Raw genomic sequence first — 65,276 nt, forward strand, 5'->3', positions numbered from 1 at the left:
AACAAACAAAAAATTAAATTGAAATATGTGGAATTGCAACCATGAATAGCTATCATGTGCTATTGATCACCAGAACTTTGTTAAGTGAATTTTAAAAAGCTAACTGGAATCACAAACACACTTTTTCAGTCTGAATTAGTAGTTAGGATTTATAGAACGATAATAGAGAAATCATGCTATCTTAAGCAATGTAATAACTAACTACCATGATATCAACAAACCTGAAAAGAGAAAACATGCTTAAATAAGTCAGGTTCAGAAAGAAGATAATTGAGTGAGAAAAACTCATAATAAACAAGTGCATCCAATTTTATTTTACAGAGTTAGTAGGAAGATGACATAACCTCCTGAAGTGCTACTAAAGCTTCGGCCTGCCAACGTGTGACTTCTGGAGCAAATTGGTTGCTGATCTCCCTCACCTAGAACAAATTACGGGGCTTGTTTAGTAGTCAGCATTACACAATCACGTTCTTTTTCATAATTCAAGGTTTACCTCACTTATTTTCTTCTTCTTTTTTTATTTAGATTTTTGGGAAGTACAAATAAAAAGACTAGTAGAATCCCCACCAAACCCGACACTGAAAAGTGAGAGAGGAAAGACCAAAAAAAATCATAAATCATCTCTCCAACTAATCAACACCAAGGAAAAGTCATTGAATCCCTTTAAACAAATTACAGGGCTTGTTTAGCAGTCAGCCTTACACAGTCACGTTCTTTTTCATAATTTAAGGTTTTACCTCACTTATTTTCTTCTTTTTTTTTTTAGATTTTTGGGAAGTACAAATAAAAAGACTAGAATCCCCACCAAACCCGACACTGAAAAGTGAGAGAGGAAAGACCAAAAAAAATCATAAATCATCTCTCCAACTAATCAACACCAAGGAAAAGTCATTGAATCCCTTTAAACAAATTACAGGGCTTGTTTAGCAGCCAGCATTACACAATCACGTTCTTTTTCAAAATTTAAGGTTTTACCTCACTTATTTTCTTCTTTTTTTTTTTAGATTTTTGGGAAGTACAAATAAAAAGACTAGAATCCACCCCAAACCCGACACTGAAAATTGAGAGAGGAAAGACCAAAAAATCATAAATCATCTCTCCAACTAATCAACACTAAGGAAAATTCATTGAATCCCTTCAAAGAAAAACTAAAGAAAAAGCCCATAATTTAACCCTCTTCCAAAGAGATTCTTTATCTTTAGCCACATCATCACTATGCTAATTGGTAGGTACTTACTGTTTATTTTAATCAGTGCTCCCTTGCATCTTGTCAAATATAAATATATAGTGTTTTAAGAAGAAGAAGGGAATAAGAATTTACTGGGAAATCCACGACTTATAAATAATCAGATAATCAGCAACACAGCATTAATTGCAACATATAAACACCCTATATGTTCTCAACTTGTTTCAAGGCTTGTAGTATACATATTCTGTGTGGGCATGTAAATCTTGGTGCACACCATTGGATGGAAACAACAAACTTACTGTTCTAATGAAGGGAGCAGCAGGAATTAGCAGTGTCCAAGTCTTCTGGAAATGTCGAATCTCCCGAAGAGCCACTGTTCCAGGCTTGTAACGACGCTTCTTCCTCACCTGTTCTGGTTCTTGAGATCTTGTTGCCGTCGATGCTATAAAAAACAGATTATAACAAGAAATAACAATTGTAACAGCATCAGAACCCACAACCATCATTTAAGAATTCCAAATTTAATCAAATAGAAACACATTTACTTTCTGGAGCATCTGGTTCTGATCTTCTTTCCTTTGTGCGAGCTGCCTTCTTCTATTTAATACATAATAATGTATATACAAAATTAAGACTTGTTACACTTAACAAGTTACAGTAGGAATGAAGAAGAAAAAGAAGAACAAGCCAACATGGTTAACAAATTATTTAAAAGAAAAACACTGTTAACTTTTACATTTCTGAAGACCCAAGAGAAAATGGGAATTAAATAATAATAATAAAGAACCCAGCAACTCAACTCAGGTGAACCTAATGTAAAGCTAATAAATTCTTATAATGCACTTGGATTTTACCAAGTGAGGGAGAAAGTTAGGAAGAGGAAAGAAGAAAATGTTTTCCTAAAATTCTATATATATGTATATGTATTTTAATCTTTTCTCTTTCATCATATTTTTTAAAAAGTTCTCAAATCTATAAAATTACAATAAATTGATCCCTTTCTTTTCCCAACAAAGTTTTCTATCGTTCTTTGTTTGTTCTAAACAAGAGAAAATAGAATCCCTATGAGTTTTTTTCCCTAGGAAATCCAAGTTATAACAAAGGGTATATGTATAAATTGAATTAAATTAGAATTTTCTTCACTAAGAACTATTTACAGTTCACCAAGAATGAAGAAGAAACCAATGAGGTAAACAAAAAATGTGTTAATTTCACATTTCTGAAAACCCAGTTAAAATAATTAAAAAAAATAATAATAAATCCACTCAAACTAAAGAAGAAAAAGAAGAGTATGCATTTTCCTCCTAAAGTGAAGTTAAAAACAGTAAATTACTCATAATACTTTGAAACCCAAAAAACCTAAAACCAAACCAAAAAATTCTCAAATTCTTAGAACCAGAAAAAGGTGAATGTAGAAATAGCTCGAATTTCCCGTAGTTAAAACCCTCAGTGTACATTTTCTAAGCAAACCGAACAAAATAATACTGGGAGAGAGAGAATACCGGAGTGGTTGCAGGTGAGATGGATCCTGGAAATTTTAAGAGCAAAAGAGTCAAGAACCCTCAAACATACATACATATACATAATTACATAGAGAAAGAGAGAAAGAGACCAAGAGAGGGGCGAGGGGATTTTCTGTGATTCCTAGCAGCTGGATGCTTGGTTCTCATATCTCTCTGAAAAAGCTTCGTCTCTCTACTGTAATCTGTGTTTGTGGTGGTCTGGAGTGGAGTGGAGGGAGACAGAGTCGTTTATGAGCGTTTGAAATTTTGATGTACAATCAGAGGACCCATCTGAAAACAAATAAAATAATAAAAAATGGCAACAAAAATATTTACATTGAGCCGTTGTTACCTACGGACGCTGATGTGGCAGTATTTTATTGGTCAAAATTAAATTAAACTTCTATATTAATAGGAATAGAACATGGTAGGGCTTTTCTAACATTTGATTGTGCATTTTTAGATATATGTGTTTTATTACATTATTTGTTTGGATTTTGTATTTTGTTAATATTTAATTTTTTTCTTCATCAAAATCAGGTTTAGGGTTCTATTTTAGCCATTTTACAAAATATAGGGTCCAAAAAGTAATTTATCAAAACACGGGGTCCAAACAGGTAATGAGACAAAACAACAGGATCCAAAAAAGGTATAAACCCTTTTTTGAAAACTCTAAATTTATGATATCTAAATCAAAGTTCAAACAGACAATTGTATACGTGATTAAATTTTTTTTTCACGAGTCGAAAACAGACTATTTGAACTATGATTTGGGCATGGTAAATTATTCAGAATTTTTTTAAAATTAGCGGAATGCCTGCTATAACTATAATATATACTAGGTTATAATTTTTTCAAATACCAAAAATAGAAAATAACCTTAGTATGAGCGGGGCATTTTCTAGAATTATCATATATTTTATACAACTAATTTTATTGTCTAGCCTAACACATACTTACTGTTGAAGCAACAATTTGTCTTTCTATATCTGGAGGTATAATCCAACGGTAGATATTGCTTTGTCACTATTCCGGTGATGAAGTTTGCCTTTGACTCGTCGGGGTTACCTGCAAGAAAGACACTCCGATGCTAAAGTCAGTAAAAAGTTCGATGCCTTTGTTTTTCTATGAATCTCGTATTTATAGGAAAAAATATGTAAAGTGGTTAGTTAGTTCAAGCAAAACCTGGACTAGTGGAGAAAAGATAACCGAATTTTCCTCCAAAACATGCTGATTTTAAATTTTACGTTCAGAGGTCAGAGGCGTAGACCGCCTCTGACCTGTGGCTTCTGCCTTCGAAGCTTCTGTAGATCAAAATGATCCGTTTTGAATGTTCGGTAAATGAGGAAAGGACTTTGGGCCGAATATTTTGGGTCCAACAGATGCCCCCTGGCCCAAGCTTCGAACGGACGAGGCATGCTAAACTACTCGAATCTTGGGTCGACTCTTCAATGCCAAAAATTTCACCTAAAGTTGTCATTCTCCACAGATCGAAGCGATTCGTAGGTACACAATCATTTGATCTCCTGACAAGCTACATTTAAAACTTAATGCAAACACAATTACCGAGTGAAATACTTGATTCAGAATTTTACCTCTCATTTAAATAGTTCTATCTCAAAATAATTCTCATTCAAATTTTCAAACTTTATTCTAAACCTTTCAGAAAGAAGCTCTGAGGAAAAAACCCTAAAGATACCCATTCGTTAAATCTTACAACGATCATCCCAACCTTCTCGATCATGTCTTCACGCTCATCTCCCGAACCTTTGGATCGTGAAGGATACAAGAATGCGTATGAATGCATACACAAATCCTTCGATATTCCTGACAATGTCACGGTACGGATGCTTTCGGATGTTGAACTTCGGGAATGGCGATTCAAGGATGCAGTCAAGCCCACCGAAATCGTCATGAGTCTGAGACACATCGAATGGCTCCGTTTCCCTCTTCCTGCTCTACTGGTACAAGTAATTTCGAACTCCGGAGCTCACATTTCTCAATTTCTTCCAAATGATATTCAATCCATAGTCGGTGCTCAGATGATAGGGAGTCTCAGGAATGTCGACATTCAGTCAGATGACATTTATGCATGCTCCACCAAGTCGACAAACAAAGCGATAGAGGGAAAACCTTCTATCTTTCCCCCAAAAAGGATTGGACAATTTTTACCGATTTTGACAGTTCCCATCGAAATTGGGATAAATATTTTTTTATTGTTGGAGGAGCATGGTATCCTGAATTCCTGCCTCAAGAAAATTTTCCTTTGGCCAGGGTGTTCATAAAAGGCAAGTTATATTTTTATTTTGTTCCTTATTGCTTTTAGTGTGAGTTGATCATATCTGGATGACCGCCTCTTAATCTGACTCTGCGTATTATTGTTTTACTTTCTTGTATCAGATTTTTCTTGGCCTCAGGTTAACATGAGTCCTGAACGGCAGAGCATGCTGACAGAGAAGGGGCTTCTGCACGAGTCTAAGGAGAATGCCATTAGTATCAGGGGCGTGAAGAACCCTTACTGTATGCAAATTATGACTCGGCTTTGCTTTATGGATCGAGTCGATCCTGGTGCCATGCGGGTCAGATCGCAGAAGGGTGATATGACCCTCGGCAAAATTACAGCAACATGTGCGAAGCAGCTGGGAGCTTTTTTGAAGAAGTCTCCTCCTGCTTCTTCAACTCTGTCACTGTCGAAGACCGAGTGTGAAAGAGCGTGTTCTGAGACTTACGCCGCATGTGCCAAATGCCAAGGGGTCCCAGAAAGTAAAAAGAAAGAGGGCTCTGGTCTAGCTTCTACTGCAGAATCATCCCCTGATAAGTCTGCTCTGTCACGCAGATCTTCCCGTATTCAAGGGCGATCCTCCACGCCTTCTGGTGCTCTCCAAATTCAGCCTCTTCAACAGGTGCCTTTGCCTACGGACGCCTTAGGGAAAATAAATGAGTGCGAGGAATCCTCTGGTGAAGACTCGGACGATGGGAAGTGTATTTCGTCCAAGCTTCGGATCCCAAAGGGTTCTGTCTCTGCTGCTCAGGGATCTCCCCTTGCAATCCCCAAGCTTACTCCGGGGAAGTTACCAACAAGCCAGGCTCTAACGTTGTGCAAGAAGCCTCGAGGGTCTGCCTCCGCTGGATCTTTACCTGGGGCGTCTTCTACCTCGCATGTAATTGGGCCTTCCTTGAAGGCAGGTTCAGAAGGAGCGGCTCATGCTGCAATTGTATCTCCTACACCAGCTAAATCATCAGAAGCGGCGACTGGAGATGGTGTGCAAGGTGGCCTACCAGTCGAGGCAAAGTCTCCTGGCGTCTGTATGAAGTCGTCAGAGGCGTTACCCTCTGCTTCTGCTTTGGCTGGGGGTTCTGATGCTGGTCGTAAGCATGGCTCAGAGGGGAGACGTCCTTCTTCTGCTTCTCGTAAGAACAGGCTTCTGGAGGACGCTTTCGGAGGTGGTTTTGAGTCTGTGGACACTCCTCCCCAGCCGGTTGAGTCAGGTACGATCGTCACTTCTGAGGCTCTCCCCGTACGTCAGGAATCGGGGGCTGCCGAAGTAGCGGGTGTGCATACTCTTAATGTTGCCGTATCTGCATCACCACCTGTAGCTTCTGAGTCCCATCCAGGAGAGGTTGTCATCGTATCTCTGAAGGGTACAAGTACTTTTGAGTCTCCCAGTGCTTTCCTGGAGCAGCTAATGTCTTCTGTCGTGCAGACGCCAGTGTACCTTCTAAGCGACTTGGGTGAAGATGATAGTTTACTTGTATGTCCTTCCAAGACATATTTTTCTGGAGTGGGAACAATTGCGTTGATATCTGACAGTGTTCTGGTGTCGAAGTTAGCAGAAGGAAGGAAGTCGGTTGCCCCCGTTGCTTCTGCTGCTGCATTAGCAGGGGGAGAAGCAAATGACAGAGCAGGGGTCGTGTCGGAATATGGTCCTTCTGCGTCTATGGAGGTGATGGAGGAGATGCTACGCATAAGCAGACCCCATCTTCCTATGGAAGCCGTTGGATCGTTGAGTGGGCAGGGTGACTTGCTGCAACAAGTATCGGACCACATTTGGATGGTAAGTTGGTTAAAAACTAGAACCTTGTATTATTACAGGATAGAGCGAGTATCTTGTGATATGTGCGTAATGTGATTTTTGATGAGTGTAATTGATGTGTCACAGAGTTATGTATGTGCTTCTGCTGCAAGGCAAGAGTATGCAGCGGCTGTACAGAATAGCTCTAAACTGGCGGAGCAGGCAGTGAAGTTAGAGGAGGAGCGGGTGGGGAGGATGATGGTCGAAGCGAATCGAGATGTGCTTGTGGAAGCCATCAAGAAGTTAGAAACAGAGCTAGCAGAGGCTAAAAAGAAGGTGGCCGCCACAGAGGAGAAGATAGTAGGCACTGTCGGACTCGAGGTAGAGCGAGATAAACTGAAAGCTGATCTGTTGGCAATGACCAATAAGTGGATGGAGAGAAATCAAGTCTGCGCACAGCATGAAGCCCGCATGGGGAAGCTCGACAACATGATAAACGACCTTGATGAGGATATAGTGTCGTTGCAGACAGATAAAGAGATTTTAGAGAAAGAAAAGAAAGAACTGCAACGAAAGTCAGAGGTGCTGGAGATGAGTGTAGCGGATGCCAAGAAGCAAAAGCTGGAGATGGAACTTCAGTTAGGGAAGAAGCTGAAGGAAAAAGAAGAGGCGGTCAGCGAAGCCAAGAAGCAGTTGGAGGAGATGGCTGAGGTATGTGTTATTTCTGTAGTTATTAATGTATTGGAAAGATAGTGGATCTATACGGCACGTGTGTTGATCACATAATGTCTTTACTTTTGCAGAGGGCAGAAGAGGTGGCGATCGAAGCCACGAGACAGCGCATCTGAGATCGTGAGATCACTGAACGTAAATTTGTGAGGATGGCTAAGGTAGATACTGCGAAGTACCTTGATCTGACACTACGCAATAAGAAGCAGACCCCAGAGGAGAAATGGGCGAAACTCGAGATGTATTGTAAAAGCGTCGATGTGAAAATAGGAGAGTATAATGTTGATGAGTATCTAAATGAACTCGGGGATCTGCAGATCTCTTATCCGGCGCATCATCTGGAGAAGCTGAAGTTGAGAGGTGACGCACTGGGGTCGATTTATAATGCCAACGGGGAAGCTGCAGAAGAAGGTGACGTCGTTGAGGCTTCTGAACAGAAGGCGACAGAACCCGTTCCAGTTGCAGAAGCCAGGCCAGATGGTGAAAGAGGTGCCGTAGAATGAATGACACACTATCTTTTTTGCTTAATTTTTTTTTTATGTTTTGTTTTGTATTGATTCCAGTATATGCATTCTTTGGTCTTTTTGGCCGTTAGTATGTAGACAATTGTATATGTAATAACACAAATTATCAATACAAGTTGAATTTTGTTTCATGTTGGTTATCTGGTGTGTTATTGGATGTGTTATTCTTCGTTGGGTACTTAATTGAAGGCATTACAACAGGTAAGAGTCAGATGGTTTATTCGGATCGGAAGCTTCATAGACCCTTTAGGCCATTGCGTGTGAGATACAGTAAAAAACCGTACAGATGGTGGGAGATAATGCCCAGTTAAGTGTTGTGTGAGCAATTCGCCTTAGTGTTATAGTGATTGGTTGGGGCTGACGATATCGTTGTTGTAGGTGAGCATCGTGAATGGATGAAGGTGCCCTTTTTGAGGCGAATCTTCGATAATCCATAGTAGCTTTACTCAACGTGGGCGATGGAGGAACTAATCAGAAGCGACATTCCGTACTACATATTGTGTGAACGATATGGGTTAGGCCATCCGAAGCTAGAGAGTGCGATGGCAGAGTACATGCGTCGTATTGAATGGGACTAAACATGGCCAAGAGAATATTTGTATATAGTAGATAAATCAATTATGAAACAAGAGACTAATATTGTCATTAATGTAACATAATTTATAAATAACAACTTCTGATTAATTGTCATTTTTTATTATACGTGGCCTTCTGGCTGTGTGAACTACGAATCTTTCATCATTTTTATGTATTAAAAAAGAATTGAGTAAGTATGCGTGCCCGTGCTTAACATCTTTCGAATTGGGTTATAGTGATAAGAGTTTTGTACTTTGGCGAAGCCGTCATTATTGTTAAGTGGTAAGCTTTCTTACGCTTGGAGAGTCGTGTAGATGCCTGATCGGAGCGGGTTTGGCCTTTAGGGTATATGAAAGAACATGGTTGATGCTCTACCATTTTCCAGAGGGGTTAATGTGGTTCAGGCCGGATGCAGGGAACAAAACGCAGAGTTTGGGCGTCGGGGCAGAGACAAAGAGGTTAGGGCCATGAGGCAGATGTCTTTCCAATGCACCCATATCGTGTAGTATGTGTGAAGGCTTGCTAGGGTAGTCTTGTATTTTGACAGAGGCACCCGTTGTGTAGGATATGGGTGCGACTGCGGGAAAAGTTCCTCCCAGCCTTGGATTGCCAAACCAGTTAATGTATATTGGTGACAGATCCGAAGAGTGACAGCTGATGGTTCTGCTGTGGTAGTCAGGGCAGAGTAAACTGCAGGGGGAGCTCCTCTTATTCGAGTAAGAGGGTAGGGTAAGTAGTGCACCCTGGTTGGACGACCAAATCGGCATAGTCAGGGCAGATTAGACTGCGAAATGGCTGGCCTTAGCTCCTTGTAAGCTTAGTCAAGTCAGATTAGAATGCTGCATAATATCGATTGAAATGGCAGAGGCAGCAGGATTGTGTACGCAGATTGTGTGTAGTGGCCTTGCTGCCTCGATCCATTGAGGTTCTGCCTTGTGCCATCGTGTGGGGCGAGATGCTGCATCTCACCATGCATTATTTTTCGTTTGTTGGGAAGCATATTTTTCGTTCTAGGCGTGGGGGATGTCTGTATTGAGACCAAAGGCTTATGGTGTATTGTTATGGGAAATTGATAACTACAAGCACTCAGTTAGTTACTTATTTATAGTCAGAGTGGTAGGTAGTTTTAAGTGCACGTGAATAATGTTGTTTTTAATAAGGGTAGGTGGGGATATATTTGATAGCACCTTTCGAGTGAAGTGTCAGTTGTCACATGTCTTGCATAGTGTGATGTCATAGTGAGGAATCCTTATGGAAAATAATGTCAAAAAATTGATGTCATAGTGAGGAATCCTTATGGAAAATAATGTCAAAAAATTGAATGTACAAGATAAATTTAAAATAATGTGAAAAAAAGGAAAGTTGTTGTATTACTTTTGAATTGTACAGTACAACTATTAACAATAATATTGTTTCAAAGACATTGAATTCCAAGTACGGGGTACGATCTTCCCACTACATACATTCTTAAGGGTGTAAGACCCTCTGCCTAATATTTCTATGATTTCAAAAGACCCTTCCCAATTTGGTTTTAGCTTCTTTTTGTTGCCGGTGACCTTGCGCAGAACCCAATCACCTTTTTGAAATGTGCGCGAGTGGACTCTTTGTTGTAGTAGCGTTCTGCAGCCTTTTGATAATTTTCTCGTCGTAATTGTGCTATCATACGTACTTATTCCAGAAGGTCTAGGTTGTGCATTAGTTGAATGTTGTTTGTGGTTTGATCAGAGGCAATCTCTGTTCGAAGTGTAGGTAGGCCCACTTCTGTCGGGATGATAGCTTCTGTTCCATATACCATGGCGTAGGGAGATTCATCCATAGAGGACCTTTTTGTTGTCCTATATGCCCATAACACCTTCGGTAGTTCCTCTGCCCACACTTTTTTTTTTTTATCTTCCAGGTTCTTAATGTTGGCAAAAATGACTTTATTGGAAGCTTCTGCTTGACCATTGCCTTGCGGGTAAGTGACAGAGGCAAAACTCAATTTGATCTTGTATGTGTCACATAGTTCTTGTACTTTGGCATTTTGGAACGGAGTTCCGTTATCTCCCACTGTATCCCAAATTGACAGATGATGTGCTTCCATATGAAGGTCACAGTGTCTACTTTGTTGACCGTGACGTATGCTTTTGCCACAACCCACTTAGTGAAATAATCAGTGGCTACCAAAGCATACCGTCTTCCTCCAGCAGCCTTAGGTAGTTCACCTACCACGTCCATACCCCATTTTGCGAAAGGCCAAGGTGCAATGATTGAGTGTAAAGTTTGAGCAGGCTGATGGATGGTGGGTGCAAATCGTTGGCACTTGTCACATGTTTTGGCATAGTCATGTGCTTCTGTCATCATGTACGGCCAGCAATATCTCGCTGTAAGTGCCTTGTGTGCCAGACTCCGACCCCCTGTGTGATTTCCGCATGCTCCCTCGTGTATCTTTTCTAACAGTTTTTTAGCTTCTGATGGACACAAACACCGTAGGTAGGGGCCATCGAAGGACTTGTGGTATAGTGTTCCATGGATTATGGAATAACGTTGTGCTCGAAGGCGCAGAAGCTTTGCGTCTTTTGGATGAGGGGGGAGTTCAGAGGTGGACAAGTATCGAATGATTGGGTCCATCCAGCACTCAGGTTCTGATGAGGTTGAGTAAACTTCCATAGCTTTGATTGATCGGCTTATAGATATGGAGGATTGGCGTGTACAGTCTCCTGCAGAGGCTAATTTGGCAAGGGCGTCGGCCTTCTAATTTTGCTCCCTCGATACTTGGACGAGTTCGAACTGGTGAAAATGTGATCGCAAGTCAGTTACCTTCTATAGTAGGCTAGCCAGATGGGGTGCTTTGGTATCGAAATTCCCAGCCACTTGTTTTATCATAAGCTGTGAATCTCCTATGACATTCATACGTTTAATGCCCATGTCTCGTGCTAGTTCTAAACCATAGATCAGAGCCTCATATTCTGCTTCATTATTCATCGTGGACTGTTCTAAGCGAATGGCTTCCTCGATTTTGAGGCCTGAGGGAGCCTCTAGCACGACGCCAATACCAGCTCTTTGGGAATTGGATGCCCCATCCATATGCATCGTGTTGATCCCAAAAGAGGGTGTTTTGATATTTAAACTCGCAAGTGCACGAATCGTTTCAGAATATAATGTTCATGTAAGTACGAGGTCGAACCCATGGGAGTTGACTAACATCAAAAGAAACTATTTCAAACAAAACAAGAATATTCTAACCTAGTTCCAAATATTTGATGAGATTTTGTTTTAGAATAATAAAAGACAAATAATAAAAAGATTTAAGATTAAATAGAAAAATGGTTTTCAAATGAGATATGTAAAATAAGATTATTAAGATATTAGAATCCACAAAATGCAAGTTCAATAATATTTATAAGTATATTGATTCCCAAGTTTAGATATAGTTAAAATAAATCACACTATATTTTTTTTCAAAATACATTTTCTATTCAAGCACAAGTTACTTTAAAAAATTTAGGATTTTTCTTCACTTATATAAGATATAATTTCTAAGCATTAGTTGTGTTACAACCTAATGAAACTACAAAAAATCAAAGAGATTATGTTTAGGCAAAATATGATATTTATGCTCTAAGAATTAGATGTGAACAATTTAATGAAAAACATTTAATCAAAGAATATCATATTTTTGCATAATGAAGAACTAAGTGTAATATGTTTTAACAATCAACACTAGATGAAAAATGCATATCTTTGATAGAAAAATCCATAAACAATGTTGTACAAATGGGAAATCAACATACAACAAAAAATACTATCTAGTTACATTTTGCTTCATCATCATCTTAATAATCTTTGAAAAAGATTAGAAGCTCATAACTAGATAAAAATTACAAAATAACATACTTGACATGCTCTTCAAAAGATGAAAATAGTAGAGAAAATAGTGAAAAGAAGAGAGAAAAATAGAAAGTGTAGAAGAGGTTGAAAAGATGAAGAAGAAGAGCTCCCCAAATGGTCTTACAAGACTCTATTTATAGGCAAAATATGGAGATTAAATTAATCAAATTAAAATAAATAAATTGATTAATTTAATTGTGTTGGGAAGTGGTAGGATAAATAGAGTAAGTGTAAGAGTATTGGAAAGATGAAATGTTTTGTTGGGTAAAATATTAGTGAAAAGCTAGGGTAAAAAAAATGAATTAGGAATGTTTATTTAGGTAAGAAAAATAGGAAAGAGTGAATTGATATTTGAGTGAAAAATATTGGGAATAAAAATTTGAGTTTTGGGTCTTTTTATGGCTGTGGTCTTTGGTTGGGTAAAAGATTGTGGCTGTTTTGGGCCGAATTGTTGGGCAGGAGGCCAGGCGCTTGGCTGGCTGGGGTGTATCAGGCGATTAGGCCTGGGCCCATGGGGGAAGGAAGCTGCACGGCTGGGAGATGATGTTGGCGGGCTGAAGTGGCTAGGGCAATTGGCTGCATCAGGCGGTTGGTGGAGTTTTGGAGACTGGCGTGTGGATGAATGCTTGGGCAGGACGGATGGCTGGAGGCTTCATTGATGCAGCAGGGTGCATCAGCGGTTGACAGCTGGCGGCTGGAAGCATTGGTGGAGTTGAACGTGGGCTTGGGCCATGGCTTCTTTGGTATTTCAATAATACCAATTTGTTCCCTTGTTTCCCTTGAAAATGCCACCTTTCTCTTCATTTTTCTTTCTTTTTAAGAGCATACATTCCCTACAAAATAAATATAAAATAAATCATAATACAATATTTTCAACTATAAAATAAATCAATTTAATTCTTTGAAAATATTAATTATAGCTTAATTTATATTTTACAATTAAGTTCAATAATACAACATTTTTTTACCACTAACTTAACAATAATAATTCAAATAATTAACTACAACATTTTACAACAAAATACTTATAAAAACACACAAAATTATATAAAATCATGATAGGACTACAAAATTCAAAATTATTTAAAAACTTAATAAATCAATTAAAAACTCAAGAATTAAGCAACAATTAGCACATAAAAAGTGGTAAAATAACTCTATTTTGTAGAGTTATCACATCGTCCACACCCATTCATCTTCTAATTCTAACAATTCAAGCAGGGTGTCTGGGGTGAAGGATTGAATTTCGACCAGGAAGTCAGCAAGTACTTGTCCTTTTTTTGCTTTTTGTGGCGAGAATTGTATATCATACATCCCTAGCTCAATTGCCCATTTAGATAACCTTCCAGAGAGACCGGGTTTACTCAATACTTGTTTCAGTGGATAGTTCGTATATACAATGATGGTGTGACTTTCAAAATATTGTCGTAGCTTCTTCTTTGCTGTGATGAGTGCGAGTGCCAATTTTTCCATCATACTGTACCGAGTTTCAGTGTCCAGAAGCATCTTGCTGCAATAAAACACTGGCCTCTGACGACTAGCCTCTTCCCGGAAGAGAACGGAACTCACAGCGAAGTGTGAGACAGACAGATACAAGAATAGATCTTCGTTGGCGATGGGGGAGCTCAATATAGGAGGGGAACTCAAATAAGCTTTCAATTCTTCCAATGCTCTACTTTGTTCTGCTCCCTAGGTGGTGTTGGTGGATTTCTTTATGCATTGCAAGAAGGGCTGGCAACGATCGGACATGCGCGATATGAGCCGGCTTAATGCTACAATTTTGCCCGTCAGAGCCTGTATGTCTCGGATGGTTATGGGTTCTTTGACTTCTGAGAGGGATGCAATTTGTGTTGGGTTGGCCTCGATGCCCCTCTGACTAACCACGTACCCTAAGAACTGTCCAGAGGACACCCCAAAGGCGCATTTCGAGGGGTTCAATTTCATTTTGTAATTGTCGAGAATGTCGAAGCACTCGGTCAAATCGCCTATATGTGAAGAGCTTTGTTTAGACTTGATGACCATGTCGTCAATATAGACCTCCATGTTTCTCCCAAGCAATGAGGAAAACAATTTGTGCATCAGCCTTTGGTATGTTGCGCCTGCATTCTTTAGTCCGAAGGGCATAACTTTGTAGCAATATAATCCACCTTCGGTTATGAAAGCTGTGTGAATCCGATCTTCTGATTTCATTGGGATCTGGTTGTATCCAGAGTAGGCATCGAGGAAGCTCATTCTTTCATACCCTGCCGTGGTGTCTATCATCTGATCGATTTTTGATAGAGGGTAGCTATCCTTTGGACATGCTTTATTTAGGTTGGTGTAATCTATGCATACTCTCTTTTTTCCGTTCTTCTTCGGGACCGTGACAGGGTTGGCAAACCAACTGGGATATAGGCATTGTTCGATCTTCTGACTTCTTGCGGGACAGTGTATTCGAAGGAAGGGTATCGTGGTGACTTTCGGTCCTGTCTTGGTCGCTGGAACATCGTTGGAAGCGTTCCCGTTGGTGCGAGCAGATCTTCGGAGAGACATCGTAGCAGAGTTCTAACAGTTAAAAGAAACATGTTAGAACTTTTTCCTAATAGGCTCTAAGGCAAAAACTTATTCTAAAACAAACATATCTCGGACCTATTTATTATGACTTCTTATGAAAGATTATATAGGTCTTTATTTATTATTAGAGTGGGTTTCTAAACTTAGAAAAACAAGTCATCTTTATTTTCTAAGTGTGTTTCTAATCATCCTATATGACTTAATTCTCAGGCTCGAAACTTATCTTTGTTCCAAAGTTAACCATATTGAGGGAGGGCTGGGATCAGTAAAATCGTTCCCACTACTAAGGCCCCCTAACTCTCAATAAGGAAACCAGGTTCATTGATTTGTATCCACCCTCACCGAACTTAGTCATTATTCATTTTATTTAGTATTTATTATGATTGCGAAAATAGAATCAAACTCACACATGATATTCAAATAGCATGTTTATTCATTTGGAAAACAATTTCACTTATTACAATCAGAAGTAAATAAAACAAATAAAAACTACTAATCTAAGAATCGGGATCTTCTACATCTGATCCGTCATCTAACATATCATCATCTATTGCCTCATAGTCATCATTATCATGAGCATCAAAATGCCCGCTAGGAAGGTTGGTGAGAATCCTATTCTTTTGCTCATTTGTGAACTGAAATTCAAATTTCGCGGTAAACCTAACTAAGAGGAAATAGTATCTCATGGCTAAAGGCAATTCATCCTCCTCACGCATTTCTTCCCATATTTCTTCTAAGGCTGCTATTACAGAATGAAAATCCTTAAACAACCTAATTACTAATACATATTGTTCCGTTGATCTTAACATTATTTGTTTAGCCTCTTGAAGGCCACCTATCGCTTGGTGAAACAAAAGCAACCTTCGAGTGATCCTTTCTAGGTCTCCTATGGTGTTTCTTGGCTCCCTTTTTCTTTTTAAGGCCTTAATGGCTCGGATATCTTGGTAGGTTAAGGCTCCGTTCATTCTTAACTAAAACATAAACACTAAATTTGTTAGCTATACACATAGACAAAGTAACTTGTAACTTGTAACTTAAACACTTACTTGGCGGTCAGATTCGGAGCTTTGAGCATGTGTATCGAGGAGAACTTCATGCAAAGGAACCGTTGCTCTGATACCAACTGTAACGACCCACTAATCTAGACTAATTGGACCATTATCGAAACTATACATAAAACTTACATTTTTACGAAAATACCATAATTTATTGAGTAACTTGCAAAATAAGAGTTATTTACAAATAAACAAAATGCTAAGGAGGATTATGGGATCCCATTGTCTTTAAAAACAAAAGATGATTTAAAATAAAAGACATTACATAATAATGCGGAAAATACATGTAAAACCATTAAAAACATAAGAAGTGAGACTACATCCTCGAATCGAATAACGCTCGGCCCCTTGACTCCATTCATCATCGATACACATCCTCCAAGCGTCACGAATCTTACCGCCTCTAAACTTATTTTCCTGCACATAAACAGAAAGGAGTGAGCCTAATGCCCAGCAAGGAAAACCTAACACATAGTCATATACATAATTTCATAAGAAAACATAAAGACATATCATAACACATAATTCACTTATTATAATGGCCATTATTACTTGGGGTCCCATAGACTAAACAAGCTTATGCCCATGAGATTAGTGGGGTCCTACCAGCTAAATAGGCTTATGCCCACAATCTTTTTGGGGTCTTGTTAGTCAAATAGGGCATAAGCCCAAGCCTACAACATACACATCAATAACATATTCATAACAAAACATAACACATTAATAACATAAAACATATAGATAACATAAGCACATAACATATTAATTCTAGCCTATTTTCCTTACCAAAGTTACCGAGATTATGGACTGAGTTGGGATTGTTGGAACACTCCTAAAACCATAAGAAAGAGTAAGTCTAAAGAAAGGAGATGAAATGAAAGAGATGGAAAGACTAAACCATAGAAAACATACTTACCGACTTATATGCTTAAAATCTTGGATTCCCTAACCAAAATAAGAATAAGGTTAGGGGACTGAGTAGAAGGTTTTGAGAAAGGAAATAACATAAAATACAGAAAGGAACTAGAGTTTTGGGTTTACCTCAAAGATTGCAAGATCAATCTAACATCCACCGAAATACTATAGCACTCACTTCCCAAAGTGTTTGATAAGCTTATGATGTTTAAGCTTATAGTTTTTCCCCAAACCAGGTGTTTACACTCTCACACTCACTTAACACTAGCAACTTCTGAACTTAGAGCAAATGGTGAATAATGGCTGGGTACTAGGTCCTATTTATAGAGTTTGGGAATGAAAATATCTTGATTTTACTTGAATAAAAATAATGGCTTTTTAGGTGAAAATCATTTGAATAATCGTTCAGCAGAGGCTGAAGACTCGTTCAAAAGATGCTGGACTGTTGAAGGAGTTTGAATGGCTGAAAGGAAATGAATTCAAAAACATTTGATAACATACTGGAGGAGGCGATATATCGCCCCCTATAGGCGATATATCGCCTGGACCTTTGTTCCCGAGGCGACCGTGCATCGATTCGTGTTTTCCGTATCTACGTGCTGCGACATATCGCCCCCTATAGCTGCATACGCTGAATATTTAAACACGAATTTACACATTTTTAGCTAAGTTTGAATGGATTAAACAGCCTTGACTAAGCCCTCAACGTACTCAAGGCTGCTGACTGACCCTAAAACATTCAAATTTTACCCTTATTTAATTTAATCCTCAAAAATACTTAATCCTTAATTACCATTCATAACATGTGCTTAAAATCCTATTGGTTGATGTCTAAACCTTATAATATAATAATATAATCCTTAATATCAGTCACATTAATCAAACCTTAGGTTATACTTAATATTCTTAAACTATAGGTTAAACTTAGAAAAATCTATAAGTACTACTATGAGTGTCCAAATAATTCCCGGTCTAAACCAAAAATCCATAGTAACAAAGATAACACTAAACATACTATAATACTACTAACAATTAGCTAAGTAAAGTTCTTGGACTCTACAATTCTCCCTTACTAAAAAGAATTTCGTCCTCGAAATTTTCTTACCAAATAACTCCGGATACCGGCTCTGCATGTCCTCTTCCAACTCCCACGTTGCCTCGCGTTCAGAACTATTGCTCCATAGGACTTTAACTATAGGAAAGCTCTTGGACCGCAGCTGCTTCATCCCTCTATCTAGGATGCTAATCGGTCGTTCCTCATAACTTAAGTCTTTCTGGAGCGCTATGGTATCGTACTTGAGGACGTGAGATGGGTCTGACACATATTTGCGTAGCATCGAAATGTGGAAGACGTTGTGACTATCGGCTAGTGCTGGCGGTAGGGCTAGTCTATATGCAACTGGTCCCACTTTGTCCAATATCTCAAAAGGACCTATGAATCGGGGACTGAGCTTGCCTTTCTTCCCGAACCGCTTGACACCATTCATAGGAGATATCTTCAGGAAGACTTGATCTCCAACTTGGAACTCCACATCGCGTCGCTTGGTATCCGCATAGCTCTTCTGACGGCTTTGAGCAGCAAGCATACGCTGTCTAATAAGCGTTACTGCTTCTTGAGCTTGCCTAACAGCTTCGGGCCCTAGAAGCTGCCTTTCTCCTACCTCGTCCCAGTGCAACGGTGATCGGCACCTTCTTCCATATAGAAATTCATAAGGTGCCATCTCGATCGTCGACTGGTAGCTGTTGTTGTACGAGAACTCGATCAGCGGTAAGTACTTGCTCCATGATCCTCCGAAGTCGAGTACACAAGCGCGTAGCATATCTTCTAAAATCTGAATCGTACGCTCGGATTGCCCATCTGTCTAAGGATGGAAAGCTGTACTAAGACTTAACTTAGTACCCATGGCTTGCTGTAAGCTTCTCCAAAATCTTGACGTAAACACTGATCCTCTACAAACTTTCTATAGTAACCTGCTAGTCCTAGGAAGCTTCTTACCTCCGACGCGTTCTTTGGTCTAGGCCAATCCTTCACGGCCTCTACCTTCGATGGATCCACTGCAACTCCGTCTTTTGATATGATGTGCCCGAGGAACGCCACTTGTGAGAGCCAAAACTCGCATTTCTTGAACTTCGCGTAGAGTTGGTGCTCCTTCAATCGCGTCAAAATCATCCTCAAGTGTTCCTCGTGCTCCACTTCATCCTTGGAGTAAATTAAAATGTCGTCGATGAACACAACGACGAATTTATCCAAGTAGTCTTTGAAGACCCTATTCATTAGGTCCATAAACGCGGCTGGCGCGTTAGTAAGACCAAAAGACATAACCAAGAACTCGTAATGTCCATAACGAGTCCTAAAGGCTGTCTTAGGAATATCTTCCCCCTTTACCTTGAGCTGATGATACCCGGACCGTAGATCGATCTTAGAAAATACAGTCGCGCCTCGGAGTTGATCAAACAAATCATCAATCCAAGGTAGCAGGTATTTGTTCTTAATTGTTACTTTATTCAGCTCACGGTAGTCTATGCACATGCGCATACTTCCGTCCTTCTTCTTCACGAATAGTACCGGAGCTCCCCATGGTGAATGGCTTGGCCTAATGAAACCCAAGTCTAGGAGTTCTTGTAGCTGCGTTTTTAACTCCTTGAGTTCCGTAGGTGCCATCCGGTATGGTGCCTTAGAGATAGGCTCGGTGCCCGGTACTAATTCTATTGTGAAGTCTATTTCTCTAGTTGGCGGCAATCCTGGCAAGTCATCGGGAAATACTTCTGGAAATTCTTGTATGACTCGAACATATCCAACTTTGAGTGATGTCTCCTTCTCCACATTCGTGATGTTGGCTAAGAATGCTTGGCATCCTTTCTCCATCATTCTCTGAGCTTTGAGAGATGACACTAACGGTGTGCGTAGTCCTGAAGCTTGTCCCATGAAGCACAGTTTCTGGCCGTCAGGAGTATCGAATGTCACCTTCTTGCGTCTGCAGTCGATCGTTGCGCCATGCCGTGCTAGCCAATCCATGCCTAGTATGACGTCGAAGTCTTTGATCACCAGCTCTATCAGGTCTCCTTCTAGTTCCTTGTCCTCAATCTTGATTGGTACGCCTCGTACAATTTGTGATGATAGAACTACTTTGCCCGAAGGCAACTCGGTTGCAAACCTAGTTCTAAATCTTTCACTAGGTTTGTCTAGTTTATCTATCATTCCTAACGAAATATACGAATGGGTGGCTCCCGAATCAAATAATACATGACATAATTTATTGAGGATGGAAACCTGACCTGTGACCACCTTGTTGCTAGCATCCGCCTCTCCTTGGGTTAAAGCAAAAACCCGAGCAGGAACCATCTTTTCGTCCTTCTTTCCTTCCGGCTTTTGCTGAGGACAGTCTCTTTTACGATGCCCTTCTTGACCACAGTTGAAACACTCCTTGGTGTTGGCACGGCATTCTCCGGGGTGCTTCTTCTGACATTTGGCACATGGCGGGTATTCCACGTAGCCCGACCTATTTCCCCCATTATTTGGTCGTGCCCTTTTATTGTTGTCGGCTTGCTTGTTGTCAGGATGCCTTCTCTTCTGTCCGTTACCGTTGTTGTTGGACTGATTGTTGCCGCTATTGCTAGGCTGATTGTTGTTCCGACTGGCCTGAGGTTGGCTCTGCTGTCTGGGTTCAGGCTTGCTAGCTTCTTCTTTGCTCACGTTGGCCTGCAACCTTTCTACTTCAATTGCCATCTCAAGAACGTCGGCATATGAAGTGTTTCCCGGGTTTGCTAGCTTCACCCCCATCTCAATCTTTGGTCGGAGTCCTCTCATGAATTTGTTCACCCTCAGATAATCGGTCGGAACTAACTCTGCCGCGAACTTGGCTAAGCGATCAAACTGACGAGCATATTCCGCCACTGTTAAATTCCCTTGCTTCAGATTGGTGAACTCCTCAACTCTCGTAGCAAGTACCGCTGAATTGTAATACTTCTTGTGGAAGAGCTCCACAAATCGGGTCCACGTCATGGTGGCAGCATCGTGGGATTGCTGGACCAAATCCCACCATATCCTGGCATCTTTCTTGAGTAAAGACGAGACGCAGGATATGCGGTCTGCATTATTGAGGTTCATGTGGGCTAGGATCGGCTCCACATTCCTTAGCCATTCTTCTGCTTCAAAGGGGTCCGTAGTCCCTTCGAAGTTCGGAGCGTGCTGCTTGCGGAACCTCTCGTACACTGGCTCCATGTGCTGTACAGGATATGGAGCGTAGTTCGTCATAGGCCATCCCCCATACGGACCGACTTGTTGGGGTGCTGGGGCCATTGGCTGTGGCTGCGGCTGTGGCTGTGGCGGAGGCTGAGGCTGAGATTGAGCCTGCTGGCGTTGTTGCTGCAGAAGTTCCTCGACTTGTTGTCGCAGTCTGGCAATCTCTGCAGTGTTGTCAGCTGGCTGTGCCGGCGCGTTGCGGCGAGCAGTAGCACGCACTCCCCTTCGGCGAACGGTAGGGACCGCATTGGTCGCTGGAACATCGTTGGAAGCGTTCCCATTGGTGCGAGCAGATCTTCGGAGAGACATCGTAGCAGAGTTCTAACAGTTAAAAGAAACATGTTAGAACTTTTTCCTAATAGGCTCTAAGGCAAAAACTTATTCTAAAACAAACATATCTCGGACCTATTTATTATGACTTCTTATGAAAGATTATATAGGTCTTTATTTATTATTAGAGTGGGTTTCTAAACTTAGAAAAACAAGTCATCTTTATTTTCTAAGTGTGTTTCTAATCATCCTATATGACTTAATTCTCAGGCTCGAAACTTATCTTTGTTCCAAAGTTAACCATATTGAGGGAGGGCTGGGATCAGTAAAATCGTTCCCACTACTAAGGCCCCCTAACTCTCAATAAGGAAACCAGGTTCATTGATTTGTATCCACCCTCACCGAACTTAGTCATTATTCATTTTATTTAGTATTTATTATGATTGCGAAAATAGAATCAAACTCACACATGATATTCAAATAGCATGTTTATTCATTTGGAAAACAATTTCACTTATTACAATCAGAAGTAAATAAAACAAATAAAAACTACTAATCTAAGAATCGGGATCTTCTACATCTGATCCGTCATCTAACATATCATCATCTATTGCCTCATAGTCATCATTATCATGAGCATCAAAATGCCCGCTAGGAAGGTTGGTGAGAATCCTATTCTTTTGCTCATTTGTGAACTGAAATTCAAATTTCGCGGTAAACCTAACTAAGAGGAAATAGTATCTCATGGCTAAAGGCAATTCATCCTCCTCACGCATTTCTTCCCATATTTCTTCTAAGGCTGCTATTACAGAATGAAAATCCTTAAACAACCTAATTACTAATACATATTGTTCCGTTGATCTTAACATTATTTGTTTAGCCTCTTGAAGGCCACCTATCGCTTGGTGAAACAAAAGCAACCTTCGAGTGATCCTTTCTAGGTCTCCTATGGTGTTTCTTGGCTCCCTTTTTCTTTTTAAGGCCTTAATGGCTCGGATATCTTGGTAGGTTAAGGCTCCGTTCATTCTTAACTAAAACATAAACACTAAATTTGTTAGCTATACACATAGACAAAGTAACTTGTAACTTGTAACTTAAACACTTACTTGGCGGTCAGATTCGGAGCTTTGAGCATGTGTATCGAGGAGAACTTCATGCAAAGGAACCGTTGCTCTGATACCAACTGTAACGACCCACTAATCTAGACTAATTGGACCATTATCGAAACTATACATAAAACTTACATTTTTACGAAAATACCATAATTTATTGAGTAACTTGCAAAATAAGAGTTATTTACAAATAAACAAAATGCTAAGGAGGATTATGGGATCCCATTGTCTTTAAAAACAAAAGATGATTTAAAATAAAAGACATTACATAATAATGCGGAAAATACATGTAAAACCATTAAAAACATAAGAAGTGAGACTACATCCTCGAATCGAATAACGCTCGGCCCCTTGACTCCATTCATCATCGATACACATCCTCCAAGCGTCACGAATCTTACCGCCTCTAAACTTATTTTCCTGCACATAAACAGAAAGGAGTGAGCCTAATGCCCAGCAAGGAAAACCTAACACATAGTCATATACATAATTTCATAAGAAAACATAAAGACATATCATAACACATAATTCACTTATTATAATGGCCATTATTACTTGGGGTCCCATAGACTAAACAAGCTTATGCCCATGAGATTAGTGGGGTCCTACCAGCTAAATAGGCTTATGCCCACAATCTTTTTGGGGTCTTGTTAGTCAAATAGGGCATAAGCCCAAGCCTACAACATACACATCAATAACATATTCATAACAAAACATAACACATTAATAACATAAAACATATAGATAACATAAGCACATAACATATTAATTCTAGCCTATTTTCCTTACCAAAGTTACCGAGATTATGGACTGAGTTGGGATTGTTGGAACACTCCTAAAACCATAAGAAAGAGTAAGTCTAAAGAAAGGAGATGAAATGAAAGAGATGGAAAGACTAAACCATAGAAAACATACTTACCGACTTATATGCTTAAAATCTTGGATTCCCTAACCAAAATAAGAATAAGGTTAGGGGACTGAGTAGAAGGTTTTGAGAAAGGAAATAACATAAAATACAGAAAGGAACTAGAGTTTTGGGTTTACCTCAAAGATTGCAAGATCAATCTAACATCCACCGAAATACTATAGCACTCACTTCCCAAAGTGTTTGATAAGCTTATGATGTTTAAGCTTATAGTTTTTCCCCAAACCAGGTGTTTACACTCTCACACTCACTTAACACTAGCAACTTCTGAACTTAGAGCAAATGGTGAATAATGGCTGGGTACTAGGTCCTATTTATAGAGTTTGGGAATGAAAATATCTTGATTTTACTTGAATAAAAATAATGGCTTTTTAGGTGAAAATCATTTGAATAATCGTTCAGCAGAGGCTGAAGACTCGTTCAAAAGATGCTGGACTGTTGAAGGAGTTTGAATGGCTGAAAGGAAATGAATTCAAAAACATTTGATAACATACTGGAGGAGGCGATATATCGCCCCCTATAGGCGATATATCGCCTGGACCTTTGTTCCCGAGGCGACCGTGCATCGATTCGTGTTTTCCGTATCTACGTGCTGCGACATATCGCCCCCTATAGCTGCATACGCTGAATATTTAAACACGAATTTACACATTTTTAGCTAAGTTTGAATGGATTAAACAGCCTTGACTAAGCCCTCAACGTACTCAAGGCTGCTGACTGACCCTAAAACATTCAAATTTTACCCTTATTTAATTTAATCCTCAAAAATACTTAATCCTTAATTACCATTCATAACATGTGCTTAAAATCCTATTGGTTGATGTCTAAACCTTATAATATAATAATATAATCCTTAATATCAGTCACATTAATCAAACCTTAGGTTATACTTAATATTCTTAAACTATAGGTTAAACTTAGAAAAATCTATAAGTACTACTATGAGTGTCCAAATAATTCCCGGTCTAAACCAAAAATCCATAGTAACAAAGATAACACTAAACATACTATAATACTACTAACAATTAGCTAAGTAAAGTTCTTGGACTCTACACAATGCTACCACCAATACCATCAATTATTGTTCTATAGAAAAGATGATTACCCCAAAATCAATCATAGTACTAGATATTGTAGCATTAACATACAATGTATAACAATGGACTTTTATTCTCTTATCCCTAACGAGAGAGATTGTTTATTTTGTTCATATGGAGCACTAATAATAAGATATCTACTGGATAATCTATTGCGGTTGTTTAGCTTGTTGTTGTTTTATTTTTTTCAAATCATATAGTCCAGACTACTGCTAGTAACTTTTGAAAAGTGTTTTTCTACGACTTTCTAATAGCACATCTTTAAAAAAGATGTCATCCTTCATTTGCTACCTTCTCCTTTTTTTTCCCCTGAGTTTTCGTCCATTCACTTCTTGTTGTTGACAACATGGCCAACGCTCTCACTCTTATCAAGAGAAGGCAATGCACACTTTTTTTTAGAGTAGTGACATTTCAACATTCATCACATTCCTACTTCCTTTAACATTGAAGAAAGAAGTGGTTCACTACTTTTTTTAGTTTGGGATTTTGATTTTAGTAAGAAAAAATTTTATGAAAAAAATAAAAAGGAAAAATTGAGAAAAATATTTTTCACAAAACTTTTTTTTAATAATTATTTTTTTATATATATATTTATAATTGTTGTAAATTTAAAAAATTATACTACATTTAAGTTTTTAATTTTTTTAGAAAATGAATTGTTAATTTATTGATTCAATCCAAAATTTAAAAAGCAAAATTCTTAAATTTTTTTTTAAATATTCAAGATCCAAACAAGATCTTACCTTACTAAGTATCTATAGAGAGTGTTTTGAGAGTGTTTTGTAAAAATGACCTAAATGGAAACTTTTATTAGGCAAATAGCTTTTCAAAAAAATTTATTAGCAAAATGGCTTTTTTTTTAATTAACAAAAAATCTTAATTAAAACTCATTTAATTAACATTAATGTATATTTTTTGGCTGAATCCTCCTGAACTAGATTGAAAATAAAAAATAAACCCCAGGAAAGAGAAATCCTCATGCACTCTTAACCGTGAGTGTCTGATTCTCCTTTCCTCATTTATTGTAAATGTTAGTACTTTACTTGAATCTCAATTTTTATAATTGGGTATTCATTATTTCAAGTTATATAACTATATTTAGCATAAATATACCTTTTTCTACTGAGAAAAATGAAATGCTAGTGTAAAAATAGGTCCAACTCGAGGTTGAAGACAACCTGGCAATATGCGACCCTGCGTGACACTCTCTTAGTGCAATTTTCAGCAGTGACCAAATTGTATTAAGCGACCCTGTGCGACCCATATGGGTCTCACAGGGTCTCTTAGTGCAATTTTCAGCAGTGACCAAATTGCACTAAGCGACCCTATTTGATTCATAGGGTCGCATGGGGTCTCTTAGGGTCGTTTTGTATGTTTTAAAATGAACTTGTATGGCTTTAAAGTAATTATAAGCTAATTGATATGTTATTTTTATTTTATACTTGTTAATTTAAATATTTAACTTTATGACAGATATGGATTATGCCTTTATTTGCATGGACTATAATGGTGAGTGGAATATTGTAGATAAACGCATTTGGGAATGGTTTGGTACTAGTTGCAACAAGGGATTTTTGGCTGATAGAAGCATAAAGTTTCATCAATTAGTGGATACGAAAAAATAGGTGTTGATCGAAATTTGTATGAAATTGAAATTACTCATAAGTTAGTTAGTGAAACATTTAGTAAGATGGCACCAAGTTAGGTTTGTAATGATTCTGATGTTGAGGATCTTATGATATTCTACAAAGATAAAGACGCGATTCCTCTATATGTGTGCGTGAAAAAGAATAAAGATAAAGGAAAGACAAATCTTGTCAGTGATGGTGATGATGATGAGTTTGGTTGTGATGATAGTGGTTTTGATAGAGGAAGCTTTTATGATAACTATTTTGGTTGTCATATAATTGAACAAGTTTCAAATGAAGATCTAGTGCAGAACAATGGAGACATCATTGGTTCCAATCCAACACCAAATGATATAGTACACGAGGGAGGTGACAATGTACTCGAGGAATGTGATAAATTAGTTGAAGAAAATAACAATGTAACTGAAGGAGGTCACAATGTAGTCGAGAGCGGCCAGATCATCCCTTATCAAAATTTTGATATTGGAGAATTTACCAGAGAAGAAAGTCAAGATAGTGGGAGACATGATGGATCTGATTTAAATGTGGGTCGACACTTTGCAAGTAAGGATGAATTGAGTTATTATCTTAGTGGTATTGCCATTAATGGGAGATTTGAAATGAGAACAATAAAATCAAACAAGTCATTGAAGGAAGTTCGTTGTATTAGTGAAAATTGCTTATGGCGAGTACGTGCTACAAAGATGAAAGATTCAGAATTCTTTGTCATTCGAAAATACCATGGTCTTCACACTTGCTCACTGATGAACCGAAATGCCAATCATAGACAAGCATCCAGTCGTGTTATTGGTGCTCGTGTCCAAGGACACTTCAAGAACAGTAAGGATCCACTCTACCCTAGAAGCCTCACGGGATTCATGCGCGAGGAAATGAAAGTTCAAGTCAGTTATTGGAAGGCTTGGAAAGGAAAACAATGGGCTCAAAATCTGATCAGAGGAATAGCAAAAGAAAAATTTTCCTTGCTCCTTTCATATTGTCATATTTTGAAGCAGGTAAATCCAAGCACAGTTACCCACATTGAACTTGATTCAGAAAATACGTTCAAGTACTTTTTTATGGCATTGGGAGTGGCTATAAGAGGGTTCACCTACATGAGGAAAGTAATTGGTATAGATGCGACTTGGATCAAAACTAAGCATAAGGGTGTGTTATTAGTAGAAACTACACAAGATAGTGAATATCATACTTACCCCATTGCATGGGGTTTGGTTGATAGTGAGAATAACGCTTCATGGACATGGTTCTTAGAGAAGTTGAAGGAGTTGATACCTGATAGCTCAGACTTGTGTTTTATTTCTGATAGACATCAAAGTATCGAACATGCAGTGCGTCGTGTTTATGTTATGGCTTCTCATGGGGCATGCTATTGGCACGTAAAGCAAAATATAAAACATCGTTTCAAAAGTGCTGCTTCGTCTAAATTGTACAAGAAAGTTGCAATTGCATACCTTATCGAAGAGTTTAATAAACATTTTGACCATATTCGCAAAATATATCCACGTGTTGCTAAGTATCTTGAGAATGATGTCAAGTTCAAAAAGTGGTCGAGAGCACATTTTGGTGGTAATCGGTATGAAGTTATGACCACTAACATAGTTGAGACTGTGAATAATTTGATGTGAAAGGCAAGAGAGTATCCAATTATTGCTATGATCGATTTTATCATAAGCACCATGGGACAGTGGTTCCTTTCTCGTCGTCGAGAAGCATATGCTGTGACAACTCCATTGACACCGAAGAGAGAGGAAATCTTAAGAAAAAGATGGGATAAAGTTGGTTCATTGATAACACTCCAATTAAATGAGAATGAGTACAATGTAATGTGCGGAGAATTCGATGCAAAAGTGAATTTAAGGTCAAAAAGTTGTACGTGCAAAATTTTTGATATCGAGAAGCTTCCATGTGTTCATGCCATAGCAGCAGCAGGAAAGTCCCAACCTCAAAATACTGGGGAACTTATATATTCGGTGTGTTCAAAATTCTACACTTCGGAATATTGGTTGTTAGCATATGCTGAAACGATATATCCTGTTCCTCCAAACTCACAGTGGACCAACATTCCTGAAGATGTTACTGCAACACAAGTGATAGCACCACCTGAAGACAAGACTAAAGGGCAACCAAAAATCAACCGCATACCTTCCCAAGGTGAAGTTTCTAAGAGACAATATAATTGTGGGGCATGTGGGCAATCAGGACATAATGCGTAGAAGTGTCCAAGTCGTCATGCGCCATCAGATGTTATAAGCACAACTAATATGTGATTTATTATTGTATAGTTTTGTAAACACTATGTTCATAGTTTCTTCTTTTAATTTATGTAAACTCTGTTGAGATTTATCTTTCTTTTAATCTATGTAAACTCTGTTGAAATTTATCTTTCTTTTAATCTATATAATCCAATGCGGCCCTTAGGGTCTCTTAATGCAATTTTAGGGTATCTTAGTGCAATTTTAGGGTCTCTTATAAATTATGTGTAAATTCTTCAATGCGACCCTTAGGGTCTCTTAGTGCAATTTTAGGGTCTCTTATAAATTAGGTGTAAATTCTTCAATGCGACCCTTAGGGTCTCTTAGTGCAATTTTGGAGTCTCTTATAAATTAGATGTAAATTCTTCAATGCGACCCTTAGGGTCTCTTAGTGCAATTTTAGGTATAAATCCTTCAATGCAACCCTCAGGGTCTCTTAGTGCAATTTGAGGGTCTTCTGTAAGTGATGTCTATAATCAATCAATTTTCAGCAGTGACCAAATTGCACTAAGCGACCTTGTGCGACCCATAGGGTCGCTTAGTGCAATTTTCAGCAGTGACCAAATTGCACTAAGCGACCCTGTGCGACCCATATGTGTAATGCCCCGAATTCTCCGATGTATTTAACGGCGTGAACAGTAGGCGGGGAGGGCCGTACTTGCTTAATTATGTTATTAATTGATTAAATGCATGTATATGTTGATTATATTATGATATGATGTGAAATGCATGCATATGTGTCCATATTTCTTTATACAGGGGTGTGATGGTAATAGACCCGTTGAGGGTAAATTGATTATTTGTTCGCATGTTGGTGATATAATTTGAGACCACATTATGATGTGGGTTTGTTCGAGCCATTTGGCATGAGACGATCAAGGAATGTTAATTATCGGTTTGGTCATAACGGGCTTAAGCTCGGGGCTCGGGGTGAGTCTCAGGGTGTTTTTAATGTTTAGAGTGTTACCGGGTATTAAAGGGTAACGGGATGTGAAATATTGGTGTTTGAGAATATTGAGATTAGCGGGAATTGGGAAGCGTTAATTATCATTAACGGTGTAGGTGGAAAATGTCAAAATTGCCCTTGAGTGGTTTTAGAAGCTTTATTATGCCTAGGGGTATAATGGTCTTTTGGTATATGGATATATATGATGTATGGAAGGCTGTAAAACAGAACCCAAAACAGAGTTTGCTTCATCCTTCCCGTACCTTCCCTTCTCTTCATTTTCTTTGCTTCTCCTTTGGAGATTTTGAGCTCAAGGGGTGGAATTAAGCTAGGAAATCAAGGGGCTTAAGCTATAGACTTGGTTCAGCCATTGGAGAGGGTTCAATTCCAGGTTTGAGGTGAGTTTTATCCATTGTTTTTCTGGTTTTGCCCTGTTTTAATGATAAGTTTCAGCTTGTGTTTTATGGAGGATTGTTGGAATTGATGGAGGTTTTAGGGGGTTGTCTCGGGTTATGATGAAGGAGAGTTTTGAGTGTTGTTTAGGGGTTTAAATGGGTGTTTGAGAGAGGTTTGGGTGGTGTTTAAGTTGGGTTTGAAGGGTTGGTTCTAAGTGAAATCGTAGAGGAAGAAAAACAGGGGTTTTGGCTGAACTGAGCGTTGCGCCGCGGCATGGCCAGGGTGAGCCGCGGCCCTTGGGAGCTGCTGGGTTTAGGCGCCTCTGTCTGAGGGGCGGGCTGCGGCATGGCCAAGGAGGGCCGCGGCCCTTAAGGCATTTTTGGGCAAAATGAGTTTTTAAGCATGGGGATTCAAGTCTAAGGCCTCGGGATTGAACCTACTACCCGGTTGAGTAGTGTTTGAGGTCCCGGAGGTTAGGTTTTGGTTTGGGAACCTTTTATTATTCATTTTATTGATGGAATCCCATAATTTGGTTATGACCAGGTAACCGCTAAAGGACCAAAAAGTCGATCGTTCTCAGGGTCACTCTTTTATTTGTTCTTGCTCGAACCGGAGGTAAGAAAACTGCACCCAAAGTGTGACATGCATGGATATTTGTGAGGCATGTTGATTGTATAAATATGGACATGGATTGAATACAGAATCGACAAAAGTGTTAGTATCAGCTGTGAGGCTGTGACTTATTTGTCAGGCTCGGCAGTGTTACTGGACACAGGTCAGGAAGCGCTGACTTACTTGTCAGAACGGCCTTAGCGTGAATCACGCAAGCCAATAGAGATTAGATCTAATCGACCATTAGCATTGAATGACTCAAGGAGCATTAATGCCTGACCGACCCTAAGGGTCGATGAACAAACAGAGCCTGGAGGCTAGTGGCTTACCTATCAGCCACTCTCCCGCTACAAAACAGAGCTTGAAGGCTAGTGGCTTACCCATCAGCCACTCTCCTGCTAGAAAAGAGAGCTTGGAGGCTAGTGGCTTACTTAACAGCCACTCTCCCGCTAAAATCATGTGATGTTCATTTGCTTGTTGAAAGCTTTATGTTCAGTATGATTATAATGATAATCATTTGATAATGTTATTGAAAAATGTTATGTTTTCTTGCTGGGCCTTGGCTCATGAGTGCTATGTGGTGCAGGTAAAGGGAAAGAAAAGCTCACCTAGCCTTGAGTGGAGAGCTGATGTGGTGGTGTGTACATATGCGGCCGCTTGATCGCCACGGTCATGGTGTTCTCAGAGGAACTAGGGGGTTTACCTTATTTTTGCCGCTTAGGTCGGCGGGATTGTAAATTTGAAACTGTAATGACCATTTTGTACTGAGAACCACTTGTAAATGTTTTGTTTAGCTCTGCAGAGCAGTTTGTGATAAAATCTCCATTTCCTTTTTATTGGTTTTGTACCTTAACCTGTTAATCACACTTAGAGCACGTTTTTGACCAAAGGACTCAGGCAATGAGTCAAATTTCCGGTCCACCGTTCACCGTAACTGTTCTGGGGTAGCCAGGGCGTTACAATATGGGTCTCACGGGGTCTCTTAGTGCAATTTTCAATAGTGACCAAATTGCACTAAGCGACCCTATTTGATTCATAGGGTCGCATGGTTGTCATATAATTGAACAAGTTTCAAATTATGTGTAAATTCTTCAATGCGACCCTTAAGGTCTCTTAGTACAATTTTAGGGTCTCTTAGTGCAACTTTAGGGTCTCTTATAAATTAGGTGTAAATGCTTCAATGCGACCCTTAGGGTCTCTTAGTGCAATTTTAGGGTCTCTTATAAATTAGGTGTAAATGCTTCAATGCGACCCTTAGGGTCTCTTAGTGCAATTTTAGGGTCTCTTATAAATTAGGTGTAAATGCTTCAATGCGACCCTTAGGGTCTCTTAGTGCAATTTTAGGGTCTCTTATAAATTAGGTGTAAATTCTTCAATGCGACCCTTAAGGTCTCTTAGTGCAATTTTAGGGTCTCTTATAAATTAGGTGTAAATGCTTCAATGCGACCCTTAGGGTCTCTTAGTGCAATTTTAGAGTCTCTTATAAATTAGGTGTAAATGCTTCAATGCGACCCTTAGGGTCTCTTAGTGCAATTTTAGAGTCTCTTATAAATTATGTGTAAATTCTTCAATGCGACCCTTAAGGTCTCTTAGTGCAATTTTAGGGTCTCTTATAAATTAGGTTTAAATTATTCAATGCGACCCTTAGGGTCTCTTAGTGCAATTTTAGGGTTTCTTATAAATTAGATGTAAATTCTTCAATGCGACCCTTAGGGTCTCTTAGTGCAATTTTAAGGTCTCTTATAAATTAGGTGTAAATGCTTCAATGCGACCCTTAAGGTCTCTTAGTGCAATTTTCGTGTCTTTTGGTGCAATTTTAGGTATCCTTGAAGTACTTATTCTTTAAATTGTTGTTTGATGAAACCACATTTAGTTCTTCTGGAGTTAATTCGCCACTAGTGTATAATCCAAATGCTATTGCAAACTCTTGGATAGAGAATCTCACAGGTTTGCCATTTATCAAAAACCACAACTCATGCTTTTTTTGACAATTTATCATCCTTGCAATTATCTGGTGCGATAAGGTCCTCCAAAACTTCCCTTTCCAAGGGAGGTCCAACAAATGACCCAACTGACTGTATCTTCTAAAAACAATCTTGTCAGTTTTTGATAACCAAGAATTTATTTTTTCAAATATTTGCATCGAAGACCTAATGGTAACTTTAGATTTCGTTTGAACATTCTCATTCATAATAACACTCGGGACACAAGGAAGTTCTGTTGTCAAAATAGTTCTAGAAATCTGAAATTTGTCAAACAAACAAAATACAATGTAAATTAATGTAAATAATAAGTGCAAATATTACAAAATTGAAATAAGACCCTAAGTTGGGTTAGGTCTCTTAGTGTATATTTACATCAACAAGAAAATTGAACTAAGCGACTCTAAGAGACCCAAATGGTCGCAAAGGTCGCTTATTGTATTTTAACATCAAGAACAAAATTAAATTGAGCGACCCTAAGAGACCCAGAGGGTCGCAAAGGTCGCTTAGTGTATTTAACAACTACGAAGAAAATTGAACTAAACGACCCGCAGGGTCACTTAGTGTATTTAACAACTAAGAAAAAAATTGAACTAAGCGACCCACAAGGTCACTTATGGTTGCTTAGTGTATTTTAACATAAAGAATAAAATTGAACTAAGTGACCCTGAGGGTCGCTTAGGGTATTTTAACATAAATAATAAAATTAAACTAAGCGACCCAAAGCGACCATAAGCGACCCTAAGGGTCGCTTAGTTCAATTTTATCTTTATGTTAAAATACACTAAGCGATCATAAGCGACCCTGAGGGTCGCTTAGTTCAATTTTATTCTTTATGTTAAAATACACTAAGCGACCATAAGCGACCCTGAGGGTCGCTTAGTTCAATTTTATTCTTTATGTTAAAATACACTAAGCAACCCTAAGCGACCATAAGCGACCCTGGTTCAATTTTATTCTTTATGTTAAAATACACTAAGCGACCATAAGCAACCCTGATGGTCGCTTAGTTCAATTTTATTCTTTTATGTCACAGAATGTATACCCTAAAAGACCCTTAACTGCACTAGGCGACTCTATGAGTTACAAATGGTCTTTCAGTGTAATTTTCAACTCAATATATTCATATAATTTTCAAAACAGTGATGAACTCTAACAATGAAAATAAACTTAAAATTATATAGAATTTTCACTTTTTTCAAATTGCACATCAATTTACTCAAAATCAAAATTATTCTAATCCATTAAACTCATAATCTTAATCATTCTAATTTATTAAACTATAATCATAATCTTACTTGTTCATTTGATGAGAACTGACAAAATGAAGTTGATTCCTCCATTGTTGCTTCCATTATATTTTATTCAAAATAAATAGCATAAGAGAGTAAGAGAATGAGTGAAAGTGAAATTATTGTGGAAATAAATACCAGGAAAAATCTTGTCGTCGTTGAGAGTCGCTGGAGCTTGTCGTCAGCAAACTTTTGACTGTAGAATGGGGATACTGTCTTCAATGGAGAAGAAGTGACAGAGGTGTTTGAAAGAGAAAGAAGGAAGACGAATGAGGTTGCTGTTTAGGGTTTTGTTATATTAATATTAAACTTATTTTGTTTACGAATCCTGCCACATCATCATATTTAAAAAAATGAAATAACTATAAAAATTTATTAAAATAAAAAAGCCATTTTACAAATATCTGATATAGTCATCTCAGCAAATTCCCCGTGTTTTGACATCCCAAATAAAATAGTTGTACTTGCATTTATGTCCAAGCGTAGTATGGGTTGTTTCAAGACTGAATAAATGGAAGCTATAGCCTTGCTCCTTCATTGATTTGCAACGAATAGATGACTACCTTGAAATTGATCTCCTTTCATTAGTTGCACATGGAATTAATCAAGGCTATATTTATCCTAGTGAGTTTTGAGTTATTTTCTTTTGACTGATAATAAATAAACCCCAAAATCTTATATCTAGTTTCCCGAGCAAATGTCTTCCATCTGTTCTTATTGTGGCTTATGTTTTGGTCTAATTTGCTCTGAAGGTGGATATAAATTTGTCTAGTTGGACTTGGAGGATGTATTTCATGTTTTGAGTGATTAATAATATAACATCACTATCTTTTTTTATTTTTTAAAATTATGATATTTCCACTCCTTTCCAAAGGGTAACTCCATGAACTAACCCTTTTTCACCATATATTTATAACCATAACCCCTCATTAATGTTTCTCACATTAATGACCTTATAGGCACTTAAAAAGACATCAATACCCTTCAATAGATATTAAGTTGTTCTCTCTTTTATTTTTCTTGCACGTACCTAGCAGCCATGGAAATCTACTCTCACAAAATATAGCAAACACATATTTTCTCTCAAATCATCAAATCTCAAAGGTCATCACCATTTTTTCGCACCAAGATTTAGAAAGTGACGTTATCTCCCACATCTCTTTTCTTCTCACCCAAGTTGAAGAAGATTAAATAAAAATCATCTCCCAAACTTGAAGAAGATTGAACATTTGATTTGATAATGAGTAAGTATTTTTTTATTTATAGGTTATGGGTGTCTTGTGTAATAGTTTAAATAGAATTTTGGAACTACTATACACTAAAAAATCTGTGAAAAGAGATAATTTTATGTTGAGATGACGAATTTTCGAATGATTTTCGCGATTTAAGTCACTGTGTTCACACATTATTCACACTTTGTTCACACATGATTCATACTTGGTTCAGACTTGGTTCACGAGTACTTAACACATGATTCACACATTATTCACACTTGGTTCACACATAATTCACACTTGGTTCACACATAATTCACACTGGGTTCACACACAGTTCACACATTGTTCACACACGTTTCACACTTGGTTCACACATGCTTCACACATGCTTACTTTACACATTTATTTCTTATTTCTTTTGGCTAGTTTTACCTAATAACCTTTGGATTTCGAACCTTTTGTCATATGTTATGCAGGTCAAACACATATAAATATTGTGGTGTTATATAATGGATCGTGGGAACAAGTTTTGAACGAAGGTTGGTCATTTAGTGCTAAACAAAGCAAGGGTATGAAGGTGCCAAAGACTATCACTTACAATAGTCTTGTTGATCAATTGTATACTTTAATCGGAGCTGACAAGTCTCGTATTGATCTTGACTTAAATGTAATCTATCATTTTGGAAGTAAAGGTATCCCTCCATCTTTAATTAGTAATGATGAAGATGTTGCTTTTTTTCTTGATGAGATAGGAACATCTATCAATCATCGGACACCCCTATGTGTGTCTACTACAGAGAAGAGAAGTAATGATCCTTTGGTTACTAAAACACGTGAGTTGTATACTATTCCTCCAGTTGAAACCAAAGTGAATGATGATTTTTGCATTGATGGCAATGAAGACAGTTGTGATGATGATAATAATGATGCAGATGGCAATGAAGAGAGTTGTGATGGTGATAATAATGATGCAGATGGCAATGAAGACAGTTGTGATGATGATAATAATGATGCATTAAGCTCAGATGATAATGAAAATATTGATAGGTCTACCTGCAATGATGTACTTGTGAAGCATAATTTACAACAGTCAACCTCCAATGAAGTATTGAAGAGTCATGATTCCTCAAATAATAGAGGTCGTAAAGTAAGACAGGTTGGCGAAGATAATCTATGGAGTACTCCACTTTTGTTGAATCAAGGGGAAAAAGGCTCTACTTCAGCCTCAACAGCTCAATTACTGACATCTTCTTCGAGTATCAATTCGTGGGAAATAAAAGAGGGTCAAATATTTGAGAACAAGCAAGAGTTGAAGATGAAACTCCATCTTTATGCATTAAAGAAAAACTTTGAGTTTAAAGTAAAGAAGTCTGCGAAAAATATATGGTGTACAGTATGTGTTGATGATAAATGCAAATGGAGGTTGAGGGCTACAAAATTGGTTAATTCCAATATGTTCGAGGTTCGTAAATTTTTCGGTGAACACACATGCTCATTGGATGTTCGACATAAAGATCACCGTCAGGCATCCCCATGGCTTATTGGACATGTCATAAGGAGAAAATTTGAGGGTGATGATGTTAATTACAAGCCAAGGTCAATTGTAAAAGATATGAGTTTATCATATGGAGTTCATATGAGCTATGCTAAAGCTTGGAGGTGTCGAGAGCATGCATTGGCTTACATAAGAGGTACACCAGAATCATCATTTCAGAAACTTCCCTCATTTCTATACATGATGGAGCAAAAAAATCCTGGAACTGTTACTCATTTGCAGATGGACAATGAAGGTAGGTTCAAATATTGCTTCATGGCCTTAGGTGTTTCTATAATGGGGTTTAAGACATATATTCGCCCAGTTATATGTGTAGATGGAACCTTCTTGACTACTCGGTGTGGAGGTACTTTGTTATGTGCCATGGGACAAGATGCTAACAAGAAAATATATCCAATTGCATTTTCAGTAGTTGACTCAGAGAATAATGACTCATGGTTGTATTTTCTACTGAGGTTGAAGGAAGCGATTGGTGAAGTGGAGAATCTAGTATTTGTGTCTGATAGACATACTAGTATAGCAAGTGCCTTGACTAAAATTTTTCCTGAGGCACACCACGGTGCTTGTATACATCATGTTAGCATGAATATTCGTGCGAAGTTCAAAACTGACCATTGCCATGAAGAATTCTTCCTTGCAGCGAAAGCTTATAGAAAGCGAGAGTTTTTACGCCATTTTGAGAAGATTAAATTCAAAGATCTTGCAATTGCTCAATACTTAGAGAATCAAGTGGGTTTTGAAAAGTGGGCTCGTTCTTTCTTTCCTGGCCATCGATATAATTTAATGACTACAGGTATTGCCGAAAGCTGGAACAATGTCATTGCTGAGGCACGTGGGTGACCAATTACTTGTCTCATGGAATTTATGAGGCACACTTTACAAAAATGGTTTTTCGAGCGTCGAACTGCAGCATCAGCGGCTACAAGTCCTCTTGCCACAAAAGTGGAAGCTGATTTGCGAAAGTTAGCAGACAAGTCCACTACCTCGTTCTCTTTTCCGTCTAGTCAGTATGAAATAACAGTATTGGATGGTGATCTTGATGGAGATGTCGACCTGAGGAGGAAAACATGTAGTTGTAGAAGATTTGATTTGACAGGTCTTCCTTGTGAACACGCTCTAGCTGGTGCTCGAGATCGTGGCATTAGTCCATATAGTTTATGCTCCAGATTCTACACAGTTGAAGCGTGGTTGTCATCCTATGGTGGATCTGTATATACGCTGGGTAATGAAGAATCTTGGGTGATACCAAATGACATAGGAAGTATGATGATAGCTCCTCCTTTAGTGAAGCAGAAGGCTGGTCGTCCAAAGAAGAAACGACGTTTATCAAAGGGTGAGAAGAATAGAAAACAACATAGATGTAGTAGATGTGGTGTCCTGGGCCACAATCGAGTGACGTGCACCACTGTTTGTCCCCCGCCGTCTAGACATGCTTAGTTTGTACTTTTATTGTTTTACTTTGTACTTTTATTGTTTTACTTAGTTTGTACTTAGTTTGCGGAATTTGAATTTTTAGATTGGTTCAGTAATACGACTTTTTGTGTTAAAGTTTGTTGTTTCGGACACACCTAATTCATATTCACACATAATTCACACCTAATTCACACATAGTTCACACATTATTCACACATATTTCACACGCGGTTCACACATAGTTCACACCTAGTTCACACATAGTTCACACATAGTTCAATCCTGGTTCACACATATTTCAATCCTGATTCACACTTAATTCACACCCAATTCACACATAACTTAATAAGATAAAAGTGACAAAGATTTATCCATTCCACTATTAAGATGAAATAAACGAAGTCATTCAATACCATTTAATGAGATGAAGTTGACATAGTTTCTTCATACATTCAAAAGTAAGATACATATAATTAAATAAAAGACAACTAAAAATTGTAAGTTATGGTAAAACAAATCTACACAAGTCTTTTTTCTAAAGAAATCCATGTTGTCGTCATTCACTTCGGATAGCGGTTTTTTGGCTAGCAAGTACTCTAGATGTTTGATGACATATACCCCACAATCGCCACTGCAAAGGAAATAAAGTTTTTTAATTATTGGAAGACCATATTGATTATTGGAAGACCAAAGTCTTTTAATATAAATATGGTTAACAGAGTTATACCTAGTTTTGGTCTGTGGCACTTTTTCTGTGCCAAGTCTTGTGAACTCAAAACGCACTTTCTGTGCTTGTAGTTGGACATCTTTCCTATGGCTTAACAGCCCACTGGATTGAATTAGAAATGGTAGCATTTTTCCCCATCTGCTCATTTTATTCTCAAACTCCTTGTTGGAGACCACAGTGATATCAGAGTCATAAGCTTTTATAAGACAGCTTGTCAATGATATCTCTAACAACACCCAATGTGTCCCAGAAAAATTAATTGGGGTAAACACTTCATCAATGTCTTTCCAACTCCTTTTGAAATTGTTATCATCACCTACCAAGTAATCAAGCACTTCTTGTGGCCAAATGTAGCTTGATTTGATTTTCTTCTTGTTGAATTGTTCCCAATGTGGTTCGAAGAACTGTTGGAACATAGAATCCACGATGGTGAATCTTTCGGAGTAAGTCTTCTTGTAAGTGTACACTCGTTCTTTCATCAACCCTAAAGCTGCATCAATGTGCTGCATGCCAAATATTATAAGTATATATGCATTCAAATTATATATATTTTAAAAAAAAAATTATTTCAATAGTCTTACCAGTCCGTCCAGCCATGTACGTGGTGTAAGTAGCTGAATAAACCATTTCGCAGTGCACGAACCAGCCAAGAGAGAAATAGGCTTATCATTCTTTTTTAAACCAATTACCCATTTCTTAAAACGTCTCATTTGCTTTTCGTCATATGGCTGTAGGGGATTAATTTCACAAGGATCAGTTACAATTGTCTTTGCTTTCTTTTTCTTCTTAGTTGGATCAGTAAACTCGGAACCAAAAATTCTTTTCGTTGGAACCCTCCTTCTCTTGAATTCCACCCCAGCCATATCTCCAGGAGATACCACCTTACAGCTAGGGCTATCTTCTCCAACAACGTGCTCCATAATAAATGTATGGTGTGGTGAAGCAAGATGCTCATCTGATAATGAATCCTCAGAATCACTACCTTTACGTTGCGAGAGCACTAATTCAATTAGATAATCCAACTTCTCCTCCATTCTTTGTTGGTTACTTTTCAAAGTGTCAATATCAGCTAACAACTTTTCATGGTGGGTGTTAATTGGAGTTGGTATCTCTTTCTTGTCTTGCTCGTGACGATGCCCATCTGCTACATCGGGCTTTGTGGGAGATTCCTCACGTTCTTCCCTTTCAAACTCCAATTCCACATCATCGTCTACAAAGCTAATAACACGTCCCATGAGTAGTTCATCTGGTCCTTGAATAATAGAGTCATGAAATTCTTTCTCTTCGGGTCTTGGATTGAGCGTGGCCTTCACAAGATTCTGCAACAAAATAATAAATTAATAAAGTATAAACATTACTTATAAATCACAAACTCAAATAAAATCTTAACGACTTACACTTTTTTTCTTAAATACACCTTCAATATCTTTCTCTTTCAGCATTTTATGCGCTGACCAGCTAAGCATTCTTGGAAAGGCCAGGGGTTGTTGATCAGCAAATGAAGAGAACTTTGTGAAAATTTCATAGGCCCAATATTGCAGAGCAATGGCATAACCATAAATTGTGTACTGAGGTGCTGGTCTTTTTCTCTTTTGCTCAACATTCTTCAAGTATTTATTCCTTAGCCTTTCCATATCTTTTGCCAAGTCGAATAATGTCTTCTCGTACGATAATCTCCCCCAAGGATAGTTGAAGAAGTCATCTTCATTTTCCACCATGGAAAGGACATCAATAAAGCATTTCATCTTTGGTTCACTAGGTAATAAAAGAGAGTCTACCAAAAAACATAGACCTAATTTCCATACATCTTCTTTCACATCGCACCTTTTGAATCCATCTTCCAACTCTTCAGAAGACAAACATTCTTTATTGTTCAAGTATGTCTGGAGAAGTCTTTTACTCTTGGTCATTTCTTTATACTTTGCCTGATCCGGAGAAATTCCACAATTCAATCCAGTGATCAAACCAAATTCACTAATTCCAAACCTTGTATTCTGACCACAAATATTAAAATTCAAGCAGTATTCGTTCTTTCCTCTACCAACAACTCTCCTAAGCAGTAACTGGTGAATAATAACTCCAGAATATTGTAGAGGCGGAGCTAAGAAGAATTGCTTGAATGGTGACTGTTTCGCTCGTTCCAACAAGTCAAATGTCGTGAACTTTGCTATTATTGTACTCATAATGCTCCCTCCCCTATACGCAGCCTTTGCTGGATAATGCCTTTCAGTAGGAAGCATGAGGAGTGACATCTGAAAAGGTAAATTAAATAAGCGCTTAATACATAACTCATATATATTCACACTTTCTTCACATACGGTTCACACATTATTTACACATGGTTCACGCATAGCTCACCCAAATTCACACCAACCTCACATAGTTCACACACAGTTCACACACATTTCACACACAATTCACACACAGTTCACACACAGTTCACACATAGTTACTATTGAGGTACATTTTATGTACACTAGTTTAGAAACTCTACAGCAACCAAATCACACCAAACCAAAATACCAAACACTGCAGCAATGACAAGTAAAGAAAACACAGGGGAGTTTAGAGCATGAAGGTCTCCTAAGTTCATTTTGCTAGTCTTGCCATCTCAATTCGCTATTCTCAAAGAGTTACAGAGCTTCTCTTCTCTCTTTTTCTCTATTCTCTACCTTTTTCACCAGCCATCTACCGTACAAGTTTTCCATAACTCAGCCAATCATTTGTACCAACTGCAAATTCTAGTTGTCACCTTAGTTTTAAACCACCTTGGCTGCAATTGCAGAACCAAATGCAACTCTGGCCAGCATTGCCATAAGCTATGTCTTACTCTTGACCACTTAGTACATATGGTAACTAATGTGAGAGACATCCTTAAATAACAGTTATTATAACTAAAACAAGCCTAATCATAGTGCATACCCCACAACAACCAGAATATATTTTCCTCAAAAGTTCCCAAAATACAGTCCCATTCCTCATTCTAGTCAACCTTTTCTTGGTTATATCAAAGAAATATATGTATATATATTCATGATTTCAGCCGAGGCCATACCATAATACACATCACTTAGAAATTATTTCAACACTTCAAAATAAGACAATACAATTTGATATTGACAGTATGTACAAGTTTCTCATCATACTCTTGCCTCACTACAAGGAAATAAGTCTAATAATGGCTTATTATAATCAAGAAAAGGTTCAAGAATCACTTTTAATAGGGTTAGTTAGTATAGTTTCCTTTTATAATTCACACATTATTCACCATAAGTTCAGAACATGGTTCACACACCATTCACACCAAATTCACTCATGGTTCACACATCATTTTCACATTGTTCACCATAATTTCGGAACATGGTTCGCACATCGTTCACACACTATTCACACCAAATTCACACACTATTCACACTAAAATCACACATGGTTCACACCAACTTCACTTCATACATGGTTCACACCACAATCACACATGGTTCACACCAATTTCACACATTGTTCACACTTAAATTACATATGGTTCACAACAACTTCACTTCACACATGGCTCACACTAAATTCACACCACAATCACACATGGTTCACACCAATTTCACATATTGTTCACTGAAATTACATATGGTTCACACTCGTTCCTTCACACCAAATTCACACTAAATTCACTCCTTATTTCCCAATTAAACAATGCCTCAAGTAGTTAGAAATTCCGAAATTTAACCAAAGTAAAAATTCAAAATAAACAAAGGAGTCATAATAACAACAAGGGATCCCAACAACAATACCTTGGGCTAGGGTATCGGGCTTGCAAGGGGAGTGCGGGGTCTTAGGTGTTGTAAACCTTGGGCTCCGGCGACGTGGGCTCCGGCGACGTGGGCTCCACGATATGGCTGAAATGTGGGTGGGTTCGGCGTCGGGACCAAGCGGAGGGGATGGGTTCGTGGGTTCGGGACCAAGAGTGTAAAAGGGGCTGGTGGCTGTGGAGATGATGATGCAAGTGGGAGGAGGGACGAGGTGGGTGCTGGCCGGAGTACCACCGCAGCTTCGACGGGAAAAAATCTGGGTTTGGGAGGGAGGGTTTTCAATGGACGGGAAGGGGGAAGAGTAAGAAACTGAAAGAGTTATTTGGGTTGTTTAACAAAAGGGGTAATTTTGTCTTAAAGAGTTAAAAATGTGAAAAACTTTAACTAAGGGTTAGAGTTATAAATATGAGGCTAAATAAGGTTAGTTCATGGAGTTACCCTTTCCAAATATCCAAACAATGCAATATTATATAAAGGAAATTACGATTCTGTCCAATCGTCCTCTTCTCTTCCTTAATCAGTCTCACTCTCATCCGTTACCATTAGTAAGACATTTTTTCTCCCATACAGCCCAATCTAAGGTACAAGTACAATACAACCGAAGCTATCGTTTTTTCTTTCTTCGCTTCATACTTCATATATTGTAAATTTTTGCTTCAATTCTGTTCACTTTATTTAAGATATATATTTTTTTTTTGAATTTATCCTCAGAAAATTTAAAGTAACTAATCTCTGCATTTATTTTGAAAAATCTAGCCATTGGAATTGCGAATCCATGATAGGAAGCTCGGGAAAAATCAGTCCAAAAATGCATATGATGGAGGTTTCATTTCCCACTCGAGTTCAAGTTAACCCGTCTTTTTCTCCATGCCCACCTCGCTACTGGAACTCCCATGGTAGACCCAAGACTAGAACGAAACTACTCGTGAAAATGGAGACTTCTTCTGCTGTAGCTTCCTCCCCTTCTTCTTTTTCTGCTTCTGGGTATTTTAATCAAACAGTTGGTAGGCAATTCCCATCAAAGAGTTTGGATAAGATTCCCAACACAAAAAGGAAAAGGGTCTTCTTTTTGGACGTCAATCCACTGTGCTATGCTGGAAGTACCCCAAGTTTGCACTCTTTTGGCCATTGGGTGTCTTTGTTCTTCAGTCAAGTCAGTTTAAACGACCCTGTTATTGCTGTCGTTGATGGAGAACGGGGGAGCGAACACCGCAGAAAGTTGTTACCTTCCTATAAAGCACATAGATGGAAGTTTTTGAGAAATCCTTCAAAGGGTCACGTTGGACGATCGCATCAAGTCATATCGGATTTTCTTTCGAAATGCAATGTGCCATTGGTAAGAATAGGAGGCCATGAGGCTGATGATGTTGTGGCTACTCTCGTGGACCAAGCTTTACAAAAGGGACACAGGGTGGTGATTGCCTCTCCTGATAAGGATTTCAAGCAGTTGCTTTCGGAAGATGTTCAGATTGTTATGCCTTTGGTGGAGCTAAAAAGGTGGTCTTTTTACACTTTGAAACATTACATGTCTCAGTACAACTGTGATCCTTGCTCTGATTTGAGCCTTAGGTGCATGTTGGGTGATGAGGTTGATGGTGTTCCTGGAATCCAACATGTGGTTCCTGAGTTTGGGAGAAAAACTGCTCTCAAACTCTTGAAAAAGCATGGTTCATTGGAGAATTTACTGAACACAGCTGCTGTGAGAACTGTGGGGAAGCAGTATGCACAAGATGCTCTTACAAAGTATGCTGATTATTTGAGAAGGAACTATCAAGTTCTTGCTCTTAGGAAGGATGTTAATGTGCAGCTTCAAGAGGAGTGGTTGGTCAAGAGGGATAGTAAAAATGATTCTGCATCTTTGTCAGGCTTCTTCAAAATGTTGGAAGAAACTAAGAATCTTGATCATCATCATCATAGACATACTCTTTCAAATGGCTAAGCTCCAATAGATAATTGCCTTGAGTTTTCCTATATTCATCTTTATATGTTTATTTGATACTATATTGTTACTATATCTTTGCATTGTTAGCATAGTGTTTATATTGCATATTTTCATAAATAAAAGAAAACAGAAAAATAGAAACAAAGGAGTGTTGTGATACACTAGATCTCAAAAAATGACTGACAGTATCCATCTATGAGCATATGCGCGTTCATGGTGTTACTCGTTAGTATCAAGTTCATCATTTCTTTGAGCAGCTGCCCCAGTAAACTTATTGTCTTTTGAAACTTGGAACTTTCATATGATTATTCTTAGTGATTATCTGCAAAACCTTTTAGAATAGTATGCAATTTGAACGTTTTCCACCACACGAGATCTCAAGATCTGTCCCTGCTCTCGGAAAATATGGCTGCCAACTCCATTTTTTATATCGGCAATCTCATATGATGTGAAATGAATGATACAAGTTAATACTCACTGGTTTTTACTCTTTTTGACATTTGCAAACCTCAAAATGAACATGTTTCTCTCCTGAAACTGCAGTCTGCATGAACATCTTGCTTTATATGCTTTAACATTAATGCAATTTCATGCGCCTTATGGCACATAAGGAAGGAACCCCATCAATTTTATAAGCTTAATATGGAGCCAAGGGAAAAGTCAAAAGCACCAAGCCTTTTAAATGTTGATATCCAGATTGTAGCAACGGTATACTTGAAAATATTCTGACAAAGTGACAAGAAAACATAAAATTTAATTTGCCTTGTATTGAAAGAAGTAAATGTTTACACAATGTGTTAGCTAAGCATACAAGTTCTGTTCAAAAACTGCAAAGTTAATCAGCCCAGCCTCCTTTTCACAAATAAAAAGAGACTAACCATAAATGATGTCATAGAGGCAAATACCTTGTTGCCTAACTCAATATTTTCTCCATTTACACATGTAAAAGGTACTAATATTCCGAAAAAGAAAAAGAAAAAGAGAGCTCTCATTCTCTTATTTTATTTTTCCTGTGGATCTAGAAAGCAATTAAATTACTTAAAACCATTATGGACCAGAGCTGGTACAAGACAACTTCTTCGTCTTCAGGGTCACCTTGATTCAAATTCACATTCCAGTATCCTTTTCTGTCTGTTTGTAGTTTCTTCTTGGGGAACCTATATAGCTTATGCACACGTAAATTATAGAAGGTCAAACTGCATATTAACTCTTTCTACTGTTCTTTGACTTAGCACCTGTCTCTGGTGCAACTCCTTCAAAACTTTGGCTGCTAGTTCCATTTCTCCTTCATGGGCAATCCCTTCCACCAGAATGGTGTAAGTTGTTTCATTAGGCACATACCCTTTCTCGATCATCGCCTCAAAAACCTCAAAAGACAAATCTGTTCTCCCGGACTTGCAAAGCCCTACCAGAAGGGCATTGAGATTTTCAGTGTCACGCCTATATTTGTTTTCTTCCATTATGTTAAAAATCTCCATTGCCTCGGACAGCTTACCTTCCACACACAGACCTCTAATCAAAGATGAATAGGTGTAAGAGTCTGGTGTAAATCCATACTTGGTTGTTTCATACAAAAGATGAAACGCTGCACGAGTATTCCCTTTCCTACACAAACTCGAAATCACGGTCTTGTAGAACTCGTGAGTGGAAGTTTTTTGCTTATTGCCAAGACTCTGAATAATAGAGAATGCCTCTTGCACCATTCCCACATTACAAAGCTCAGCAATTGCATTATATGTACCATCATTAGGATTGCATCTCCTATAAATCATTTGATCTAAACACCTAACCACAAGATCAACCTTCCTCTTCCTACAAAGAGAGGCTATTATGGGATTGTAGCTAGCTGCAGTGGGCTTGAACCGTGCCCTTGTCATTTCATCAATTGCATCCAAGGCATGTTGAGTCCTGCCATGAAGAGCAAGTGAGGCAATAAGTATATTGTAAGTAACAACAGAAGGAGATCGCTCCTCATCATCCATCTCAGCAAGAAGCATATTTGCCTCATCCCATCGACCCTCCAAGCACAGATTCCTCAAAACAATGTTATAACTCACAACATTCGGATCAAATCCCTTGAGAGGCAAATCCCTTAAGAAATTGATAGCCTCATCAGTCCTACCTTCCTTGCATAACCCAGTTAGCAGAACATTGTAGCTAACCAAATTAGGCTTCCCACCTTTGGCAATTATCTCCTCCAACAGCTTCATGGCTTCATTCACCCCTCTTTCCTTATAAGCAGCCTCAAGCAAGGAAGAATATGTAAATGCATTTGGAACCAATCCTCTCTTTATCAGTTTATCCAAAAGCTGCAAGCACTGGTTCAAGTTTCCACACATACAGAGACCTCTAATAAGAGAATTATACGTCATTGTATTGGTTGGATAGCCATATTCCTCCATATTCTCAACCAATTGCATAGCATGACCGATGTTACCTTTTTTGCACAAACTATTAACCAAGAAAGTGTATGAAGACGCATCAGGTATTATACCCGAAGCAACCATCATTTCCATCACGCTCACTGCTTTCCTTAACTTATTTACCTTGCAGAGATCATATACAAGCTGAGTTGCTTGAGCTGCATCGGGTTTTTGGCCATTTTCTATCATAGTCTCAAAGTAGAGAAAGGCATCATTGAGCCTCAGTTCCTTACTACTCTGGTCATTCTTGCCCGACCTCCAATTGGGCATTGTGAAAACAGTGTCCTTTGGAGAAATGGTGATCTGGGTTGATGCCAAAACTCTGGAAAATCCATTGTTGATTGAAAAAGTATGCAAATTTGGGATATGGGAAAAGAAGCTACAGCTCTTTCTACTAGTTTCAGATGATGGGTGTGCGATAGGAGAGAATGAATTTAACAGGGTGGCCATGGACATGAAATAAACAAGACTAAAACAAGTATATCAGTAATGCCCTTAAGTTAAAACCAAGCAAATTATAACTCAAACTTGTTCTTTGCAAAAAAAGCAAGCAAACAATAATTGTTATAACTAGTAATCATTGGGTTAATCTAACATCTAAGTTTGATTATAATACAAAAAGAAAAGTATACAGAAGCAAAATGGGGCATAGAGAGAGAGATATAACTAACTGAACTGAAATTCAACTAGGAAATTTATTAAGCAAAAAACACAAGAAGCAAAACATACAATGGGTTTTAAAGAATGGTTGGCTTGGGCCATATGATCTTCATAGCCAGAGAAAGAGGGGGAGGGAGAGAGAGTGGAGGCTGAGTAATCAAGTGTAAGATTTGTCGTTGAGGTAGTCGTTTTGATAATTGTTACCTCACAGGCCAGTCCCGTCCACTGACTCCTCTCATCTCTTATTATCCAGTGGCTTTCCATTCCAATATCCACGCTCTTGTTTCGCCATTGTATGCCACGCGATCATTTTTATGCAATTTTTAACAGCAATGCGACTCATCACGCGAAAATTAAAGAGTATCTGACGTGGTTTATGGTTAAAGCGGGTCCTACGTTTATGGGCATTTCGGATAATAAATGTTATCCATAGTTTATTCTACTAGAATATTAACCTAAATATTACAAAACTGAAACTCAAATTTATACATAGTTTACAAAACTGATGTGTTATCTGGCCATTCAATAGGATCTACAAGAACTTTCTGTTGTAGATCAAATTTATCAATATCAATCTTAACATTACTCATGTTAAAAAATTCTAAGTACAAAGTAGGTAAATCAATACAGTGTTCAGCTGGATTATCCGAAGGGACATCCACAAAACTGCCTGGGTCGAACCTTGCCTCTGGAGGATCACCTTCCTCCAGTCTTGATAACTTTCTTGATCACACTGGGAGTTGAATCTTCTAGCCATGAACCTGGCGCTGATACCACTATAAATTTTTACGAAATTATCCCTACTCTAACTGACAAATCAATTAATATACCAAAGTCAAAACTGACCTTTTCTTAAGACTATACACATGACTCACACATTTACACAACACACACATACACAGTGCTACCCTTTTGACTATAATAATACCTTTTGTACTTAGAAAATATTATATTAAAAGCAAAATTTGCGTCGAAACTAAGCTCAAATGTTTTTTTGGAGAACCTTTAGGGTTAGGATAAAATCAGAGAAGTATCATTAAAGAGAGAAATCAAAGATAGAGATGCAGAAGAAGAGAACAAACATAGAGATATTATTGAGGTTCGTCCCAGAATGTGGACTACTTCCTCGCTGAGCTCGCCTCAGGGATGCAGCTTAGAGTTTCACTATTCAAATCAAGAATTTCGAGTACAACAGATGAGGATCCAAGTCACATCACGACTGGTAAGCCTCAGATCTTCTTTCCTTTATCTCTGTTTTTCTTAGTTTCTTTCACAATCACTCTTGCTAACTCTCTTTTCTTTCTATTACATGAACCTCACGAAAACCACTCTCAATCTCGCTCAAACTCGGAGATCAAGACACTTCAGAAATGTTCTCAACTTCAAGAATCAGATAATGAACTTCCCCTTGTACCTCTTTTATTTATAGCTAAAGCTATGTAACTTGATCTGTCTGGGATTCTGTTAGGGTAGATTGTTGTTTCTGTTAAGAGCTCAATTGAATGTTTGTAATACTTGCCACGCTGTACTTTACTTGTTTTGAGTTTGTAAGTGTTTTGTCTGAAAGCTTATAAGAGAATTTAAACCAACAAATATAATAATAATGAGTAATATTTGTCATATCTAATGTTAACTACAGAATTTAGAGAATTTAAAAGGCATTAATCTGACGAGCTCCAGACATCTAACGCAAGTTCTAGATCTCTCACGGCTGGGCTCCAAATATTGAGAGTATAAATCCTAAGTTCTGTACTAACTAGATTGAAGTTCCATCATCTTTTCAACATTTGCATAAGCTTGAAGAGCTTAATTTAATAGGGTGTTATTCTCTTTGCCACATTTTAAGGCTTCCAAAGAATTTAAGAAGATTAACAGTGTTCACCTCTTCATTTCGGGAGAATCTATACTCCAAGAATCGTGTTCGATTCAATGATTGTCCACTAAACATCACAGGCACATGTCTTGATGATTAGTGTCATGATCCCTATCATCATTTTGTAATATGTTCAAAGTTAAAAAATTTCCCAGAAATCTTGGAGCCTATGCAGAGTCTACAATTTCTTGAGTTTGATTATACATCAAGCAAAGAGCTACCTTCATGGATTGAACATTTAGTTGGGATCAAAAGCTTAAGCCTGAGATATTTTCGAAATCTTGAATCTCCTCCACACACCATTTCAAAACTATTAGAAGTTGCTACACATTTCTTGAATACTCTAGAGATTTGTAAAATACTTTACTCAAGAATTTTCTAGATATTTGTAGAATAGAAGAACTTCAAAGACATTTTCTAGAATACTTTATAGTCTAGAACTTCCTAGAAGCTAGATGTTTAAATAGTCTAGACTCTTTATTATGTAGATTTGTCTAGAAGTTATATTTGTAAATCAAATACACTAGAAAAATCTAGAACAAATAATTCTAGCCATAAATGTAAAGTGAGCTAGCCACTATAAATACCCCATCATGGGTAGCAAATGGTGTAACTAGAAACTACAAACCATCAATAAAATTCTACTATCCTTTACTTTCTAAAACATAAACCTTACTCCTCCAAACCCAAATTTCTTCACTTGTCCACTCAACAACATCAACTATAATATCATAACCCATCATTACTCTAGCCACTACTACTACTCATCAAATATTCTAAACTACAACAAATCATCACTATTTTCTTTATCCCAAATTCATAAACTATCAAAAACTAAATACTCTAAAAGATCTCAGTCTTCGTCACTGTCAATAACTTAAATCTTTACCAGTGCTTCCATTGTCTCTACAGATTCTAGATGCAGATGAGTGCAATTCATTAGAGACAACATTGTCAATTATGTAAGGTCGACCTTCGTAGAGCCAAAATTGGGATGATGTAACGCCCTACTACCTAGGGACCGTTACGTTGTGCATTTTAAACAGTGCTAAACTCGCTAACCGAGTCATTTGGCCATAATCATGTAACGAAGTATGATTAACGATTTAGGGTTAAAATTTTTGGTCAAAGATACAATGTTTCACTAAAACGTCTACTGTATACATTGTGATTCAAAAAATATAATTTAAAGGTTAATTACAATAAAATATTTACAACCAGCCGACCTAAGCGGTAAAATAGGGTTTAACTCTAGTTCCTCTTTAAACCCTCGGCTGTGGTGGTCGAGCAGTCGCATATGTACACATCGTCACCTAAGCTCTCCAACTCAAGGATGGTCCAGCTTTCTTTTGCCTTTACCTGCACCACATAGCACGCGTGAGCCGAAGCTCAACAAGAAAACTTAATATGCTCATGAATAGTAATAACATGTTACTAAATCATAATAGGCATGCCTAGAAATAATAACCATATTCATGCATGCAAATAAGTCCAAATAATGGTTGTGGGCCCTGCCCTTTGTATAGATGATTTATGAGCCCTGCCCTTAGTATAGATAATTTATGGGGCCATGCCCTTTGTATTGATGACTATCAAGTCATAATGAGAATAGATGACCAATGTGTCCATCTAAAATAAGTGACTCAAATAAGTGACAATTAAGTCACGCACTGGGGCTCCGTACCCTAATCAGATGAGCGAATATCACTTTATGATTTTGGTAATCATACTGGGGCTTGTAGCCCTAATCAGATGAGTGAGTCACACTTTGGGCTCAGCACCCTAATCAGATAAGTGACTGATGAGTGAGTCATGAACTTGAGCTCAGCACCCATAGCCATGTGACGTTGCAGTCACCTGAGCCTTTTGGCCCTAGCTCTAAGTAACTAGCCTTTAGACTAGAAAAACGCTTTTAATTTTCATCGAACTTGAGGTCGGTCAAGCATTAATGCTCATGATGATTCATTCAATGCCTATGTTGATTAGATCTAATCATTTCGGCTTATGTTGAACACATCAATGCCATTCCCGACTCTTAAGCCAATACCATACGACTCGTCCCAATTTCTGACTCATGGGTCAGTGATAACTCTACAAAATAAAGTTATTTTACCACATTTTATGTGCTAATTGTTGCTTAATTCTTGAGTTTTTAATTGATTTATTAAGTTTTTAAGTAATTTTAAATTTATTAGTCTTATTTTGATTTTATATAATTTTTTGTGTTTTTATAGTTATTTTGTTGTAAAATATTGTGGTTAACTATTTGAATTATTGTTGTTTAATTTGAGGTAAAAATGTGTTGTATTGTTGAAATTAAATGTTAAATATAAATTAAGTTATAATTAATATTTTCAAAAAAAGTTTAAATTGATTTATTTTATAGTTGAAAATATTTTATTATGATTTAGTTTATGTTTATTTTGTAGGGAAGTTATTGCAATTTTTGGCTTTGAAAAGTAAGGAAAAGAATGAAGAAAAGTGGTATTTTTGAAATAAAATTCAGCAGGCCCAAAGCCCACCTGCCCAGGCCCAAACCGAGCCTATCCTTCCAGCCAGCCTCCTGGGCCCGCCCAGCCAGCTCCAATCAGGCCCAACATTCAGCTGCTGCCCCAATACCTTGTCCCAGCCAAGCTTCCTCCTGCCCAGCACATCCGCTCCAATCACAGCCAAACCCAACCGAAGCTAGCACGCCATCAGCCTTCAGCCGTGCATTCGGCCATGCACTCCTGCTGCACCCATCCAGGTCCCAGCCGTACACCAGGCCCAACTACCCAGCCCCCAGGCAGCTACCTTTTCCCTTGAGACCAACATCAATGTTCCCTTGTCTTTTTTTTTCAAAATACCAACTTTTTACCCAAAATTTTCTACACATTTTACTCCAAAATATCATTATTACACCCTATAATTTACCCATATTTTTCCATATTATAATTAATTAAATTAATTTAATCAATTTAATTAATTTAAATTGATTATTTTAATACCTCATTTTGGCTATAAATAGGGAGTTTTGAAGACCATTAAGGGTGTCCATTTTGAGAGGAGGTTACCATACCAAAAATTCTACACATTTCAAAAGCTCTCTATTCTCTTCATCTTCTTCTTCTTTTTGGTTATTTTCTATGTATTTTTAGAGGAAAAATTTGGGGGTTCATCCTCCAAATTTTCCTATTTATGTTTGTAATTTTTAGTTTGTATTTTCTATTCTAGTTATGAGTTTATAATCTTTTTAAGATTATTAAGGTGATGATGAAACAATTTGTAACTAGATAGTATTTATTTTGTATGTTGATTTCCCATTTTGTGCAACAAAGTTTATGGAATTTTCTTCTTCAAATATCTTCTTTCATCTTAAATATCATGTATTTTGGATTGTTAGCACATATTTAAACTTTGTTCTTCATTAGTGCAAATACATAATATTCTTTGTGTAAGATGTGTCATTAAATTGTATACATCCATGCTTAGAACAAAATTATTATGTTTTGCCTTATAAATAATGTTCATTGATTTATTTGTTATTTCATTAGATTGATTTACACTAAATGCTTTGAAATTATAATTTTGAAAAGTGAAGAAAAATCTTATCTTTTTAAAAGTAATTTGTGCTTAAAATTATAAATCTATTTGAAAAATGATAGTTTGATTTATTTTAACTATCACTAAAACTTGTGAATCAATATACTTATAAATATTATTGAACTTATATCTTGTGGATTCTAATCTTTAATAATCTTATTTTACTATTTTGATTTCTATTATTAATTTATGTTTATATATTATTTTTAATTTCTTTATTATTGTCTCTTATTAGATTTTATTGTCACAAATTCTCATTAATCTTTGGAACTAGGTGATAAGCGTACAAAATATACGCTTATTTATAACATTTTCAGATTGATTTGGTTGTTTTTCTCAAGAGAAAGTTTCTATTTAATCTGTTTGGTGAACTTGTGCAGTGTGTCGTAATAATTCTGATTTGTTCGAGAATGTTGATAAATATGCGTTTGAGTAGTCAGAATTGGTGACCATTTGGGAAATTCGGTACAGGCGATATATCGCCTGCCTTGGGCGATATATCGGCATAAGGAGGAATTTCAAATTTTGGCTTTGCAGAAACGACATCAGAAACTTGCGTTTTTATCGAGCACATTCAACAGGCGATATATCGCAGTGTCTTAGGCGATATATCGGCACAAGGGCATTTTTGGAAATTATTATGGAAATTCGTAGGTTTTTGGATTTTTGTAAAAAGAATAAAAAGAAGATCGAAAGGGACAGAAAAAAAAAGCATTCTGACGGTAGAGGGAAAGAAACAGAGAAGAATCCACGTTTATTTTGTTTGTGTTTATTTATGCTTTTGAATTTTAGATTGTGTGATGAAGTTTAATATTATGAACTAATTTCGTATTTAGAGTATTTTAATGTAGTCACTGGATATTCTATTCGTCTTTAATGCAATTTCTATGAATATTTGAATTTATGGTTATCTATTGTTCTTATGTTTAATGCTTGTAATTGATTGGCCATCTGTTGCATGATTATTGGTTTTAATTCAATATCTAAAAAGTGAGAATTGGAATAGCTTTAGACAATAGACATAGATTTCAATTTAGAACGAAAGTATCAAATTGGTTTGTGTAGCAATTAGGTTTTTGTTCTTAATACGGTTTATGTGTCGAATTTATCACAGACATGTAGAGAATTCACTGGTAAACTGAATATTTTATATCTTGAGAAAGAAAAGAATTGTCAATAGTAAACTTGCTATAATCATAGATCAAAGAAACATATTAGTTGTATTATTGATTGAATAGAATTGAAGGTTGATGAAATTAGAATACTCTAATCTTTCGCTTATATTAAATTTCGTTAATTAAATTGTGCTTTCTTAGTTTATTGTTCATTGTTAATTGTCATTAAAATTTCATTAGTCAAATAGAAATAAAAGTTTGCTATTGGTAATTATTAGATCAATATCCTGACGGAACGATAATATATTTCCATTACTATTACTTGTTTATTCGATTGCGTATACTTGCGCAGTAGTAAAAATTCGCAACACTAGGTTAGAATTTATTACTTTTGATTTAAAATAGTTTTCTTTTCGATTTTAGACAACTCCTTTGGGTTCGATCTCGTGCTTACACGAACACTATATTCCATATACGATTCGTGCGCTTGCGAGTTATAAATATTTAAAACATACCCGTTTTGGGTCCATTAGTTAGTGCCATACACAAGTAAGCAATGCAACCAGGCATATATCATATGTCAAATATCCAAATGTAGGACATTCAACATGCTTACTTAACAATCACTAGCATAATTATGATCATGCACATTTACAGAGTCTCAAGTTCTGATCAATCTCATATTCAATATTCATGTCATGCCCTAATCACATGTATCTCATGCATCACATACTGGGTGCAATTTTCTTACCTTTGGTTTGAGCGAGAAATAATAAAAGAACGACCCTTGAGAACGATCAATCCTTTGATTCCTTACCAGTTACCTAGTCATAACCAAATATGGGATTCCATCAATAAAATAAATCATAAAAAGGTTTATAATCTAAAACCTCGCTTCTGGGACCAATCCCGTGCTCACGGTACTTCCAATCCACCCAAACAGGGTAGTGGAACCATCCATCGAGCCCCCAAAGTCACCCCGAGCCCTAAAAATAGGTCTTGCTAAAAATGACCTAGTGCTGGGGCGCTGCTAGGTAGCGCTGGGGTGCTGCCCCAAGTCAGAGAGAGACCCCCATTATCTCCTCTGCCCAGCGCTGGGGTGTTAGAAGTGGCGCTGGGGCGCCACTGGCAGACCAGAAAAATTCTAGTCTTTCTCCCCTGCATTTTCCTTTGAACCCCAAGCTTCAAAACCAACCTAAACATCATCCAAACCTATGATTTAACCCCAAAACCTCAACAACATCTCAACCTCATCAAAACCCAAGTCTAAACACAATCAAAACACCAACACAAACCCAAATCCAAGATCAAAACCTCAAGCTAAGAACTAACTAAAAAACAAAGCAAGAACCAGAATCTTGAACTGAAACCTTACCTCAATCATGAATTAAACCCCTTACAGCTACTGATCACAAGCCTAAACTCTCAAGATACAATCCTCAAGCTTGAATTCCCTAGCTTGGCTTCAAAAATCCAATGGGAAATGAGAGAGAAAGATGAATCGGGAGAGATAAGGAAGAGCACTCTATTTTGGCCTCCTTCTTCTACAACTTTCTGAGTTTAAACATATCCTAAGGCTAAATGACCTAAATGCCCTCAAGCCTATTTATTTCATTTGTAAGCCACCAAGGGCAAAAATGTCATTTCCCACTTATCTCGCTAATCATAATTAACGTTATCCAATTCTCGTTATTTCCAATATTCTCAAATAATAATAATCCATATCCCATTACCCTTTAATTCCCGGTAATGCACTAAACATCAAATTACCTCAAAACTCACCCCGAGCCTGATAAATAACCCCGTTATGACCAAACCGCTAACTTGCATTCAAAGATCGTCTTATGCCGAATAGCTTGAACAAATCTACATTATAACGTGGCCTCATCCTTAATTCACCAACATGCATGAATATATACAAATATGCCCTCAACGGGCCAAATTACCAAAATGCCCTTAAAATGAAAAGTGGACCCGCATGCATGCATTTATCATTATATAATAATATAGCTCATATAATCATGCATATAATCATTTAATTGCATACTAAATTAATTATGGCCCTCTCGACTTCCTAATTAAGGTCTTAAGCCTTATTAGAAAATTTGGGTAATTACATATGAACTCTATGTTAATACAAGTTATTGAAGGGAGAAGGCTTCATTTTATGGTTGCCAAAAGTTGGATGAAAATGCACGAAAAAGTATTAATGATGCCCAATTCTGAATTTTTCGTTTTGCAACTTTATATTCAAAATATGTATTGGCATCATATAATGAAATGGATCGTTACGATGTTCATGATAGTTTTCTTAAGGTATAATAAGATCTATATATCATACATGTATATGTATATATATCTCATGATCGTAACATTGTTTCATCATGGTACATGCAGAGTGAGAAGTTCAAGTGTTGTTGGCCAGGAAGTGAAGTTCCGAAGTGGATCATTCATCATAGCGAGGGATCTTCAATATGTCATGTCAATCTTCCCCCATGTCTAGATCAATGGTATAATAGCTCCTTCTTGGGTCTTGCCATTTGTGTTATTCTCGAAAGCGATAGACACTCTCGTACTGGTGCTCTCGACTATGTTCGGACTAGTGTCACTTACCATTACAAGTCCCCTAATGGTTTTTCTTGTTGTTGGGAACGGTCTCTGCGTGACTCTCTTAGGAACTTTTTTGAGGTTTTTCACTGTAGAACAGAAAAACGTGATGGGATTGTTTCAACCAGAGGTGATAATAATGTTGCAACGAATTACGAACACGTGTTGCTGTTATACGACGGTGGCTATGGTGGGGTTCTGTATAAGAATATAGAGAAATATGGAGCAAGAGAATACATTACTAGTACTACTGCTACTGCCTCGTTTTCCTTTAAGCTTGATAGAGATACTGTAAAAGTTAAGAGGTGTGGAATTCACCTTCTGTATGCCCAAGACGCAGAGAAATTTGGATTTGTAAAACAATATAAATGGGAAGATCGACACAGCAAAATATGGGATCACAATGAAAACTACTGTGAACTCTCTAGTGGATTGTGTATAACTTCTAAGTAATTTCAGTTTTTGAATGTATTACTTGTTAGAAATATCATAGTAGAGAATTACTGTAACGCCCCAAACTCCAGGGACCGTTACGGTGTGCCTTGTAAACAGTGCTAAACTCGCTAATCGAGTCATTTGGCCAAAATCGTGAACTAAGTATGATTAGCGGTTTAGGGATTAAAAACTTTGGTTAGGATGTAACGTTTCACTAGAACGTTTAATTTATACATTGGGATCCCGAAAATATAGTTTCAGAGTTTATTACAGAAAATATTTACAACAGGCCGTTCTAAGCGGCAAAACAGGGTTCAACCCTAGTTCCACTTTAAACCTCGGCCGTGGCGGACGAGCAGCTGCATATGTACACATCATCACCTAAACTCTCCAACTCAAGGATGGTCCAGCTTCCTCTTGCCTTTACCTGCACCACGTAGCACCCGTGAGCCGAAGCCCAGCAAGAAAACACAATAAAGCATGATATAATATCAACAACAATCATAATAACCATTCAGGACTATCAGTCCAAGCAAATAGGTGACAATAGCCAAAAGTCACAATAATGAGCATCGCTCCTTCTAGCCATGTGACGATAGGGTCACCAGAGCTTAAACGATAAGTGATTCTTTCTTAAGTTTGATTAGGACAGGTGCAAGGTGATTAGTCACCAACATAACCTTCCTCACGACTCTAGAGTCGAAACTATGGACAACGTCCCTTAGCCATGTGACAAACGGTCACCGGGGTCATATACCTTGGCTAAAGTCATCTGGTCGTAGACCAGGCAAGCGCTTATAAGTTCTTCGACCTTAGGGTCGGTCTGGCATTAACGCCATAGAGCCATTCAATGCATAATTCTCGACTCTAGAGTCGGTCCCTGACTAGTCAGTGTCTTTCACTAGTAAGACATGCCACCAATCACATATCACATGTTCCACATCCATAAACGAGGCATTTAGCATGCTTACCAAACAAGTAGTAGTGCTATCAGGGCCATGCATAAACACAGAGGCTCAAGCTCTGAACAGTGTCATACTCAGTATATAAAGCATGTCCCAAACACATGTTTCTCATGCATCATATGCAATAAATCCAGCAATCTAACATGCATCAATAACAGCCATGCATGTCACGTTTAATAACCAACCAACATGCATCAAGAATAGCCATGCATGTCATACATAATAATCAACTGACATTCATCAATAATAACCATGCATGACGTACTCATTAATCAACCAACATGCATCATAATAACCATGCATGTCTCATATACACAGGGTGCAGTTTTCTTACCTCAATGTCGAGCTAGAACGATTAAAAGAACGACCCTTGAGAACGATCAACTTCTAGTCCATTAGCGGTCACCTAGTCATAACCAAATATAAGGTATCATTAATAAAAATGATAACTGAGGGTTCCCAAACCAAATCCCAGCCCCCGAGACCTCAAATACTACCCAACTGGGTACCAGGTCCAACCCCGAGGCCTATGGTAAGAATCCCTAAGCTAAAAACCACTTTTTAGCAAATTTGGCCTCAAGGGCCGCGGCCCCCAAAAGCTGTGCCGCGGCACGCCCCCAAGCCCCATCTGCCAGACACGCTTGGGCCACGGCACGCAAAAGCCGTGCCGCGGCATCGAGCCCAGTTCAGCCTAAAACCAGCACGCGAACTCAGAATTGCCCCTGCGTTTTCCCTTAGAACCAGCCCCTCAAACCTTCATAAAACCTCTTCCTAACATACAATTAAACCCCTAGACAACACCCATAACCTCCCCTCATCAAAACCCAATCCTATAATCCTTCAAAACCCCTTTGAATCCAAACTTCTCACAAGTATCTAAAACTGAAAACCAAAACTTGAAAACAGAGCAACACCTGAAACCAAAGTCTAAAGCTCACCTTGAAACCTGTTTTGAATCCCCTTTAATGGTTGAAACAAGTCTCCTAGCTGCCACCTTTGATTTCCAAGCTTAACTTCTTGATTTGGGCTCTCAAAATTCAAAGAAAAGAGAAGGGAAAATCTTGTACGGGAGAGGAAGGAAGAGAGGATGAGGATGGCTCTGTTTTTACTCTGTTTTCTACAGCCCTTTATGTCATATATATCCTTAGGGCCAAAAGACCAAAATACCCCTAAGCCAAATAAACCCCTCTAAAGTCTTCCGAGGGTAAAACCGTCCTTTCTCGCCCTACTCGTTAATTATAATTAACGCTCTCCAATCCCCGCTATTCTCAATATTCCCAAATACCAATAAATCATATCCCATTACCCTTTAATTTCCGGTAATGCTCTAATCATTAAATTCACCCCGAGACTCACCCCGAGCCCCGAACTTAAACCCGTTATGACTAGACCGAACACTTACACCTCATGATCGTCTCCTGTCGATAGCTCGAGCCAATCCACCTTATAATGTGGCTATATTAATTACTCACAATCATGCACCCAAAATAAACAAGTACGCCCACAATGGCCAATTTACCAAAATGTCGTTGCATTATAAATATGAGCCCATATGCATGCATTCACCGTCATATAATAATATAATTCACGTAAACATGCATATAATCATTAAATATCATAATAAATCATTTATGGTCCTCCCGGCCTCCTAATCAAGGTCTTAAACCTTATTAGGAAATTTGGGGCATTACAATTACTAAATATATATACGAGAGACTTCCGGTTATTATCCATACGATGATGTAACAATATAGTAACTTGATATTAAGGGGTAAATATTTTTTTTCTACATTAATTTTGAATTTAGTTTTTTTTTTGCTATAATTAATGTTGTTTCAACGAATAAGAGACACTAGCTATATTTAGAAATTGACATGCATTTGAAAAATAAAAAATTTACAATATTATATTTTCATAATAAATTTAAGTTTTTCATCAAGTAACCTTTCCAAAATTTTTAAAAAATCAAAATTTATTTTTAGAAATATTAATTAACAACTATAAATATGAATTATTGATCTTAATCCAATGGTTAATATTAAAGTAATTTTCTATGAGTAGTAACCATTAAGAATGCACCAATATATATACTAATATATTTAATTGAAGATCTGCAAAAAAATAATATAAAGAATAAACAAGCCACACGAAACACGCTTCCTTAAAACAAATTTGCTCCCTTTACCTGAACGGTGCTAGATGATTCGTGAGCAACTACTTCCCAAAATACATCAGCTATCAAGCAGGACAAAAACACCACTGCGTCTACTTAGGCAAACTTGAAACACACCTTCCCTCTATCACCAGAAAATATTATAAAGACAAAAGAGACAAAAAGACTAACACTATTGTGTGTAATACTCTGTATCTATATGTCCTAGAATGAGAGGAAAAACCTCATTTTATAGGCTTCATAGAGATTTGAAAATGTGTGAGAGTCAAGTGCATTAATGCCAAAATATTTAACAATTCTGGAATCTTAATTTCTGAAAATCAATAAGAATTAATCACACTTATTCTGGTAATATCAGTAGTTACCCAAAGTGATTTTCTGAAAATCAATCAGAATTAATCACACTTATTCTAGTAATATCAATTGTTACCCAAAGTGATTTTTTGACAATCAATCTGAATTAATCACACAATATTATGATATCTCAATTTTGACCAAAGTGATTTGCCAAAATCAATTAGAATAAATCACACAATATCCAAATAATCTAATCTTTAATCAAAGTGATTTGTTGAATCATTACCATTTTAGGCATCAATTTCTCATTCACTCAATTTTTTTTCCAACAATCCGCCACATGAATGAAATTGATCAACATTAAGAAACAATGACTCGACACGACTCAACGCAACAATGTGATAGAGTTCTCTGATTGATACCTGCGTAGGATAGGTGGGTGTTATCCTTTGAACCTTCCCTTGTGAGAATATATTTACTTTACTAACTGATCAGTAGACGCAATGTCTTTGAACTGTTCTGTCATTTGCGTAAACGATGATATATCTCACACAGATATCTTTCTGGCGTAGTTTCGGTTCTCATGGTTATGTTCATTTTGGCCGTGAACATCTGCCTAGTTCTATGAGAGGTGTTAAAGAATTGAGCACCTGCAATTCTCCTTCGAAGCGACCCCACTTCTCTCTCACATAGGTGACCTCTTATCTAAGAGCGATCTCGCATTACTCTGCTCGGACTTCCGATGCGCAAGGGTCATTAAAAGCTTGAGCTTAACCTCTTTTACAATAGTCATCAAAATCATTTTTACCAAATTTGTCAATCTGAATTAATCATACTTATTCTGGTAATATCAGCAGTTACCCAAAGTGATTTTATGAAAATCAATAAGAATTAATCACACTTATTCTGGTAATATCATTTGTTACCTAAATTGATTTTTTGACAATCAATCATAACTAATCACACAATATTTTGATATCTCAATTTTGACCAAAGTGATTTGCCAAAATTAATTTGTGTGATTTAGTGTACTAAAAGATTATTTGAATATTCAAAGTGATTTGTTGAATCATTACCATTTTAGGCATCAATTTCTCATTCACTCAATTTTTTCCAACATTACTTTGACACATTTGTCAACTTTAGTTAAAACATTTCTGGTCAAAATAACTCAAAAGAATTATTTATGACATTACATTTTTACAATAAGTGACCATATATAATTTTGGGTATGTATGCTAATACCACATGCTACAATTTCACACAAATGGATAAGTAATAACCCAATTTTTTTTACATGACAATATTCTTTGTAGTTACGACAACCCTTCTCTAAGTATTCAAATTTTTTTGAATAATTTAGTGTGATGTTTTTTGTTTGCTTGCATGATGGTTCGAAATATCAAGAACTTTTTGTTTTTAGTACACTAAATTATCCAAAATTGATAAAAAATGTATATTATGGCATCGAATAAGATCTAGTTTGGCATCGAATGAATCCAGTCTGATCGAATAAGACCTAGTTTGGCAATGAATGGATCTAGTTGGATATCGAATAGAGGTAGTTTGGCATCGAATAGATCATGTATTGCATCAAATAGATCTAGTATGGAATCGAACAGTTCCAGCATGACATCTAATAAGACCTAGTCTTGCATCAAATAGACCGAGGCTTGCATAGAATGGATTCAATTTGACATAGAATAGGATCCAATTTGGCATCAAATGATCCCTTCTGGCATCGAATAGTTTGGGGTGTCTATGAGGGTTGCCATAACTACAACGAATACCGTCAAGTAAGAAAGTGGGTCCTCACTTATCCATGTGTATGAAAACTGTAGCGTGTCGTGTTGATAGAGTAAAAAAATTACCCTACCACATAATCCTCCTATAATTTTTATGATTGTGTGTATAATCAATGGTGAAACTAATGGGATTATTTTGTTAATTTCACTTTTTATACTGTTAATTATTCGACAAGTTTCACTCCTACAAATTTACTTATGCCAGACCAATGTTATTTTCAATATAAGAAATATATATTTTTGAGAAATTGTCACATATATACATATAATACAAATAAATTACAAAAATACCTTCAAAATTTTTATTTACATAAATGACATGCAACGTCAGCACCTACATATTGGAATCCAAACTTATTCATACCTAAATTTGAAAAAATGGGAAAAATCTACTTTCTTGAATTTTTTAGTTTTTTCTAGTTTTCGAAAGTATCCTTTTGGTTATTTACAATGCTAGTAAAATACCAATTTGTTACTTTTTCATACAAAAACTTAATTTTTAATTCATATTAATTACTAAAAATGTTACTATTTATTATACCACAAAATAACTTCAAAATGTAAAATTAAAATATACTTTTTAGTAAAAAAAAAACTAAAATGTTACTTTTGATTCTGATCATCTTCTTTAGGGACGGCGAAAAAACCTATGATTCCCACATATCAAAATGATCACTTTTAAAGAGTAGGTTGCAATGGTTCTATATATTTTACTACATAGTCACTTTTAAAATATATATATATATAATACATATTTTAGTCACCTATATTTTTTACATGATAGAGATATCTCATTAACCAAGCAAAAAAGAAACTTCCAAGTCACTTTAAAATCATAGCAAATAATGCACATTTTTGTGACTCTTTGATTTAACTTTTACTTGAATAAATTAAAAAGCAACTATAAAGTTACTTTTCACACATCACAAAATGGATTACCAAATTCCAAAAATATGATTGGAGTTAATTAACTAAAATAAATGTTTTTGTAGAAATGTAATTTATCAGTATCTGATTGGTATTTGTAAGCAATCAAATTGTTACTTTTCATTCAAGTGACGACCACAAAACATGTGCTTCCAATATATCAACATGATCACAATGAAGAGTAGGCCACGATAATACCACTCTTGAGCCCAAATGAACAACAGTGTGACCATAATTTTTTTTGTTTGAAATTGCGGAGAAGATAGAGAATTAAAAGAGTATTTTAGTGTTAGCACTTCTTGTATGATGTATGCTATTAATTTCATATCTATTTTTGTAATTAAAACTTTTGCTGTTAAATTTGTAAATAAAATCAATTATAAGTTATCAGATGTAATTTTTCTCTATATTTTTAGAATCACTCACTTTGCATCATAATCCCTTCCAAAGGTTAAGCCAATCCACAAGATCTCTCTTTCTTTCTTCAAAAATATTCATTTCCCAACTATTATAATACTAACACAAATTCTGTTGAAGACACTCTTTATGAACTTACCATTGCATTGCCTTTTCGATAATATTTTTCCCACAACCGATTTCTTTTCCAAACTCTTTAACCTTTTGTAATGTCCCAAATTCCCTAATGTGGTTTAATGTTTGGATTAGGGGGCCAGGAGGGCCATAATTGATTTATAATGCATGATTATGTGAATTATATGATGATAATTGCATGCATGTGGGCCCACTTCTTATTAGAAGGGCATTTTTGTAATTTTGATCTATTAAGAGCATAATTGTATATTTATGTGCATGTTGGTGATTTATGGGTGAGACCACATCATAATGTGGATATGTTTGAGCTATTCGGCATGAGACGATCTTAGGTTGCAAGATTAGCGGTTTGGTCATAACGGGATTAATTTCCAAGCTCGGGGTAAGTCTGGGGGTAATTTGATGCTTAGTACATTATCGGGAATGAGCGGGTAATGGGATATGATTTAATTATTATTTGAGAATATTGGGAGTAACAGGAATTGGAGGATGTTAATTATAATTAACAAGATAGACATGAAATGACTGTTTTGCCCTTGGGTGGCTGTAAAGGAATTAATTGACCCTAAGGGCATTTTGGTCTTTTGACCATGGGATATGTTTAAGGTTAAGAATGCTGTAGAATCTTAAGACAAAAACAAAGTAACTTTCTTCCTCACTCTTGATCATCTCTCTCTCACGGGCTTGAAAGTTTGAAGCAAGCTTGAGGATTAAAGCTTGGGAATCAAGGCTTGAGGTTTTAGGTTCGTGATTAGCAGCTGAAGGGGATTCAATTATGTGTTTAAGGTAAGGTTTCCAGCTGAGGTTTCAAGTTTTTACTATGTTTTAAAGGTTAGTTTAAGGCCTAAGAGTTTTGATCTTAGAAGTGGTTATTTGGTGTGGTTTTTAGTGTTTCAAAGCTTGGGTTTTGTTGATAAACTGGTGGATATATTGTGTTGATGCTTGGTTTTAATTGTGTGATTGATTTGTTAAGGTTTTGAATTGAGAGAAAGACAAGGGAGCTGGGTTTGCAGGGTCAAGTCGCAACCTAGACCCATTCCAGAGCCTCCCCTGGGCTTTGTCTAGTAGGAGCGCTGCGACCCATTGGGTCAAGTCGCGACCCGCCCCTGGTACCCCAGACAGAGGCTCTCTGTCTTGGGGGCGCGCCGCAACCCACTGGATCAAGTCGCGGCCTGTCCCTCCCTTTTGTGCCAAGATGAGTTTTCAAGAGTTTTTAGGCTCGGGGTTTCATTTCTTAAGGCTTGAGATCGAATCTACTAACCGTTTCAGTAGGATTCGAGGTCCCAGGAGCGAGGTTTTAGACCATGAGCCTTTTATGATTTATTTTATTATTGGGATTTCATATTTGGTTATGACTAGGTGACCGCTAAGGGGCTTAAGGAACGATCGTCCTCAAGGGTCATTCTTTTATTATTTCACGCTTGAACCATAGGTAAGAAAATTGCACCCAGTATGTGACATGCGTGGTTATTGATGAGGCATGTTGAGTGCTCTATATATGGACAT

At 37.4% G+C, this 65,276-nt stretch overlaps 8 protein-coding genes across 9 annotated transcripts in view; 5 read left to right on the forward strand and 3 right to left on the reverse strand.

Annotated features, from left to right (window-relative positions):
* The window catches only part of LOC133797598 (histone H3-like centromeric protein CENH3), a 4,374-nt gene extending 1,415 nt beyond the window's left edge, over positions 1 to 2,959 (reverse strand). The window contains exons 1-5 of the mRNA XM_062235550.1: positions 2,802 to 2,959; positions 2,692 to 2,717; positions 1,735 to 1,786; positions 1,489 to 1,631; positions 345 to 419 (exon numbers count right to left, since the gene is read on the reverse strand). Coding sequence (XP_062091534.1) covers positions 345 to 419; positions 1,489 to 1,631; positions 1,735 to 1,786; positions 2,692 to 2,717; positions 2,802 to 2,859 — 354 coding nt within the window. The 5' untranslated portion in view covers positions 2,860 to 2,959. The remainder of the gene's footprint in view (positions 1 to 344; positions 420 to 1,488; positions 1,632 to 1,734; positions 1,787 to 2,691; positions 2,718 to 2,801) is intronic.
* A 23,349-nt stretch (positions 2,960 to 26,308) lies between these two features.
* On the forward strand, positions 26,309 to 27,844 carry LOC133795522 (uncharacterized). The gene has a single exon (XM_062232969.1). The coding sequence runs from the start codon at positions 26,309 to 26,311 to the stop codon at positions 27,842 to 27,844; it is 1,536 nt and encodes a 511-aa protein (XP_062088953.1).
* Positions 27,845 to 27,895: 51 nt separating this feature from the next.
* Positions 27,896 to 28,432, forward strand: LOC133795523 (uncharacterized). Its single transcript, XM_062232970.1, has one exon. The coding sequence runs from the start codon at positions 27,896 to 27,898 to the stop codon at positions 28,430 to 28,432; it is 537 nt and encodes a 178-aa protein (XP_062088954.1).
* A 6,170-nt stretch (positions 28,433 to 34,602) lies between these two features.
* Positions 34,603 to 37,311, forward strand: LOC133795524 (uncharacterized). The gene is made up of 2 exons (XM_062232972.1): positions 34,603 to 34,943; positions 35,393 to 37,311. Exons 1-2 carry the CDS (start codon positions 34,940 to 34,942, stop codon positions 37,309 to 37,311), a joined length of 1,923 nt encoding a protein of 640 aa, XP_062088956.1. The 5' UTR covers positions 34,603 to 34,939.
* Positions 37,312 to 37,335: 24 nt separating this feature from the next.
* Positions 37,336 to 37,908, forward strand: LOC133795525 (uncharacterized). The gene has a single exon (XM_062232973.1). It carries the CDS (start codon positions 37,336 to 37,338, stop codon positions 37,906 to 37,908), a length of 573 nt encoding a protein of 190 aa, XP_062088957.1.
* A 343-nt stretch (positions 37,909 to 38,251) lies between these two features.
* Positions 38,252 to 41,427, reverse strand: LOC133795526 (uncharacterized). The gene is made up of 6 exons (XM_062232974.1): positions 41,380 to 41,427; positions 40,009 to 40,863; positions 39,193 to 39,930; positions 38,612 to 39,114; positions 38,371 to 38,515; positions 38,252 to 38,263 (listed from the first exon to the last, which is right to left on the reverse strand). Exons 1-6 carry the CDS (start codon positions 41,425 to 41,427, stop codon positions 38,252 to 38,254), a joined length of 2,301 nt encoding a protein of 766 aa, XP_062088958.1.
* A 1,431-nt stretch (positions 41,428 to 42,858) lies between these two features.
* Positions 42,859 to 44,515, forward strand: LOC133797599 (uncharacterized). Of its 2 annotated transcripts, none has more exons than XM_062235551.1 (2): positions 42,859 to 42,995; positions 43,171 to 44,515. In XM_062235551.1, exon 2 carries the CDS (start codon positions 43,190 to 43,192, stop codon positions 44,351 to 44,353), a length of 1,164 nt encoding a protein of 387 aa, XP_062091535.1. In that variant the 5' UTR covers positions 42,859 to 42,995; positions 43,171 to 43,189; the 3' UTR covers positions 44,354 to 44,515. The 2 variants fall into 2 exon arrangements, with proteins under 2 accessions (XP_062091535.1, XP_062091537.1); XM_062235553.1 differs by lacking the exon at positions 42,859 to 42,995 and adding an exon at positions 43,014 to 43,057.
* A 588-nt stretch (positions 44,516 to 45,103) lies between these two features.
* LOC133797600 (pentatricopeptide repeat-containing protein At1g79080, chloroplastic) lies at positions 45,104 to 47,699 on the reverse strand. Its single transcript, XM_062235554.1, has one exon. It carries the CDS (start codon positions 47,233 to 47,235, stop codon positions 45,538 to 45,540), a length of 1,698 nt encoding a protein of 565 aa, XP_062091538.1. The 5' UTR covers positions 47,236 to 47,699; the 3' UTR covers positions 45,104 to 45,537.
* Positions 47,700 to 65,276: the final 17,577 nt, after the last annotated feature.

This window comes from Humulus lupulus, chromosome 8, assembly GCF_963169125.1.
Source record: "Humulus lupulus chromosome 8, drHumLupu1.1, whole genome shotgun sequence".
NCBI lineage: Eukaryota > Viridiplantae > Streptophyta > Magnoliopsida > Rosales > Cannabaceae > Humulus > Humulus lupulus.

Coding starts and splice junctions, on each gene's coding strand:
- LOC133795522 (XM_062232969.1), top strand. CDS start 26,309: ATGATATTCTACAAAGATAAAGACGCGATTCCTCTATATGTGTGCGTG.
- LOC133795523 (XM_062232970.1), top strand. CDS start 27,896: ATGGGACAGTGGTTCCTTTCTCGTCGTCGAGAAGCATATGCTGTGACA.
- LOC133795525 (XM_062232973.1), top strand. CDS start 37,336: ATGAGGCACACTTTACAAAAATGGTTTTTCGAGCGTCGAACTGCAGCA.
- LOC133795526 (XM_062232974.1), bottom strand. CDS start 41,427: ATGGCAATGCTGGCCAGAGTTGCATTTGGTTCTGCAATTGCAGCCAAG. Junction 40,864..41,379: donor GTTCTGCAATTGCAGCCAAG/GTGGTTTAAAAC, acceptor TTACCTTTTCAG/ATGTCACTCCTCATGCTTCC. Junction 38,516..38,611: donor GTGCCACAGACCAAAACTAG/GTATAACTCTGT, acceptor TTTCCTTTGCAG/TGGCGATTGTGGGGTATATG.
- LOC133797599 (XM_062235551.1), top strand. CDS start 43,190: ATGATAGGAAGCTCGGGAAAAATCAGTCCAAAAATGCATATGATGGAG.
- LOC133797600 (XM_062235554.1), bottom strand. CDS start 47,235: ATGTCCATGGCCACCCTGTTAAATTCATTCTCTCCTATCGCACACCCA.